Source organism: Zingiber officinale, chromosome 2B (genome assembly GCF_018446385.1).
Source record: "Zingiber officinale cultivar Zhangliang chromosome 2B, Zo_v1.1, whole genome shotgun sequence".
Classification (NCBI taxonomy): domain Eukaryota; kingdom Viridiplantae; phylum Streptophyta; class Magnoliopsida; order Zingiberales; family Zingiberaceae; genus Zingiber; species Zingiber officinale.
The window spans coordinates 131811266-131872213 of NC_055989.1; the positions used below are offsets into that span (position 1 = coordinate 131811266).

The 60948-nt window shown below is 38.4% G+C and overlaps 2 protein-coding genes and 1 long non-coding RNA gene across 7 annotated transcripts; 1 reads left to right on the forward strand and 2 right to left on the reverse strand.

The window, feature by feature from the left end:
• Nucleotides 1–33071: 33071 nt before the first annotated feature.
• LOC122049556 (H/ACA ribonucleoprotein complex subunit 3-like protein) lies at nt 33072–35275 on the reverse strand. 2 transcript variants are annotated; one of them, XM_042610923.1, is made up of 4 exons: nt 35148–35275; nt 34913–34995; nt 34298–34340; nt 33072–33431 (listed from the first exon to the last, which is right to left on the reverse strand). In XM_042610923.1, the coding sequence occupies exons 2-4, from the start codon at nt 34964–34966 to the stop codon at nt 33334–33336; spliced, it is 195 nt and encodes a 64-aa protein (XP_042466857.1). In that variant the 5' UTR covers nt 34967–34995; nt 35148–35275; the 3' UTR covers nt 33072–33333. The 2 variants fall into 2 exon arrangements, with proteins under 2 accessions (XP_042466857.1, XP_042466858.1); XM_042610924.1 differs by having other exon boundaries at nt 34913–35039; nt 35148–35230.
• Nucleotides 35276–35412: 137 nt separating this feature from the next.
• On the forward strand, nt 35413–58488 carry LOC122047267. 4 transcript variants are annotated; one of them, XR_006130509.1, is made up of 5 exons: nt 35413–35795; nt 53858–53999; nt 54147–54257; nt 55698–55812; nt 58041–58488. It is a non-coding gene; the product is annotated as an uncharacterized LOC122047267 (long non-coding RNA). The 4 variants fall into 4 exon arrangements; XR_006130510.1 differs by having other exon boundaries at nt 55698–55806; XR_006130511.1 differs by having other exon boundaries at nt 55698–55806; nt 58463–58488.
• Nucleotides 58323–60415, reverse strand: LOC122047266 (3-ketoacyl-CoA synthase 12-like). Its single transcript, XM_042608430.1, has 2 exons — nt 59431–60415; nt 58323–59189 (listed from the first exon to the last, which is right to left on the reverse strand). Exons 1-2 carry the CDS (start codon nt 60274–60276, stop codon nt 58662–58664), a joined length of 1374 nt encoding a protein of 457 aa, XP_042464364.1. The 5' UTR covers nt 60277–60415; the 3' UTR covers nt 58323–58661.
• Nucleotides 60416–60948: the final 533 nt, after the last annotated feature.

Consider the following 60948-nt stretch of genomic DNA (forward strand, 5'->3'; position numbering starts at 1 on the left):
CCTCCATTTGGGTATATCCTTTTGCAACTAATCAAGCTTTGTATCGATTAATCGATCCATCTGCTTTCCTCTTTACTTTGAGAATCCACTTATTCCCAATAGCCCTTCGGCCCGGAGGAAGATTGACTAAATCCCAAACTTGATTCTTTCTCATTGACTCCATTTCTTCGTCCATTGCAATTTTCCATTCTTTTCTAACTGAGCTTCTCAAAGCTTCCTCAACTGTTCGAGGTTCCTCATCGTCAACTGGGAGAACCATCAATGCCTCATTCTCAATATCAAACCTTCTCCGAGAAATAATCTGACGACTACTTCTTCAAAGGTTAGACTGTTGAGAAACTGACTCATTCAGTGGTAAATTACTCCTACTCGGTTGACTAGATTCAAGCATCTCCTGATCTGTTGATAAAGGAACATTATCCTCCTCCTCTATCTCATATAGAGGAATTATCTTATCAACTTTACCTCGTGTTGGGAACTCAGTTTCTAGAAAAGTAGCATCTTTTGACTCTATTTCAAAGATGGTTCCATCTTGTCGCTCACCAATAAAAATATAACCCTTAGAAGTCTCAGAGTACCTTATAAAGATACACTTCTTACCTCTGGGTCCTAATTTTTCATATTCGTGAGTCTTATCATGAACGTAGGCAGCTGACCTCCAAGGTCTCAGATTACTCAAATCCAGCTTTCTGCCTGTCCAACGTTCATGTAGGGTAGATGGAACTGACTTTGAAGGCACTTTGTTAAGTATATAGGTCGCAACTAATAATGCATCTCCCCAATAGGAGATTGGCAAATTAGCCTGCGTCATCATAAACCTAACCATTTCAAGAAGAGTCCTATTTCTTCTTTCAACAACCCCATTTTGCTGTGGAGTTCCAGGGATAGTTAGCTGTCTAATAATCCCTTTCTCATTACACATTGTCTTGAACTGATCAGACAAATATTCTCCTCCACGGTCAGTGCACAAGATTTTAACCTTACGTTCCAATTGATTCTCAATTTCGTTCAAGTAATGAATAAAGCAATCCAATGTTTCAGATTTGTGAGAAATCAAATACACATGACCAAAACGTGTGAAGTCATCGATAAATATAATGAAATAAGAACTCCCATTTCTAGCATTCACATTCATTGGACCACAAATATCCGAATGAATTAATTGCAATGGTGATTCAGCTCTAATAGCCTTACCAAATGGTTTTCTAGTCGTCTTTCCCGCAAGACAATGCTCACATATAGACAAGTTAATCTTAGCATGAGTGCCTAATAGACCCTCCTTAGCTAATCTATTCATTCGTTCTTGTCCTATATGTCCCAATCTAGCATGCCAAATTTCATCATTAACATCAGCATTACTAGTAAGAACAATGTTTGAAAAACAACTATTATTATTTGGTTCTATATCAAGAACCATAAAACTATTTGTTACATAACCATATTCAATTAACACAGAGTTAATTCTAAGTTCCACACAACGACTATAAAAATTTACATTGTAACCTAAATCAAGAAGACAAATAACGGAAACTAGATTCCGTCGAATCTCAAGAGCGTACAGGACATCATATAGAAACAAGGTGCCTCCACCACGTAGGTTGAGCTTGCAAGTACCAATTCCTTTTATTTCAATTCTTGCATTGTTTCCTACATATATCCATTTGTTGCTAGCTGGTACCCGACGATACTCCACATATGTAGCTCGATCACGAGTTACGTGGTTCGTTGCTCCTGAATCTACAATCCACAAAGGATATGAATCAGCTAACAACACTGTACTTGCAACATATTGCTCGTGGAAAGAAGACAAAAATGGATCTACCTTTTTAGGCTCAGTACAATCCTGAGCAAAATGACCCTTCTTGCCACAGTTGAAGCAAGTCAACATGCTCTTAGGTTTTTGTCCATATTTTTTTCCTTTCTTCTTGATTTGGTTTTTCACAGCAACAGCATTAGCCTCCTTTCCTTTTCCCTTTCCTTTCCTGAACCATTTGTTCTTATTCTTGGAACCAGAACCTTCAGCTACAAAAGCTTGACCAGAAATCCTTGCGGATTCAATCCTCTCCGTCTCAAGTTCAACATGGCGTGAGGCATCAGCGAAAGTCTTGATACTCTCACTATGGGTCAGATTCTGTTTCATCGTTTCCCAAGAATCAGGAAGGGAACGAATGACTGCCTGAACCTGTTGTTCATCGGTCAACGCATAACCAGCAGTCTTAAGCTCTCGAATCATGTTACCCATCTCCCTGAGATGTTGGGCCATGGCAACATTCAAGCATTTTTTTACAGCTATCAAACTTAATAGTTAGCTTACGGAGCTTACTCAGACTGACTCCACTGTACTTCTCTCTAAGGGCTACCCAGACAGCATGAGCCGATGGTAATGGCTCATATTCAAATACCAGGTCATCCACCATTGAACTAATCAATATACCCTTAGCAATGGAGTCATTCCTTTTCCATACCTTATAGGCATCAAGGTTACGTCTGTGCTGTGTTGTAGAACCATTAGCTGGTTCTTCCATTATTTGGTTTACAGCCTCTAGAACTTCTTGTTCCTCAAGAACATATTGTATCTTGAGGTGCCAGATTTTGTAGTTGCCCCCATATAATTTCTCACCCTTATTGAGTTCAGCTATGATGTTTTTAGTTGTCATGATCTACATAAATAAATAAATTATTTATTATTTCAGTGTAATTCATATATGTGCAATTATTTATTGACTCGGTGTAAATTAGAGTTAGTTTACAAAATCAAGTGATAACATTATTTCCATTCATCATTTGTATGTTCTAATCTAATCAACACTAATCAATCATATTACACATATCCCATCTAATGAACGAATCATTATTAAAATGAACTAATCATTTTTCATATGAACTAATCATATGGATATATGAACAAATCATATCATGAAATGAACTAATCATTTCCAAGTTTGTTAACATATAACATAACTTTTCATTATATAATTCTATTCGTACATAATGGCAGAAATTATTACATGACTCAAAAACTAGATGAACTTACACTGTTCGTACATAACGACAGTAAACAGAACACTAGTAAACTAGATAAGCCAGCACTGCTCCCACTAGGACAAACACTAGTATAGCAGCAACACTATCCCTATTAACCTGGACTCATTTGGGATAATCTCAGATGGGGCAGCTTCAGGATTCTCCATCAGATCCATTTCTGGATCTTCATCGAGCATCTCCTGGTCCTCTTCAGGCTCTTCTTCACCCATATGACGAAGTAGTTCCTTACATAGTATTGAATATGTGACTTGTCCTTCATTACGCCCCCATACATAGTATGCTATTATCCTAGGATACTCTGGCAATAAATGCATCAATGCCCAGATCCTATAACTGTCTAGGACTAGAAACTCTTCTTGCTCAAGTTTCCAAAATAGTCTATCTAGTCTCTAACATGTTCATCGATTCCATAAGCAGACTTATACTCTATCTCCTGAATCTCCTCTCAGAGATGGTTTCACCGCACTTCGCGACGAGTCAATGTGGTAATCGTCCGCGCCATCTGAAAAATTAAATTTAAATAAGTCAGTACAAAATCGACTAACCGGTACAAAACCAGTTTAATTCAATTTATACATGCATACCATCATTATAAATCAAGAAAAATAAATCTTCTCGATTTTCAGGAGCTTAAGTCGACTGACCCATTAGACCGGTCAATCAGGAGTCCGGATGTTAAACTTAGTCTATTGTCCTCATTATAACTAATCTAATTGGACTTATGTTCTGTTATTGTTTTAAGCCCATTTGAGTCAATCTCAGACTTATTGATCAAACTTAGGTCCGTTTGATTCATCCAATTGTCCAATGGATTAAGTCTGACTCATTAGAATAAATCTAATGTTTATGATCAAATCTAGCACAACATAACTAATCCGGTCATATCTTATCAAGCCAACTTATGTAATCAAACTCACCCCAATTGATTCAATAAAAAATCAAACTGGTTAAACCAACAAATAATTTGAACCAACTTTAGGTATTATTGAATCAAATTGGGATATGCTTAAATCAATCAATAATTTAAACCAGACCTGGGTTTGATCGGACAAGTTGGTCTGATTCCATTTTCAGTAAATTGAACCATAAATTAATTAAATATTTATTTATTAATTAATAATATATTTCTATGTGTATTTAATTAATTAATAAACATATTTAGTTAACCTCCACTTTTCATGTGAAGAAGGAAAATTTAAAAACAACATGCATGCATGCATTTTTTTTCTTATATGATTTTTTTTTTTCAATCAATTCAAACTTGACATGGAATCGATTCAAATAAAAAAAAATACTGTGCTTCGAAAAAAAATTATTGTGCATGCATTTAATTGATTCATGAGTCGATTCAGTGAGTTTTTCTCACTGTGCTTCGTCAAAAACTGTTCACGTTTTTTTTTATTTCCGATCGATCCGTGAATCGATCCAACAACTATGTGCGATTTTGAATCGATTGAAATGCAATTTCAATTGATTCAATTCAATTGAATCGATTGGTTAATCGATTCAATTGATGAACAGTATGTACTGTTCATCGTCTTCTTCGCGACAGAAGAGGAAAACCACGAGTTTTTTTCACGTCGATTTTCATGCTTTCAAAATCATGCTCTGATACCATTATTGGTAATTTTGAGAGCATGAAACAACAATTAAATAAAGTGAAATAATGCGGTAATTATAATCACTTACAGTGATCTCCCGAAGTCGCAACTGAAGACCCGCCGGAGACATCGCTGCTTCTGTCGCCGAGAAGATCACCACACGGAACCTTCTCGAACTCTTTCATGAACCAAATCCTAGCCTCTGGGTATTCCCTCTGCTCGCCGATCTCCTCGCAAAGCTCTCTGATCACTTCCACAGCGCTCGCTCCCTCTCCACCCCCGATCACGATTGCTCTTGGACGCCATCTTATATAGCTAGCAAAACATCGGTTACCAACTGATGCTTTGATGGATAACTTTCAATGGAGGAAGATGAAGGATCAGCACCCCTTCATCTTCCCGACGTTGCAACTGATGCAACGTCTAACAATATATGTATATGAATAAGGCTTGAATGTACAATAGGTTAGATAATAGATTTATCAATCAAGAATTTTTTACTTGGGTTGAAGAGTTTGTAAACTTTTTAAGTCTCATCCAGAATGTTTGAATGATGTCAAGTTAAAGTATCATGTAATCACCGTAGATGTAGAAATACAACTTTTCTTGATGAGGATACAGTGAATGTTAGATCGATACTCACATGAACCAGGGGGGGGGTGAATCACGTGGTTTTTGAAAACTCGTTTTCTCGTTTTAAAATCAAAGTATACGTAGCGGAAATAAAAAAAAACAACACAAGAAAATATAAGCGGTTTTACTTGGTTCGGAGCCTTCGGCGACTCCTACTCCAGGACCTAGGTCCCACGGACATACCGATGGGTAAAACTAGTCAAGGTCTTCCCCTTTTTGATGCAATGACAACCTGGGTTAAGTTAGTAAAACATATGCAAATTAAGCACAAAAATGATTTTAAGAGAAAACAGTTTGAGACAATCATTTTTAGGGTTAAGTTATTACCCCTTTAACATTCATAAAAAAAAAAGAGTAAATAAGTAAAACAATGCAAGGAGATTAAAGAAAACTTGTTCAATCTAATCGAAAAACAAAATTTACAAAACATTTGTAATTTTTTAACCAAAAAAAATAGCAAAATATTTTAAAGGAAAGCTTTTGAAAATTTATACTAAGTTTTGAAAGCTAACCTTTACACAGCTTACTTTAAAGTTTAAATAGCTATTAAGAAACTTTCAAAATAATTTTCAAGATCTATCAACTTTTCAAAATACTTTGGATAATAATTTTGAGCTTAGAAAATATTTGTAAGATGCTTTAAAATATGAATAAGTTTTAAGGAAATTTTAAAATAAGTTTTGCAAGAATGAAACTTTTCAAAAAATTTCAAGGATGAAATTTTTTCAAGAATGAAACTTTTAAAAGACTAGGTTTTGAAAGAATGAAACATTTTCAAAAACTATTCAAAAATATATTTAAAGTTGGTTTAAAAGTAGTTTATAAAAATTAAAACAGTTTTCAAAATAATTTTGCAAAACATATGATTTGATAAGTATCAGAATTTTTCAAAACATGTGATTTTTCAAAATGTGTTAAGAATGATTTTCAAAGTAAGCATTTTGAAAAAGGGTTTTTAAAAACGTATTTTCAAAGGATGTGTAAACACTAAAAAATATTTTGAAAGTCGTTTTTAAATATTCTCCCCCTGAACTTGATATTATTTAAAAATAATCTGATCAACTAAAAATTGTCCTGAAGTGTCTAACCGTTAGTTACTAACTAACTATCAGAGGATAACAGTGTTCACTTGGTTAGTCAGGTTAAGTGATTGTATCCAGTTAGTGTTTGACTAAAAGTGGATTACTTAACCCGATCACTATTCTGTTTGATATTTTGCACCCAAACTTTTATTGATGCACTGATATAAGTATCTTAAGTCTAGGCAAAGGACCTATACATCTCACGTTGTTCTAAGTTTGAAAATACACAATCAAGCTAGACCTATTATGTTTGTGAGATGCTCAAGTCCTAAATCTATAAGAACATGTTTTCTATGGATTTTAATCTAGACTAAGGCAAAAATATATTTTGAAAAACTAAGAAAATTGGGAATTTAAAAAAATAAGAGTAACGATTTTTCCTTAAAATTTTCAAAGAAAGTAAAAGAAAACATAGTAGTCCTATTCTACCAAACATATTCCTAGTTGATCAAACAACCGAGGTAAAAAATGACAAATAACATGTGTTTAAATATTTATAGAATCTAAAACATGCACTGTATAGCAAATAAAGTCAGAGTTGATCATCAGCTGGAGGTGGAGGCTGCTTAGGTGCTCGCACAGTCTGCAGGACCTGCTAAAAAGCAATGGTAATCTCCTCCCGAAGAGTAGAGAAGTCGGTAGTCATCTCTTCCCGAATAGTGCTAAATCCATCCGAGACTGACTGCCGTAGCTGTGCGGAGGACTCCTCGAGTCGAGCCAGTAGGTCCTCGACAGATAGCGAGGTCAAGGGCTGGGTCGAGGTCGAGGTCGAGGTCGAGGTCGGAGTTAGAGGATATCCGAAGAGCTCCTCGACTGTGAATGCTGGCATCTCCTCGCTAGGTAACTCGTCCTCGTCCGTGCATGGTATATCTGGTTGTGGTCCCACTCTCCAAGCTAGTCTCCCCCCTGAGCAGTGACATCTATATGTACTAATGCAAACCGACGCTGACCAATCTTGTCATATGCGCTAAGGGGAGTGGTCGTATCTTGAGCCATGTCTACCTCTTGGCTAAGAATATATATGTTAAAATGTGGCAATATGGCATGTGAACTTGCAACCAGTGACGAGACTGGATGCATGGCTAACATTGTGGAATATGTGTAACACAATGTCAATGTCCAGGCGCTGGCATAGTGCATACAAAAAAAATAAATGGGATGGCCGCATCATCGCAACATCGTGCGATGTGATCGGCAGAATACAAGTAATTAGGACTCAATATAGGATATAGTCCTGGATCCTAAGAAAGAGTGACCTGAAATCTGTCATTGTAGGTAGTCTCTCCTTCCAAAAAAATACATATAGATACTATCTAATGTTGGGGTTGCAAAGTTACAAACATACTCCCACATTGAAGACACATGGGAAAAATTATGAGTTTATAAGAGAAATATATCTCCATTGGCATGAGGCCTTTTGGGTAGAGTCCAAGAGCAAAACTGTGAGAGCTTAGACCCAAAGTGGACAATATCATGCAATTATGGAGATATCTAAATTTCTTACGATCCTACAATTGGTATCAGAGCCCGGACTACCAGAAGGTTTAACCGCCGACTGTGCACAAGTGCTATTGTTTGATTGAGTCATGTGGGTACAATATTGACCTTAAATAAATAAAGTAGGAGCTCCTATGTTCGGATCAAGAGAACCAGACATCAAGCAGGAAGTCCCAGTTGTGGCTAGGCAAGGAAGTCGTAGTAGGTCGGGTGGACCGAGGGGCAAGAAGACCTGGTGGGTCAAGGATCGGATGTGGAAGCCTGTGGTCCTTTGTTTGAGGGGAGATTGTTGGGGTTGCAAGGTTGCAAATATAGTCCCATATTGAAAATACATGGGAAAGATCATGTGTTTATAAGAGAAAGATATCTCTTGGCATGAGGCCTTTTGGGTAGAGCCCAAAAGCAAAACCATGAGAACTTAGGCCCAAAGTGGACAATATCATGTAATTATGGAAATATCTAAATTTCTTACGTAGTACAAAAATGGACATGCAGATCTCCTAAGTCCTAAGCTATTATATAATAAGGTGGGGGAAAAGTGAAAGTTCTTTCCACCAACTCTAAACAGTACTAGGTGAAGAAAGTCCTACTTAGATATTTAGATTTCAATGCAACATATGTGTGTTGCATCAGACTTGAACTGAGGAGATAGTTCATCATACATAAAGCATATGCAGCAACAACGTTCACTCTCGAGGAATAGATGTCACGCCCACATCGTTTGGAGTCCCAAAAGACTGAGGATCCCGACAATACCCCTACCGAGTAGATCATTTATCTTAGCTTTTAATTTTTCTTTGTATTTCAATAAAAAATATTACTATTATTTTTTAAAAAATTATATGTCTCTCTAATTCTATTATAATTTTTCATGATGATTTTCAGATGTTGCATATTTCTATTGTTGTATCCAAATATCCACTAACTTGAAAGGTATATATTTTTAAATAACATCTACTGCTTTTGTTTCAGTTTACGATATTATGTCTTTTATAGGTTAACATCTCATTTTCATTATTGTATTCACAACTTATCAAATGATATTTCATGTAGGTTTGAAGATGGCTTTGTTTCTTATTTGATTAGGATGTATTGTATTGGATGATATAAACTTTATCTTGTATTTGATGACATAAATTTTGTCTTGTATTGGATGATCTACTATGGATTTTTTGTATTAGATATAAACCTGTATTTGAATTTAATATTATGTATTTATTGTGTATTTTAGTTCATATAGATTGTTGTGTTGTAATATTGTTGTGATGTGTTGTGAGTTTATTGTGTTGTAATATTATTTTTGATGTGTTGTGAGTTTGTTGTGAGTTTTGTTATAATGTATTATGAGCTTATTATGAAAACTATAGTTTGTGATGATTGTAGTTGATTAGATTCGAATGTAAATAGGGGAAATGGGAAAAATAGAACGGTGAGGTTATTCTGCAAGGAACATTAGCGATAGAATATTGAATTATCCATCGCAATATTAATGATGGATAAATTAAGACCGATGATTCAATATGCCTTCGTAATTCTAATTGTTAAGCCAAAATACACTTCAGGTATTAGTGATTAACGATAAAAATTTATTTTCCGTCGCTATTATCTCAACAAAAATTCTATTCCGTTTGACTATCAACAACGAATATTTACGTCGTTAATTATAGCAACGGATAATAAATATCTGTCGCTAGAACATCAATGATGGACAACTAAGCGACAGTACGTATTCTATCGCTTATCCATCGCTACAGACAAATAGTAACGAATTGGCAACACTGAATGATTCTGTCGTTAAATGGTGCCTTTTTTGTAATGATAGCCTTAGCAATTGGTTTATTCCTCCTCCATATTGATATTGAGAACCATAATTGCCTATGATCATAGGGTTGTATCCTCTACCAGGAGCTTCCATTGTTGGTTGTGGAGGCAATCCTTGGTTCATTCCCATGTTTCATGGCCATCCCAGTCAATGGACCAGCTTTGCATTCGCATTCCCATTCCCATTCCCATTGCGAAACTCATGTGAGGGCCAACCATAGTGTTGGAAGGGGCTGTGAGAACACTTGCACCAATCGCCCAATACCAGAACCGGATCCCATAGCTTTGTTCATGGTGGTGATGGAAAGTGGAGCAGCAGAAGTCTTCTTCTCTTTTGTCCATTTATCTTTTCAGTTTATCGAATCAAAATCTACATCGATATCCGCATGAGGATTGATTTTAGCTGCAAAAGGGCGAGGGACAAAATGAGGCTCAACAAAGATTATCAATATTCAAGGAGTCTGGGTACTTCATCAAACTGTTGGAAAATCTCGAGATATGGAGAAATTTGTTCAATTGAAATTACTCGAATTCAATTTCAAACTTATCTATTGAGAATACTAGAGCTTATAATCTCAAGCAGTTAAACAAAGAAAGATGGGCTACTTGAAATGACTGAGCTATCTTATACGATTGAGTTGCAGAGTTAGCTGAGCTGCCAAGTTGGAGTTGAAAGTCAGTCGAGTTACCGAGTTGGAGTTGGAAGTCAATCGAGTTATCGAGTTGCAGAGTCGGTCAAGCTATCGAGCCACAGAGTTACAAAGTACTTGGGAAGTAATTTCGAGTCCGAATGAGTTTCCGAATGCTCGAAAATAGAGAAGTTGAGGTCTGCGTTCAACTCAGTTTCCTTAAAATAGATTCGTCCCTTCAGCTATGCTTTGAGATTATTAAGGGCGTTTGTTTCCCAGGAAACAATGACAAAACCACAATCACGACCAAGCACGGGTCAATTGTAGAAAACTAAGAAAGTACATGAATGCTATCATGGATAGAGCTGTAAAGTGGGTGTACGACAGAGAGAAAGAATGGGAAACGAAAGTGGAGGAGTTTCTTTACTTCTGTATTTTATTTTCATGTACAACTTGCCCAGGATCACATACTCCTTATACAGGAGCACCCACCCTTGGTACTGTTAAATGGCCGAGTAAAGGCCATTTATCACCCGGATCGAAACTTCAGCAGTCGACTTTCACTCGGCGATTATAGATTCTTACACTAATCACTCATTAAAACATTCGTTTATGCATCGGCAACAAGCAAAAGAATTATTCACATGGCAAAATATTGATTGTTCCACTTTAGCAAATTTTATCCCAAACTGTACAACATTCGATGCGTGTAGGTCGGGCACGCACACAAATTAATTAACAGACCAGTCCGGCATTCAACACGCGTAGGTCATGCTCACACATAAGTCAACTTAGTTCAATACAATTCGAGTCCTAGATTTGCAACCCTTACAGACTCAAGTGTGTGAGAGAGTTTTTCTTCATGTATTTGTTCACAATATCAATTCTTGTAAATCAATATAAATCAACTAAAATGCCTTAAACTTTTCAATACGAAACTGAAATCTCATTCAGAAATCTCCTTTCTTTCCACCTCTTTTCATTCACATTTCCAACACAAACATACAACACAGTTATTGCATTTAATTCGTAGAGTTTGCATGGACAAATTCAAAAAAAAAAAGACCAAGAGCTCAATCACTTATGTCCAGATATATTCAGATTGACTAGCCCCTTACTCAATGTCTACCCAAACTGTAGATCTAGTTTCGAACCTGTCCTTCGTGTTGGTGCAACCTTAGGTCAAGGTTGACCTGGTTGACCCGACTCGAGTTGACTTGACTCGAGTTGTATTTTGATGTTTGACTTGGGAAGATTGTTGATGTAACCTTAGGTCAAGATTGATCTAGTTGAGTTGTATATTGATGTTTGTCGAGAAGAGAGTTCTATTCTTGATGTTTGACAAGAATAGATGTTTGGGAAATTGTTGGTGCAACCATAGGTCAAGGTTGACCTGGTTGACCTGATTCGGGAAAAGTCCAAGCAGAGAGCTTGGCACGCGAAAAGTCCAAGTATGGAGACTTGGCACTGGAAAAGTCCAAGTACGGAGACTTGGCACGGGGAAAGTCCAAACAGAGAGTTTGGCGCAGGGGAAAGACCTAGTGAGTGAAGCTAGGCAGTTTGGAAATCCTGGTGAGTGAAGCCAGGTGAAAGTCCTGGTGAGTGAAGCCAGGCAAGGGAAAGACCTAGTGAGTGAGGCTAGGCAGTTTGGAAATCCTGGTGAGTGAAGCCAGGTGAAAGTCTTGGTGAGTGAAGCCAGGAGTGGGAAAGTCCTGGTGAGTGAAGCCGGGCAGTTGTGGAAATCCTGGTGAGTGAAGCCAGGTGAAAACCCTAGTGAGTGAAGCTAGGTGAAAGTCCTGGTGAGTGAAGCCGGGCAAGGGAAAATCCAGATGGATCAAGGGTGATCGGACATCTGGTGATGGGAAGTCCAAGTAGGTCATAGGAGTGATCGGATACTTGGTACGGAGAGAAAAGTCTAAGTGGGTAAAAGGGATTGACCGGACACTTAGCGGGGAGTCCTAGCAGGTCAAGGGAGTGACCGGATGCTAGGCGCAATGTACCAACAGGTCAAGATTGACCGGATGTTGGTTTGGACTTGGTTTGGGCAAAAACCGAGCTCTGGATCGATCAGTGGATCGATCCAGTGATACACTGGGTTATCTGATCGGTCTGGTGACCGATCAGTAACCAAACAGTATGCTACTGTATGTTATCTGATCGGTCTGCAGACCGATCAGAAAGCGAACAGAAGGCAAAGAGAAAAGGAGGGGATCGGTCTGTGGACCGATCCACATGCACCCTGATCGGTCCACAGACCGATCAGGAGACGATCAGAGAACTTGGGCGAGTTCTCTGTGAAGAGTGATGATTGGTCTGGGGACCGATCAGGACAGGTCCTGATCGGTCCCCAAGACCGATCAGAGAGGATCTGGACCGATCAGGCTGAAGCCTGATCGGTCCACGCACTAGCCGTTGCGACACAACGGCTAGATTCTGTGTCTTCTTCGCAGGTGCAGGTATAAGACCTCTAAAGTAGACGAAGGAAAAAAGAACTCTCTTCCTCACGAGACTGTGATTTGAGCTTTGCTGAGCTTTTTGTTTCTGAAGCTTCGTGTGAGCTTCCCCGGCTGGTCAGCTGCTGCTGTTCTTCCGTGAAGTTGCTGCTTCGTCAACGGAAACCAGTCGAAGGCAAGCAAGGTGTTTTACATTCATATTGTCTGTATTTCTTGCTGTATTTCTGTACTTCATTCTTGCTGTTGCAAGAGATATTGTGGTGAGGTTTCTCCACCCAGAAGGAGTTCTTATTAGCCGGTTTTCCGGGGACTCATCCACCGACGGATTGATAGGCTTCGTCCACCTTACGGACACGCCGAGGAGTAGGAGTTTATCTCCGAACCTCGTTACATCGACGAGTTTGAGGTTTGATCTTTCCGCTTTCGTTTCTATTCGTTTTATTTCCGCTGCGCTAACTCTAATTGTAGAAAGAAACGAGAATTTGGGGTCGGCTATTCACACCCCCCCTCTCTAGCCGCGTACAAAGGATCCCAACAAGTTGTATCAGAGCGAGGTCGCTCTTCGCCGGATTAACACCCGAGGGAGCACAAGCTAGAGATGGATCAACTCGGAGAGGACATCACGATTCCACCCTTCTACGATTGCGACGACTTCGCGTTTTGGAAGGTAAGAATGAAATATTTTCTTATGACTAATCTTGAGAATTGGAGGTGTGTGCAAGTAGGTTTCACTCCTCCGGAGGATGAAGAAGGAAAACCTCTCAAGAAGAAGAGGTGGACGAAGGAGCAAATCCACAAATCAACCATCAACGATGAGGTAACGAAAATCATTGAATTTTCTTTACCTAATGATGTTTTGTGTAGGATAGGTGGGTATAACGATGCCAATGAGTTGTGGAATAACTTGGCAAAGCTCCATGAGGAGAACTCCACTTCAAGTCATGAAGAGGAGTCAAGTGAGCCAAGGAGCTCATTTCATGAAGGAATGGATTTAGAAGTTGAGGGCCACTCAACATCTAAAGAAGAAGAGGAGGAGAGTTCTTCTTCAAGTTCGGAGCAAGAAGAAGAAGAAGCGTCTACCTCCGGAAGGGATGAAGAAGAGATCTTTCATTCACCCTCAAACCTAGGTAACTCAAGCATTTTAATTTCTAGCAAATTATACATAATGTGCTTTGAGTGTAGGGAGTATGGACATTACAAGAGTAAATGTCCAAAGAGAGTTAGAAAGACTCCACCGGCGCCAAAGGTCAAGGAAGCCGGAGTCCCAACACGCAAGGGCAAGGAGCACGTGGTGTGCTTCCAATGCAAGCGAAGGGGACATTATCGGAGCCAATGTCCGAGAGGGAGGCAATCTCACAAGGACAAGAGATCGAGCACATGTATAGGGGGAGCTAGGGCAAACCCTAAGGTAATCTCTAAGGCACATTCTTGCAATTCTAGTAGGATGCATGCTAGTAGCCTTATTGCTATTGTCAAGAATGATAAGCATGTTAATTATAGAAATCGATACACATGCTTAGGTGCCAAACATGTGAGCCTAGATAAGGATAACACTAGGAAAGCCAACCCTAGAATTAGCCCATCTAAGGCTAAGGAAAACCTAGGTAGGAATCCAAAATCATCTAGACATATGCCTAGGAATACCTCAAAGAAAAATGATAAATTAAAGCTTGAGGTATTAGAGAAAGAAAATCAAGTCTTGAGGTCAAGACTTGACTCTCTAGAAAAGGCTCTTGAGAATTTGACTCTAGGGCCTAGGAGTCAAAAACCCAAGTCCAAGGACAAGAAAGGTTTGGGTCACAAACCTAATTCCCAAATGGTCAAGCCCACTTACCACAATGTTCCATTCGATTATGGAACAAAACCTAGGGCTAGGAAGACCATTACCAAGGTTACAAGGGGAGTCACCCCTATAGTTGACCTTGACGAGACCCAAACGACCAAGGCTTCAAAGCCTAAGAGGGTCATTAGGAGGGTTGCTAGGGAAGTCATCCCTAGTGAATATTTAGTGAACCCAATGAGCTCAAATAGGTATTGGGTTCCTAGGAGCATCTTCTCTACCCCATAAATGGGTTAGAGAGTGTCAACTCCAATAAGAAGGGTAGTTAACCCAACTTTGAGGAAATTGACACTCAAGGAGCATTTTCAAGGTTTTGTGAACCTTTGAAAATGAAAAGGAATTATCGTTTACTCCTTGAAGAGTAAATTGTGCCATATTTGAAAAATATCGATTTTAATCTTATTTGGCACAATTTAAGAAAACCTAGAGAAATACCATAATTGGGATTTTGGTTTTCTCTTAGGGATATATGGGCAATCTAGGGTTAGATTTTAAGTTAGCAAAGGCTAAGGATACTTAGATAGGGAATTTAGGTATTTTATTTGTGCTAACTTGCCATGATTGGTTGCCATATGCCATGCCATGACATCATATTTATTCTATTATCATTTGAAATGTCATGATAATGCTTAGGTTATCTATATGTCATGTTTATTTAAGTTTTCAAACTTTATGCCATGACATCATGACATTGACACATGTTTTTACTTATGATATCATTTTATGCCATGTCATCATCTCTTGCATTAATAATCAATGAAATTGATTTAAGGATGAAAAACATATTTTGATATTGAGATCAAATTTGTGTTTAGAAAATGCATGAGACCTTAGTCTAAGATACCTAAACCCATATCTCACATCAAATTGACTTGAATGTGGTTTGATACACCTTAGATGTGTGTGAGATATTAGGATCATGAGTTAGGATCAAGGTGCATAGTCCTTGTACCTAGATGACCCTAATTCAAGAAATTAAGGATCATAGGGAAAGCTTGTGTACAAGTCATGTACATCTAGCCCTAAGATTATGGTCCTAAATTCAAATGGTTTTAAAAGCATTTTAAAATTGATTTGAAAAACCTTGATGAAGCTTTCCTAGTGATAGCATTCATCATTGAACATTGTGATACAAAATTGACTTAACTTTGAACTATTTCAAAGTTTTCGAATTTTGTATCAAGATTTGAAAATGGAAACTATTTTCATAGAAAATTATTTTTCCATGATAGTATATGTTATGAGGAATGTATCCTCAAAATTTCACAATTTTTGGAATTTTCTGGATTTTTCTAGGAGTTTCTGAATTTCGGGAAGAAAATTTGAAATCAGAATCGGTTGGGGACCGATCAGGAAGTTCCTGATCGGTCAGTGACCGATCCAGATTGTGGATCGGTCTGCGGACCGATCCAGGGGGTTTCTGATCGGTCTGGGGACCGATCAGGGCGTGCCGAATTTCTGATTTTTCAGCTGTTGTCTGAAATTTCAGTTATGGAAGTGGTGTTTTTGGATTTCTAAAGGTTTGGAACTCTCAAAGACATTGTTGGTGCAATGGTCAGAGGGGGAGTTGACCTTTAGGGGGAGTTTTACCTAATTGTCAAGGGGGAGTTGACTTTTAGGGGGAGTTTTTACTCAAAAAGACTTTTAAGGATTAGTGATATGGAATTATCACTAAGTTGATTGTTGAGTTTAGTATCAAGGGGGAAATTAAGAGTTTCAATGAAAGGTATGAGACTTTCATTAGGAAGAAACTCTTGACCTTGATACCCTCCTTTTTCTTTTTGATGTGTGTCAAAAAGGGGAGAGTGTTCATTGGAGAACCTAAGTTAGGTTATCGGGTTAACGTAAGCTAGGGGAAGAATGTCAAGGAATGTTCAAGGAAGAACATTGGAATTCTTTTTGATGTGTGTCAAAAAAGGGGAGAATTATTGGAGAACCCAAGTTAGGTTATCGGGTTAACCTAAGGGGAGAATATCCGGAGAATGTTCAAGGAAAGAACATTGGACATTGGAAAACCTAAGTTAGGTTATCGGGTTAACCTAACTTGATTATGGTTTTGTCAAACATCAAAAAGGGGGAGATTGTTGGTGCAACCTTAGGTCAAGGTTGACCTGGTTGACCCGACTCGAGTTGACTTGACTCGAGTTGTATTTTGATGTTTGACTTGGGAAGATTGTTGATGTAACCTTAGGTCAAGATTGATCTAGTTGAGTTGTATATTGATGTTTGTCAAGAAGAGAGTTCTATTCTTGATGTTTGACAAGAATAGATGTTTGGGAAATTGTTGGTGCAACCATAGGTCAAGGTTGACCTGGTTGACCTGATTCGGGAAAAGTCCAAGCAGGGAGCTTGGCACGCGAAAAGTCCAAGTATGGAGACTTGGCACTGGAAAAGTCCAAGTACGGAGACTTGGCACGGGGAAAGTCCAAACAGGGAGTTTGGCGCAGGGGAAAGACCTAGTGAGTGAAGCTAGGCAGTTTGGAAATCCTGGTGAGTGAAGCCAGGTGAAAGTCCTGGTGAGTGAAGCCAGGCAAGGGAAAGACCTAGTGAGTGAGGCTAGGCAGTTTGGAAATCCTGGTGAGTGAAGCCAGGTGAAAGTCTTGGTGAGTGAAGCCAGGAGTGGGAAAGTCCTGGTGAGTGAAGCCGGGCAGTTGTGGAAATCCTGGTGAGTGAAGCCAGGAGTGGGAAAGTCCTGGTGAGTGAAGCCGGGCAAGGGAAAATCCAGATGGATCAAGGGTGATCGGACATCTGGTGATGGGAAGTCCAAGTAGGTCATAGGAGTGATCGGATACTTGGTACGGAGAGAAAAGTCTAAGTGGGTAAAAGGGATTGACCGGACACTTAGCGGGGAGTCCTAGCAGGTCAAGGGAGTGACCGGATGCTAGGCGCAATGTACCAACAGGTCAAGATTGACCGGATGTTGGTTTGGACTTGGTTTGGGCAAAAACCGAGCTCTGGATCGATCAGTGGATCGATCCAGTGATACACTGGGTTATCTGATCGGTCTGGTGACCGATCAGTAACCAAACAGTATGCTACTGTATGTTATCTGATCGGTCTGCAGACTGAGTGTAATCTGATCGGTCTGCAGACCGATCAGGAAACAACGATCAGAAGGCAAGAAGTTCGGGAGAAGAGCATGCTGCTCGGTCCCTGGACCGATCATAGGAAGTGATTGGTCCCGGGACCGATCAGAGGAAGCTCTGATCGGTCCCCAAGACCGATCGAGGTCCTGGACCGATCAGGCGATGTTCTGATCTTGCGACACAACGGCTAGATTCTGTGTCTTCTTTGTCTTCTTCGCAGGTGCAGGTATAAGACCTATATAGTAGACGAAGGAGAAAATAACTCTTTTCTCACGAGACTGTGATTTGAGCTTTGCTGAGCTCTTTGTTTCTGAAGCTTCGTGTGAGCTTCCCTGGCTGGTCAGCTGCTGCTGTTCTTCCGTGAAGTTGCTGCTTCGTCAACGGAAACCAGTCGAAGGCAAGCAAGGTGTTTTACATTCATATTGTCTGTATTTCTTGCTGTATTTCTGTACTTCATTCTTGCTGTTGCAAGAGATATTGTGGTGAGGTTTCTCCACCCAGAAGGAGTTCTTATTAGCCGGTTTTCCGGGGACTCATCCACCGACGGATTGATAGGCTTCGTCCACCTTACGGACACGCCGAGGAGTAGGAGTTTATCTCCGAACCTCGTTACATCGACGAGTTTGAGGTTTGATCTTTCCGCTTTCGTTTCTATTCGTTTTATTTCCGCTGCGCTAACTCTAATTGTAGAAAGAAACGAGAATTTGGGGTCGGCTATTCACACCCCCCCTCTCTAGCCGCGTACAAAGGATCCCAACACTTCGGTGGAGCAGATTTCATAGATGATAATGTTGATGTAGGAGCAGAAACTTTTGTAGTAATGGGGGTATACAAACCAAGCAGCGAAAGAAGATTCGACTAGTTGGTAGCAGCAGGAGTTGCCCATGACTGAAAAGAAGCACCAGATTGTGGAAATTTGTTGCCTTGTATATAGACCTGACCACGGTTCGGAACCGACGGTTCGACGGTTCGGAACCGCCGGTTCGACGGTTCCAGGCAGGTCGACCCTTAACCTTAACCGCCCAAGACGGTTACGGTTCACGGTTCAGAACCGCCGGTTCACGGTTCAAGATTAATATGTTAATAAAAATTAAAAATTAAAAATTAAACATTAAACATTAAAAATTAGAAATTAAAATTTATTAAAAAAAGGGCTTGCACTTATTTAAGTTGCCTACGTATCCCTTTAGGGGAATCAAAGCCCACGTAGTTCTTTTACATTTTTATCCTTTTACATTTTCATTCACTTCCATTTCCTGTTCCTGTCGTATTTGTTCCTTCAGTATCAAAATCTTCAACTTCGTCAGCCGAAAGTTGCATTCCTTGGATTCTATTCTCCGCTCGGGTCCAATCGTCCAAGAATGCTTGGGCTTCCAATGAGTCGGAGACAAAGTTGATCGTCGCTCATCTAATATGTTGCCGCGACGTCTGCTCCACAGCAACAGTTGACACTGGACAAGCTAAAATTTCTTTTGCGATCACGGAGAGAACGGGAAAGCTTTGAGCCTTCTGTGACCACCACTTTAAGATATCGAAGTTTTCGCTATCTGCTTCATTAAAATCAAAAGAAGTCGTAAAATAATTCTCAAGTTCCTGTGTGGAACTTGAGGATCCCGTGGACATTTTGTCCGTTCTTTTAATAAGAGTTGTGCTTTTGTAAGTTTTAAATTACTACTAGTAGTTTGTTGAATTTCAGAAATATTAATTTGTGTTCCATATTTTGCATAATATTGATTATAAATATCATATAAATAAATTCTAACATTATCTATAATATTAGCTGGATCAGGGGAAGAAGAATCTTTAATTGGAATTAAAGCATCATAATATAAAGTTAACATTTCTTGTAAAACTTCTAATTTAAATCTAGGATCTAAAGCAAATGCAATTAAATAAATTTCAGGAATTAAATAAAAATATTTTTCCCATTTAATTTTCATAGCTAAGATGCAAGGAGATAAAGATTCATTATTAATATGTTCATTTAAAACTAATACTATATTAGAAAAATTTTCTAAAACTAATTGAGCAGTGGGATAATAAACACCGGAAAGTTGTTCGGTTGCATCATTAAATACTTTTAAAATTTCACAAATACTACTACAAATATTCCATTGTTGTGAAAATAAATATATATTAGCATTAGTATTTTGTGCAAAAAATGAACATAATAATTCTTTATATTGAAATGAATCTTGTAATAATTGGTATGTTGAATTCCAACGTGTTGGTACATCACGTGGAAATTTTTTAGGTCTCATTCCATTAATTTTACAAAACCTACCCCATTGTTTCATTATAGATGGATGAGACCATAAATAAGAAATTGCAATTCTAATTGGTTTAATATAACTTTCTAAAATTTTTAAACCATCTTGAACACATAAATTTAAAACATGGCATACACAACGAATATGAAAAAATAAACCTCCAATAATAGGTTGACAAACAAATTTTAGATCATCTATACAAGCGGTATTAGAACTAGCATTATCTAATGATATTGAAAATATTTTATGAGTTAAACCATATTCTTCTAAAATTAAACATAATAATTGTGCGATATTATGAGCATTATGTGATTCATCAAAAACTCTATAAGCTAATAATATTTTTTGGAGATTCCAAGAGTTATCGATCCAATGGCAAGTCACACCCATATACGAATGTGTTTGCCAATGATCACTCCAAATATCGAACATAAAGAAACTTTATTATCTAATTTACTAAATTCATCAATTAAATTCTTTTTCCTTGTTTTACTAATTTTTAATTGTACGAGTAAGTGTAGTCCTAGGAACACGTTTAGCACATGGATTAAGAGATTCTTTACAAAATCTTCAAATGTGCATTTAGATCCAAAACTAAAAGAAAGATGTTCTACGAAACAAATTTAGCTAATGATTCTCTTAATTTATTATCCGAATATAAAATAAACCGAATCGGTACTACCGCTAGTTGAAGAAAATCTTGATAATTGTGTTTGAGAACGGTCGAGTCCATATTCCGTCGGGTGCTTCGTTTCTACATGTCGCTTCAACGACCCATAGCCGGCTTGGAATTTGTAGGAAGCATTGCAGTGCTTACATTTTGCACGCATTTCTCCGACGGAAGAGTGACCTTCTCAAAATGTTTAGTAAAATAGAAGATTTTAGAGGAGGAAGTTCCCAACCTTAGAAGTAATTGCATCGGTACTTCCTTGTGTGTCGGGTGTCGGATTGGAAGATGCTCGATCTCATCATCGGTGGATTGAATGTTGGGGTCCTCCTCCATGGATTCATTATTTGCTTTCCTTCCGAGCTCGAGATGATGCACCTCATGCCTCCTTCCATTGTAATTGAAAACGAAAGCGTGTAGAGATTAGAGAATACGAAATGAGATTAAGAGTAGAGAAGATGTGTGTGAAAATGATGAAATAAGCTCTCTATTTATAGAGTTTTGATAGTAACGGACACTAAATCATAGCCATTGATCAAAAAACGGTCAAATGATCCTAACCGTTGAAAAAATACCTAAAAAACCCTCCCAACGGCTACGATTAACCGGCGGTTCAAGCCGTTTAAAAAAAAAATAATAATAATTTTTGCGGCTGGTTCCGGTTCGACCCGGCGAATCGGGTCAACGGGCAACCGGCCCGTTGACCCGGTTACGGGCCCGGGCCGGGTCCGGGCCAGACCCGGCCCGGGGTCGGGTCTACTTGTATATGACTCAGAGTGATAGGTTGAGCTTCCTGAATAGGAGCAATGGTTGCTGCTCATATTTAGCAAGTCATTTCTTGGCTAGGGCACAAGGGCTTCAGAAGGCAAAGTTGCTTCACTTGCATAATCACTATGATGGCTATTCCATATAGGATTGTAGACAATGCCACCAAATGAACCATCATAGCTGAAGCTTCTTGTCGTCTATAACATGCATGGAAGCCCTTGTGCAAATCGGTTAGGCTGTGCAAGAAGTAAAAATAGAAAGAATCCTGCTCGATCAGAATATATATTGATACGGGAGGTAATCAGAGGTGGCCATGTAGCACCAGAGCTCAATAGTTCTATTGAGGTGGTAGTCAAAGTTAATGGAGAGTCATTTGCCCTAACTTCAAGAAGAACCTAAGCTCCACGTAGCCCCGACTCTTATACGTTCCCCGATTATGAAGGGACCCATGGCTCCAAAGGGGCCCCTGACTCTAAAGAGACCCCCAACTGAGCTCCCAGACTTCTTGAAAGATTCCTCACTTCACTCCATGATGTCAAATAAGATAGTGATTATTTTACGAATAGACGAGAAGGGAAAATTGAGGAGAAAATAAGATAAGAACCCGAAGAAAATAAAGAGAAAAATCCCACTATTTGCAAAAAAAAAAAATATTAATAATTGAGGAATAAATCCTTATACAATGTACATGTGTTTATAGAGACTCTAGACTCAAAGACAAAGAAATAAAAGAAATCTCAATTCCGATCTTAAAAAATAAAATTTTCTAAAAAGGAAATTTCTTAATAGAAATCAAAATTAACAAAATATAACGCGGATAGAGACAAATTCTGACCTATAAATACTAGAAATATCAAAATTACTCTAAATAACATAAAAATAAAAATTACTAAAAATAGTAAAAAGATATCGGAGGCTCCGACGAGGACCTAAACATTGTTTTTTGAGCTTGAAACTTGGCGGTTACAAATTTCTCGATAATTAATTTAGATCTTCAAATTCTACATGTGTAACCGCTAATAAAACTGGATTCTAAGTTCCGAGTCAAAAATTATAACCCTTTGAAGTTCATGGGATTGTATTGGGTTGGTCCTGCTTCACGCTCTGACTCCAAGAAGGACTCCGGCTCCACACAGCCCGAACTCCGACAGGCTCCTGACTCCGAAGTACCCCTTGACTCTTAAAGGACCCCCGACTCCAAAGGGATCCCCGACTCCGAAGAGACCCCCGATTGGTCCCAAACTCCTTGAAAGAATCCCTACTTCCGAAGGGAACCCATTCGAAGGAGAACATTATCCATTGGTCACAGAAGATGCGGTAATGCAATCGTTTAGCTCGGAAGTCATGGGTAACACCTTCATGTATTTTAGGAAATATGGGTAACATGTGGAGAACATGGAAATACAATCGTCACTCTATTAAAGGTAGCTCACTCGTGTAAGTAAAGGTACACGCACACATGCATCCAAACCTTAACTACTGTTGTTTGTTATCCTCCCTCCACTATTGAAGACTGATTTGAACATCGGAGTGACTGCGCTGAAGAACTCCTCAATTGTCATTCTAACCTCCTCTCCCTAGTATTCTCTCTCCAAGCTCCGACGGATCTCTCCATAAGTCCCCATCGTTGTTTGTTGCAAGACGACTTAGTCAACATCGATGCCTACTCACTCGTTTGTTGGCGTTCTCATGCATAATCATATACGAGATAAGAAAATATAAACAAAATGGTAAGCCAGACCAGAAAAACTTGACGGAAAACTTTGCAATATTGAACGAGAGTTTTATGCTAACTTTCAACTGTAATTTGTACTAGTATCTAGAAGATGAGACAAACCTGATTAAATCCAGCAGGCACTGATGATGATTTGGCTGCAAAACCTGTTCCAGAACCTGAATTTTCCGACAGATCTGTTTTGAGTCCAGTGTCAGTTATCGTCAAGGGCACCAAAGCAAGCGAGTAAAATCGGATCTGATACTGATGTTGATCCAAATAAGTCCATCTCAGGGCTACCTGCAGCAGGTGGAGCAACTGATTAGAAGAAGAAACAAGACAAAGGTCATGCTTAAGTTCCACAAGGTCAAAAACAAATAATGCTTTGACCATTAATACAATAAGAAGAAAATCAGTTTGGTCTACACTCTTCAAAGAACTCACTATAACGAGATAGTAATGCACTTCCATGTAGTAGGAAATGTTGGATATTAGGGCCTTAAATGGACCAAAACGATTTTGAGGAAGGAAGTCATCGTTGAAAGTCGTAATTGACTTCAAAATTGAAATCTACGATTCGCGTAGATAGATTTAGACTATTAATTTGCTCAAAACCGATTAAGGGTGAATGAGAAATTAATGTTTAAAGTCGGCCCAAAATAACATTTATTATTCATTAATAAAGTGCATGGGAGAATAGTCCCACATCGGAAATTCTCGATGTGTATTCTCTACTTATTAATGAAGATGTGTTAATGGAGTTAACACAAAAATAAAAGGACAGGTGCTCCCTTAGCCCAGGGCGAGCAGGTGCTCGCACCTGTGAGCCCGCCACCCGCCACGTGCGCAATGGGCACTTTGTAGGCGCACTTTGCACTTGGAGCATTGAGGAGCTTAAATTTATGCTCCATGTGACATTGCAGTGCCTACATGGCACTCGGGTGACGTGTCAGGCTCGTACCTGACGTGTCAGCACCTATGCGGCATCCTCGTGGGTAAAGGGAGATGACTGGACAGTTGACTTAGGGAATGAATGGCTACCGTTGATCAACGTTGATCAAATAGGTATGATGGATCGCTTGTGATGCGATCTAGAGCGTTGGATCGCAAAGAGTAACGATCTGACGGCTTGGGATGAGACTTGATCTGAAGCATCGAATCAATGGATCCTGATCCGATGACCGATGACAATAGGCGGGATCTGAGGGTCACAACTCCTCAGATCTGATGGATGAGATTGAAGTGGGCTTGGAGAAGGGTTACAACCCTTCAGAATGGATGATCTAGATCGATCCAGCCCAAGGAACACATCCACTCACCCAAAGGATACTCAACCTCTTCTTTCAGTATAAATAGAACCCTCAAGCATTCATCTCATCTTGTGCATTCAAGAGTCCAAGAAGTCTACTAGAAGGTTCGCTGGTCTCGAAAGTCGGAGTACTACGATTCCGAGACGTTCGTCGTCGTTGTATCTTGGGAACGAATTGCAACAAACCGTTAAGCACCATAGCGGAGCAATATCGTTTATGGAGATAGTGTCGAACACTAGCCTCGACGATCAGTTTGCATACTCTAGAAGCTATCCGGGAAAAAATAGTCGTAAACGATATTTCGTGCAAACTGGTATGGCTACCAACGACATTCCGACGGTCGTTCCGACCGTCATTCCGACCGCCATTCCGACAACCATTCCACACGGAGAAAAGCCGGAGAAATTCACCGGAACCGACTTCAAAAGATGGCAGCAGAAGATGCTGTTTTATCTAACAACGCTAAACCTTGTACGGTTTTTGCATGAAGACACGCCAACCGCTACGGAAGGTAGTAAGACTGCTAGCGATGCGTGGTCTCACGGAGATTTTCTGTGCCGCAATTATATACTCAACGCCTTGGACAACACGTTATATAACGTATATTATTCTCTGGAGACGGCAAAATCTTTGTGGGAATCCCTTGAGAAGAAATACAAGACCGAAAATGCTGGATTGAAGAAATTCATCGTCGGTCGGTTTCTGGATTTCAAGATGGTGGACTCAAAAAGCGTCTCATCTCAAGTCCAAGATATGCAATTAATACTGCATGATCTGGACGCCGAAGGCATGAAGCTGAACGAGACATTCGCAGTTGCTGCGGTAATTGAGAAGCTCCCTCCGTCATAGAAGGATTTCAAGAATTACCTAAAGCACAAGCAAAAGGAGATAGGGCTGCAAGACCTGATCCTAAGGCTACGAATAGAGGAGGATAATCGAAAGTTATCCGACTCCAGAGGAACTAGGCGGACTATAGACGAAATGTCCAACCTGGTCGAGCCGAACGCTAAAAAGCCAAAGCAGTTCAAAAAGAAGGCTCAAGCAAAGAAGTTCAAAGGCTCCTGCTACAACTGTGGAAAGGCAGGACACCTGTCCAAGGACTGCAAATGCCCAAAGAAGCCAACCAAGGGACCAAAGGATTCTGCGAATCATGTCGCAACCTCTCTTGAGGACTTGGATCTCACTGCGGTTGTATTTGAAGCCAACTTGGTGGATACCAACCCGAAGCAGTGGTTCATTGATACTGGAGCAACTCATCATATCTGTTCCGATAAGGCGATGTTCTCCAAGTATACTCCGATAAATGGCAGGAAGCTCTATATGGGTAATTCCAGAATGTCGCCAATTGTTGGACTCGGAAAGGTTGTTCTGAAGATGACGTCCGGAAAGGAGCTAACACTCATTGATGTACTCCATGTTCCCGACATCAGTAAGAACCTAGTTTCTGGAGCGGCATTGGTCAAGGCTGGATTTAGGCTAGTGTTCCAGTCAGACAACTTTGTACTTACGAAGAATGGTGTCTTCGTAGTAAAGGGGTACCTAGAAAAGGGTCTATTCAAAATGGTTGTAATGCCTATACTCCGAAATTTTGATGGTAATAAAATAAATGCTTCCAGCTATGTTGTTGAGTGTTTTAATTTATGGCATGATCGACTCGGACATGTGCATAATAATACTCTCAAACGTCTCGTCAAATTAAATTTATTACCAAACGTCAATGTTGACGGAACACACAAATGTGAAGTGTGCGTGGAAGCAAAAATGACGAAACTACCTTTTCATTCGGTGGAAAAGACAACAACTCCTCTAGAGTTAATACATAGTGATCTATGTAACTTGAAATTTGTGCAAACTAGAGGAGGTAAAAAATATTTTATTACTTTTATCGATGACTGCACAAAGTTCTGTTATGTCTTTCTTTTAAGAAGTAAAGACGAAGCCCTAGAGGCGTTCAGAACCTATAAAACAGAAGTTGAAAACCAACTTGACAAACGAATTAAAATAATTCGAAGCGATAGAGGTGGAGAATATGGTGCACCGTTTGATGAATTTTGTACAGAATCTGGCATTATCCATCAAACAACGGCGCCTTACTCACCTCAATCAAACGGTGTTGCCGAACGTAAAAATCGGACACTAAAAGAAATGATGAATGCCTTGTTGATAAATTCAGGCTTACCTCAAAACTTGTGGAGGGAAGCAATATTATCGGCAAATCACATTCTCAACAGAATCTCTTATAAGAAAAATGATAAAACTCCATATGAACTATGGAAAGGCCGCGAGCCATCGTACAAATACCTGAAAGTGTGGGGGTGCTTGGCAAAGGTCGAAGTACCTAAACCAAAGCAAGTAAAGATCGGACCTAAAATGTTCGATGCGGTATTTGTCGGATATGCCCATAATAGTAGTGCATATCGTTTCCTAGTTCACAAATCAGACATTCCTGATATATATGTGGGAACAACCATAGAATCTCGGAATGCGATATTCTTTGAAAACGTATTCCCAAATAAAAAGGGAAACGTTGAAAGTGATAACAACGGAAGTTCAAACAAAAATGACGTTACCGAACTTAGCTGTTATAAAAGGACTATTGACGATCAAAGTGAAGAGTCACGTCGTAGCAAACGGGCTAGAGTTGAGAAATCGTTCAGGCCAGATTTCATGACTTTCATGTCAGAAATGAAACCAAGAACATTAAGTGAAGCTCTCTCTAGACCCGATGCTCCAATGTGGAAAGAAGCTGTCAATAGTGAAATTGAGTCTATCATGAATAATCATACTTGGAAATTAGTAGACCTTCCTTCTGGTAATAAACCATTAGGTTGTAAGTGGATACTAAAACATAAGTATAAAGCTGATGGATCAATTGACAAGTATAAGGCCAGACTTGTAGCCAAGGGGTACAAGCAAGAGGAAGACCTTAATTACTTCGATACATACTCACCGGTGACAAGGATTACGTCCATACGAGTGCTAATAGCCATTGCAGCACTGTATGACCTTGAAATACATCAAATGGATGTTAAGGCTGCATTCTTAAATGGTGAGTTGGAAGAAGAAATTTATATGGAGCAACCCGAAGGGTTCATGGCTCCTGGAAATGAGAAAAAGGTGTGTCGACTTGTTAAGTCGTTGTACGGACTTAAGCAAGCGCCTAAACAATGGCATGAAAAATTTGACAAAGTAATGTTGTCAAACGAATTCAGAATAAATGAATGTGACAAATGCATTTATGTCAAAAACACACCTGAAGGCTATGAAATTGTCTGTCTATATGTAGACAACATGCTAATAATGGGCAGTAATCATGATGTAATCATGACTACAAAGAAAATGTTGACCAGAAATTTTGATATGAAAGATATGGGTCAAGCAGATGTTATATTGGGAATTAAAATTTTCAGGACATCAGAAGGGATAGTTTTAACACAATCCCATTATGTATTGAAAAAATTCAATGCGTACGATCTCTCTACAGTGAAAACACCTATGGATCTAAGTCAACACTTAACGAAAAACCATGGTGAGACCATATCGCAGTTGGAATATTCTCGGATAATAGGCAGTTTGATGTATCTCACAAACTGCACACGTCCGGATATTGCCTGTACGGTCAACAAACTGAGTCGTTTTACGAGTAATCCAAACGACACCCATTGGAAAGCATTGATGCGAGTTCTTAGATATTTGAAATATACTATGAACTATGGATTACATTATGGAAAATATCCCGCTGTGTTGGAAGGATATTGTGATGCTAATTGAATATCAGATACAAAAGACTCCAAATCCACTAGTGGATATGTATTCACGGTCGGTGGGGGAGCAGTATCTTGGAAATCCACTAAGCAGACTTGCATTGCTCGGTCAACTATGGAATCCGAGTTTATAACACTAGACAAAGCAGCTGAGGAAGCTGAATGGCTGCGGAATTTCTTGGAAGATATTCCGAGCTGGATGAAACTTGTGCCTGCCGTACTAATCCACTGTGATAGTCAATCGGCGATTGGAAGGGCACAGAGTAATATGTATAATGGGAAGTCACGACATATACGTCGTAGACATAATACCATTAGGCAGTTGATCTCGAATGGAGTGATTGCAATCGACTATGTTAAGTCCAAAGATAATTTGGCAGATTCTTTAACGAAGGGTTGAGTCGAGATCAAGTATACTGCTCATCAAGAGGAATGAGATTAAAAATCTACAACTGAAAACGACTGTAGCGGTAACCCAACCTTGTTGACTGGAGATCCCAAGATCTTGGTTCAATGGGACAACGAAGTTACAGAAGTTGTGGTCCAGCACATTAGATAGTTTATCTCTATCCCAATCCTAGGATGAATTTGTGCTGTCCTACCTCATGTAGTGAGGTTAAGCTTATGCTTTTAGTGACTTCTATACCTGATAAGGTGGAGTATGGTAGGATACTCTTGATAGAAGTGTCACCTATGTGAGTGTGAAGACAGGCCGCTTCAATGAAACACTCATGAATCCAAGATGGTATCCATGGCCGAAACGGAACCAACCATGAGAACCTAAAGTAAGTGAGATAGATCTCTGTGTGGGTGTTATTGTCTAAGTATACACCAACAGCTGAGCAGTTCAAGACATCACGTTCACTGCGCAGCCTAGTATACTCGATAGCATTTCACTACGGAAGGTTCAAAGTCACAAGCTACCTCTCCCGATGCAGTGACTTATCGATTGGACTCTTGTAAAGTGTCAGCATGCATACACGCATTGCATTAATTTCCATTCATGTGGGGGATTGTTGGATATTGGGACCTTAAATGGACCAAAACGATTTTGAGGAAGGAAGCCATCAATTGTTGAAAGTCGTAATTGACTTCAAAATTGAAATCTACGATTCGCGTAGATAGATTTAGACTATTAATTTGCTCAAAACCGATTAAGGGTGAATGAGAAATTAATGTTTAAAGTCGGTCCAAAATAACATTTATTATTCATTAATAAAGTGTATGGGAGAATAGTCCCACATCGGAAATTCTCGATGTGTATTCTCTACTTATTAATGAAGATGTGTTAATGGAGTTAACACAAAAATAAAAGGACAGGTGCTCCCTTAGCCCAGGGCGAGCAGGTGCTCGCACCTGTGAGCCCGCCACCCGCCACCCGCCACGTGCGCAATGGGCGCTTTGTAGGCGCACTTTGCACTTGGAGCATTGAGGAGCTTAAATTTATGCTCCAGGTGACATTGCAGTGCCTACGTGGCACTCGGGTGATGTGTCAGGCTCGTACCTGACGTGGCAGCACCTATGCGGCATCCTCGTGGGCAAAGGGAGATGACTGGACAGTTGACTTAGGGAATGAATGGCTACCGTTGATCAACGTTGATCAAATAGGTATGATGGATCGCTTGTGATGCGATCTAGAACGTTGGATCGCAAAGAGTAACGATCTGACGGCTTGGGATGAGACTTGATCTGAAGCATCGAATCAATGGATCCATATCCGATGGCCGATGACAATAGGCAGGATCTGAGGGTCACAACTCCTCAGATCTGATGGATGAGATTGAAGTGGGCTTGGAGAAGGGTTACAATCCTTCAGAATGGATGATCTAGATCGATCCAGCCCAAGGAACACATCCACTCACCCAAAGGACACTCAACCTCTTCTTTCAGTATAAATAGAACCCTCTAGATGATGGAATACTCACTCAATCCTCTCTTCTCTTCCTCAAGCATTCATCTCATCTTGTGCATTCAAGAGTCCAAGAAGTCTACTAGAAGGTTCGCTGGTCTCGGAAGTCGGAGTGCTACGATTCCGAGACGTTCGTCGTCGTTGTATCTTGGGAACGAATTGCAACAATCCGTTAAGCACCGTAGCGGAGCAATATCGTTTACGGAGATAGTGTCAAACACTAGCCTCGACGATCAGTTTGCATACTCCAGAAGCTACCCGGGAAAAAACAGGAAATAGTAATGTACTTGTACAAAACAATGATATGTTGTTGTAAATTATGTGTATATGTATAAACATTGACTAAATAAGACTATACTCTCCTATAGCTTTGGAAATAATAATTTCCCTCAGGTTAAAACAGAAACAGACGGCCAGTTTAAACAAAGCTTAACTAGGTCATGTTCAGTTAATAGTACAAAATTCAAGTCAGTGCTTCAGTTAATAGTTTGTACATAATAGTATAACATCTCGGGTTAAAGGCTTAAAGGAGATCAAATGGAATGAGCTTAAGCATATAATTACACACCAAAGATTTGTATGAATACCAGTCAGTGCTCATATGTAGTTTGCAATATGCATCATGCACAAATTTCAACTACTTGCTCATAAATTTTTCACAAGTTTATATTTGAAAACTTGGGATGTTTATCAACATCATTATTGTCCAGCTTTTTTTTTTCCCTTCCCTTTCATTCTGTTTATTCATCATTTTGTTTTTGGACTGCAGAAGTAGAAAGGTGTAATTGAGCAGCAGATCACACACTTCAATTTATAAAGGAAAATAGTATTCCTAAACTCTGAGGATAGACACAATATGCAACTAAATGGAAGAGGAGGATACAATATTTGAACTAAGCAAACTAGCACCAATCAATTATCACATAACAAAGCAATCAAATCCAGATGATTTACAGCTTCATGAGAAACAATACTACAGAAGTTTCAATTTGATTTTGACAAATAAAATGATATATATATCAATGTAGTACGTGCTAAAACTTACCTAATTGAGTGGTTATCATCATCAAAGGAACGGTTTCTACCGAAGCTCATATTTCTTGAACCATAATCACCTCCTCTATGCTCATCATCCCTATCTAACCATCTCTATCATAATGCTTATGAGTACCTGCCATAACGGTCTTCCTCTCGACCATATGAATCGTTAAACTCCGCCACTTCTATCATCATCGTCTTTGTATCCCTAATCTCTATCCTTTCCATTACCATACTGCGAACCAGGCCTATTTGAATATGTACTTTGAAATCTTAGAATTAAGAAAGCTTACTTTTCACGGTTAGCAGCAGCTTTTTGCCTGATTTCCTGTAACCTTTCTTTATCATTAACTAGAGCTATTTCATTGTTACTAGTTCATCACAAGGGGCTTGCAATGGAAAAAAAAAAAAAAGTGTATCTGAAGAACTGCATCAGTATACGGGGGTAGATAAAGTATATGCTAGTTCATTGTTACTAGTTCAAAAGCTTCTTCATGATCCGAAGAGGACTAGTTCAATACTTCCTATACAAACTATATTCCAGAACAACAAAAATATTTTAGTACTTTATTAGAAGCTAAAAGAAAATTGACAGAATAAGGCACAACTTCCTAGATAAAACCAAAAAAGACATTGGCACACGGTGTATATTACGAGGACATCCGTAATATTATTTTATTATAATATTCACCATCTCGTAAAAAAATATAAGGTCCATTATCACATATTTATTATAACAATCTCTTTCTTTCACTCACATTCCTTTTAACATTAATATTCATTATTTATGAATCCCACAATCCACTTAATCATTTTAAAATTATATTATATTAAATAAATATATTTTAAATATGTTTTAAAAATGACCTATTATTTCATCTATTTCGAATAGAAAATAAGATGATAGAAATTTAAAAAAATAAATAGGAAGAATTAATCGTTAACTAATCGTTCAAAAATTAATCGTTTTATTTAATTTTTAATTTTTTATTTTAAAATTTAATTTTTTTAATAAATAAAATTTAAAAATATATACATATGGGGTGTGTGAGGCTGGCCCATTCCATACATGCTTGAACGCGTTTAGGCGATGAACACGGAGCCACACAACGGCAACACCATGTTAAATGCATAGTAATGTTATAACGAGATATTACCGTGACGTTGCGGTTCCTCTGAGAAATTAGTTTAGAACTTGGATGTATTTTAATTACAAGGAAATTGATATGCTCTCCGATTCACCATCCGCTACCGGAAATGATTTGGACATCCTGACCACTCCTGACAACTCAGTTGTGGACGGAGAGTCTCTATTAATTACAATGTCTAACCTGGATCCAATTTTACAAAAGAATGGTCAAGTATTAGCCCAGGAAAACTAAACTAAGATTAATGAGAAGATAAATTCTGCATCAATTATACTTAGATACGTGTCATATACTAAGATTAATCGGATCATTTTGTAGTTTTGTCTTTTCGGGGTGGTGCGATGATTAAAATATGAAGTGTTATCATATGAAGTTTTGGGTCGAAACTCAACGTGATCGAGCATCACCTCCCCCATGTCTTGGTCATTTGCACTAATGACCAGTAACCACCTGTGATTTATCTCTTCCGTGTTAGCCTAGAGACGAATTGATGAGGACGCTGAGGGCGAACGAATAATCTTTTTACCACATATACTAAGATTAATGAATTGGTTAATCTGGTCAAACTTAGACACGTGTCGTATACTTGACTGCAACTCGGCCACGCCGCACTCCTAGAAACCCGGTCCGATTGATTCGAGTCAATTTCTATGCTTCAAAATTAGGACGAACCGGACGGTTCATGAAAATTTCAAGTTGGGCCATTCGGTATCGGAATTAATTTCAATTTAAATACATCAAACCGAATTTAAATCCTCAAATCAAGATTCAAACTCGAGCTCAGATTCCATTTGTATTTTTAAGCTTTAAATCAAATTTATAATGGAATTTTTCCTCTAAATACTTCAGAACTAAAATTACATAACTGTTCCAACGATTAAATCAAACACAAGCAAATACAATCATAAATCATCGTTAGTTATTAAGGAACACTTCCAGTATATATAATCCAAGAGCCACTTAGATGAAGGCAGTGTAGATAAGCACTTTTACTGCACTTTATCCAGATCATTCAGATAGTACTGATATAACAAGCAAGGTGAGCTGATCGAAATGGTTTAATACTTTGGCGGCGCCATTTGGGTTGGAAGCAGACCGAAACGCTTCTTCAGAAGCACCCGTTGCCTTGAATACTTGTCGTCTGGAGAGAAACGAGCTGTATCACCACAAATAAAGGTAAGCAAAAGCATGCTTTGTGAAAGATAGAATTTCTATAGTTCTAAAATTTTAAGATTATACCACAGACCACAATACGTACTACAAGCACAAAACAATTCAATGTCCTAGGAATGGTATGGTAGTAGAGAAAAGTCAACTAGTTAGTCAATACAATACTATCGTACTACAATAATAACACCTTTAACACCTATCAGATTTAGATGACTCTTTCTATTTGAGGTGATGGGTCGTAGAATTTAAGCACAAAACTATTATAATTATGTATCCAGAATATATATTATTCAGTCAGTAGTGAATCAAATATGAGCATCTAGAAACAAATTGCTTCTCCAATTTTCTAATAGTAGTTTGGGTTTTAGATAATTAAGTTTGAAAATTTTCAGTGTTACACAAATAATACATAATCATAGATTAAAATTTAAGTCCATATCAGAATCAACCGAGGCAAAAAAATCTCAACAAGAAATTCAAAGTCATCTTTCACTTTTTATTATATGTAGCAGCAGCAGCATATTCCACCTCAATATAGCTATGTCAATGCTATCAAAGCTTGAAACTAACAACCAACGGAGTCAAGTGTTGTTGCTCCTTTGTCAAAAGAAATAGATATTCACATTTCTTGTTTCCTATTTCATTTTAATTCTAAATGACACAACATAGGCAATAATTTGAATTTTTATAGCAAGGGGGAAATATGAATCTATATCTTTTTATTATGAATCATGGTAGGGGTCAAATGAAATATGTATTTTTGTTAAATAGAATATTAACATACACGGATGATCAAGACACTAGAAATGAATGAAGAAACACAAATAAGAAGACATGCAGTGCAAAGCTTACCCGGATGTGCAGATTGGGTTGGCAATCCCACTGGCGTCTCTTTCTGCCCAAACAAGACAGAACACCATTAGTGAGTCGCAAAAAGCCAAATCAGAAAACAAATTTCCCAGCAGTAGTCAACATGAAGCTTATAAAGAATCCATGTAAAAGAACCAAAAGGCAAGCAATCAATGAATAATCCACATCCACTGAAAGAAGAACGACAAAATCATCTCTCATTTTTTCCGTTCCTCGTAAAACTATCAGGTATATATAAAATGAAGCGACAACAACAACTTTCTTGGCACTAATCAACATGATGTAAAATAATTCATGCTAACGAGCCAAATAGCAAGATATTAATGGATATTGCATTTTCACTTAAAGAATTCTGAAAGTAGAATAACAGCCATTTTTTCATTCGACATGAACCATCAGAGATTTGAAAAAGGAAAAGAAACAAACTTCCCAGCAGGAATTAACATGAAGTTGTTAAAGAATCCATGTTAGAAAGCCAAATACCAACTATTAAGACATTTCCAACTAAAGAGTTCCGATAGAAAACAAGCATAATCACCACCAATATCGTATCCACATAAAACCAACAGAGAAGTACAAAGGAAAAAAAAACGTAACCTTGGTGGTATAGACCTTGTCCCCATTCTCATTGATGTAGAACTGGAGGTACATCTTCGCTGATCCCTAATCCCTTCGAATTTCTACATATTACATCGTGAAAAAGAAGTTTCAAAAATTTGCCACCCTAATCGAACGGCGCAGGTAGGATTGGGCGACGAGAAAAGACATGAGAATAAAGAGAATCATCCAGTGAGTGAGGTAAACGAAAGAGTGAGAAAGGAGAAGAGCAAACCAGCGGATGTAGACGATTACTGGCGGAGGAATGAGTCGGCGGCGGCGATAAGTACGACGTGGGTTTAGGGTTTTAGGAGGTTCCGATATTTAATACGCGAATAACTGGTCTGTTTCCCTTTTACAACCGATGTAAAATCGAGATCAAGGTACTTTCTTATCGACACCCAAGTCATTACCTGCTACAAAATAGACATAAGGCCGAGCCCACGTCGGCTCCACCAGGCGAAGTCAATCTTTCCGCCAATTGTGAGGCTGGTAAATTTGGTTAACTAAGTTCTTTTCTTTCAGCCAGCATCGCGACGGAAGAGAAAATGATCATCGAACCATTGCCCATTCGCATCGATTTCCGATCGTTTCGAAATGTGGGGACTCGTTCTCTTCTTCTGTGGATTGGGAGGTAGGTTAATCTTGCATTCGTTACCAATAATTTTGTTGTTCGATTCATTCAGCGAAGTTTTTTTAAACAGTTTGTCATTCGAAAGAAGATTTTCTGAAAACTTTTCTTTTATTTTGTGCTGGAATTTGTGAGGAACCGCCATGGCGAGTAACACGTGGATTCTCTGATTGGTGAGGTGCTAGGCAAGGTTGGAGGAGAAGAAAAAAAAGGACTACTCCCATCAAAATACTGGTTTTTCTAGCGGTGGCGGTACCCCCTTTTCTTGTCATTAGTATATGTTCATAAGAACTTTCGTAATTTGCTCATATTTCTGAGCGACGATTCAAGTAGATGCAACCTTTGTATTATTTTGGTTGGCAGACTTGACCCGTGAATTTCTTTTCGCTTAGCTTTTGCTTGTTTGCTTTTGACTGCTTTGATATCAGTTCTCCGAGCAGTGTCCAGCCATAGATGTCATATTGAGAAGAGAAACTTAGCATCATTAGGAAAGGACTAAATAACTGACCTGTTTGAAGCAATCAGTCTTTATTTTTCAGCTAAAGTTTTGAAATATTAAGAAGTTTCCTGATACGAAACTTAGATTGTTTCTGGCTATTTCTCTTATATTTTACATATTTGATACTGGAAACTCTAAGGAATGAATCAGTTTACCCGTAGTTTTGAACTGAATATTTGCTTAGAGCTCATATCTTGATTGTTAATTTACATTTAATAAATATGACTCATTTCATACCTCTTTTCTGTTTGTCATTATATGTCCTAATACCTTGGTGATAATGGAAGCCATTGTTATGAATCAACAAGAATCATCTATCTACTGAGAATTATGGAGACTTTTTTTTTTCATCTCATTGATGGAAGTACTTTTCTTGCTTACTGTTCTAAATTCTCATACCTATGATACTACTGCATACATATCTATGTATGTGATAACTAAGGTTTTCTTTTCTTATTCACAGATGAGAATGGGTGATTGGTGAGTCAATCTGAAGCAATAAGCTTATTTTTCTTTTCTGTATATTGCACTAGCTTTAATTTAATTAAATGGCTGTTAATCAGAGGAGTGTTATGCTGTCCAGGTCCACCTGCAGCTTTATCTTTTCCCTCTGTGCTTTTGCAACAATTCAAAGGAGCTGACCAAATGATATGACATTCCTGTTAGTGTGAGATGATATATGGTTGGATCGCTAGAGGGGGAGGGGTGAATAGCGAACTTGCAATTGAAACCCGTCTATCTTTCTCTTGCTAATTTCTTAGTAAAGACACACACATTAGTAAAGAAAACAAATAAACAAATAAGTAAACAAACACAAGCATACCATGACGACACTGAGATTTAGTTGGTTCACAAGCCGCAGGTTGCTACATCCAAGGCCTATGCACAAAACATTATCTACTATTTTTCTCCTCCTCGGTAAAGGGTCAGAGGTAGAGAAATCTCTTATACAATAGAGAATCCTAGGAGATTAAGAGAGTAAAGTAAATGAAGAGGCAATGATTCGGAGCTTGTTTTTGTGTGTTATGTCTTAATCTCAATCCTATGATCCCTATTTTATAGCCTCCACCTCGAGTTTATCACTGTGTTGACATAGCACGTTCGGTCAACCGGTAAACCCTATCTAATCAATTGGAAACTCTTGACTCAGCTTCTTCGTCTCATCGACGAACAAGTCATTTTTACCACTTTTGTTGACGTGGTAACTTTCCGATTGACCGAATCACTCTCCAATCGCCGATTCTCAATCAAATTGGACCTTCAAGTTGGATCACAATCCACATGGATTTTCAGCCAATTGTACACCTTTTTTGATCGTCTAATCCCCATGAATAACCTGTTCAAATAGATAAGAGGAGGTTGCTGTGCATTGGTTGACTGGATGTATTTTTCAGTCAATCGAAATCATATTTCTCATCATTTGAAACTCCTGAATCAGGTTAACTACAACCGAGTTTGCCTTTAACTACAACTGAGTCCGCTTACATTGAGTCTATCCTTCGTCCTGATTACAATTTCACTTAGTTCGGCTCACCACAACATACACTTCTCCTCCCCCGATGCATGTGTCTTTCTCGCTCTACCAATATAATCTTCCTCCAAGCTTCTCGTGCCTCAATAGTACCGAGCTCGTCTACTCTCTTCTAATGTCATCCTTCTTTCTTAGTTATATCTTCTGCTTTAAGTTCGGCTATCTTCGATATTGCTAGTTCTTCCAGTCCCTCGAGTGCGTCATATCATCTGTCACTATATTCCATCGAACCCTGAATTATCGAGTAGTCATTTGTGTTCTCCTAAGTCTCTGCACACTTAGACACACATATTAAACACAATAGCAAGGCCTAACTTAAAGACATTTAACCAAACATCAAAATTGTAGTCCACGCCACTTGAGGTACCAATGATTTCCCCTTCAAAAGTTCGAGGTACTAACAATTCCTAGCCAATTCTTATTGTTTACATGAATACACATTCTATATTTTAGTTTGATACAATTTCAAGTTTTAGCCTTGAACTTTTGATACATTGCGGAGCACGTTTTCTCATACATTTTTGCAGTCATTTGATGTTTGTGTGAATAAAGACTTAAGTGCTGGTTGTCCCAGATATTGTCTCAATATTGACCCTCATTTTTTGTTGATGTGGTGTGCTTTTCTAAATTTATTCTTGGAAGCAAGTTCCGAGAACTGTTTGTAAATAATATAAAGTTACCAGAGCAATTCAATCCTGTGATGAGGAAAACAGAAGACGGTATCATAAACTTCAATCCTGAGACTCTATTATGCTGCAATTTGATCAGATATTTCTGACTTAACTCTTCCAACTCAAATGACTCACTTAATCCTACACAGTGCGTGCATGTTAATCTATAGGTACCCAGACACTATATACCGGTGCATGATATCTACACACATTAAATTTAATCTAGCTCAATTTGTTTATTGAATTTAGCCACTTAATCCATATTTATTGTAAAATTATGTCATTTCATTAGAATTTCTTATATTTCTTGTATGTTACTGTTGAACTCTTTTATTTTCGCCAATTTTCAATACCCCTATCCTGCTTTATCTTTGACCCTAGTTCTTTTGTAGTTGCACAATCATAGGCTAAATCTCGTTTCATCTTTGTTGGAATGGCCAAAATTTATAATTCTGCTCGTTGACCAAAACTTGAATTATGTTAACATAGAGAAACTATACACGTCTTGTCCATGTTACCTAAACTAGGATTGTAGAGCATGTCTAAGCTTGCACCATTTGGGATTGACAAGGTCTTCTTAATTTCCCATGGTCACACTATTGCATTTTATTTCTGCTTGCCACAAGTTTGTGCCAACGAGAACAAAAGGGTTGTTAAGAGATCTTATCTCGCTTTTGGACTTTAGTCCCTACTAATATTCCAAGTCCCTGCTCAGTTTAGACCTTTTTGTTTTACAGCTTCGTCAACAATTCAAGATTCAAATTTATTCTACTTGTGGACCAATAAATAGATTGGAATGACATAGAGAACTATATATTGGATTGTTATGCACGTGAGAGGGGGTGAATCATGTGGTTTTTAAAACACTTTATTTTTTTTTTCAGTTTTATGGAAACGAGTATGCAGCAGAGATAAGGTAAAATAGAAATCGAAAAAGCACAGTACACTAGGAGTTACTTGATTCAGAGTCTTCCACGACTCCTACTCCAAGACTCAAGTCCCGCAGACGGGTAATCCACTAATGACCTCTTCTGGAACCGCCGGAAGAGGGAATCAAGTAAAAAAAATGAGAATAAGTGTAACAAGCTACACTTTCCTTTAAACAATAGTTACGTACAAAATCAAACTTTCGTTACCCAACACTTTTAAAGATAGTTGGATCGAGCTTAGTGTTGGACGGCTCCTCAGCAGCAGTCGGGTGCAGTAGCGTTGTAGCATAGCAACAGCATGAAGTTGAAGCAATTGGAGCTTCAAACGAATGCACAAAAGCTTGTAGAAGAGTTGTATTAAATGTATTGGCCGAAGCTCCCTTTTATTGAGTATTGAAGGCGCCTTCCATGGCACTGGAGGCACCTTCAACCCTCTAACTTTTATCCCGAACAGTGCGTCTCTTATCGTCGACGAAGTCCTCAATGTTATCTGACCAAAGGCGTCATCAAGCCTCTCCAAGGCGCCTTCCATCGCCCAGCTCAAGGCGCCTTCAAATGCGTTGAAGGCACCTTGGGTACTATTCACCCGAGATTCAATTTGCCCCTTTCGCCCTGCAAAATGTGTTAATTCAACAGAAAAATATCTAATCTACAATACAAAGTTAGCACAATAATAAGGTAGCAGTAATAATTAGTTCCTGTTTTTTCAAAACCAAGAACTAGTCATGGTTTCAGTTTAGATTTACAAAATGGACCTAAATTGAACCTGCGCCTAAAGTCCCCAATTGGGACTCGTTCTTACTGGAACACTCTCCTCCAGTGACTTACCTTACTTACCATGCAGAATCGCTTGACTCTTCCTTGGTCCACCAGGTCTTCTCGCTAGTTGCCAGGTCCACAGATCCAATTGGACTTCAGCAGCTGTCAGGTCTCGCGGACCCCAGCCGAACTTCTCGGCAGACATCGGGTCACTCCTTGACCTATCTGGACTTCTATACCAGCTATCAGGTCCTCCAGACTAGTTAGATTTTAGCCTGATGTCAGACCAGTCAAGTCCTGCACTAAGTTAGATCAACAGCACATCTAACTTTAATTCACTTGTCATTCATCAAAACTTAGGTTTGACCATTGGTGTCAAATGCGCCAATAAGCTCTCCCTTTTAATGCAATGACAACCTGAGTTAAAGTTAGAAAAAAAAAAAATGCAAACAGAAATAGCAGAAAAAAATGAATTAAGAAAAATCAAAAATGATTTTGGTTGTGTTTATTCTCTTGATTATTTTTAAGGTTAAGTTGAAAAAAATTCTTAGTTTTCTTTTTCTTACTTAAACCCTTCTTTTCCTTACTTAAACCCTAACCCTCCCTCTTTGGTATTCATAAAAATTATGCACATAAGTAAATGTTAGCAAATAAAAGGGAGGATGTAGAAAAATTAAAACAATAGGCATATCAAACAACAAATTTTTCAAAGGTAAAGTTTTTCATAAAAACTTGCAAGTCTATTTTAGGGAAAAGTTAATGACAAGAAAAATTTTCAAAGCATTTAAGGAAATTTTGAAAGGAATTTTCAAAATTTGTAAAAGGTTTTCAAAATTTTGAAAATTAAATTTTTCAAAAACAAAACATTTTGCAAAGATAAACTTTGCAAGAATTTTGCAAACCATTTTTCAAGACAAATTTCAAAACACTTTTCAAAAGTAATTTTTTAAATTATTTTTAAGGTGGTGTTGCAAAGTAATTTTTAAAGTTTCATTTTTTAAAGCAACATTTGAAAAGAGTTTTTTAAATTATTTTTTAAAAATATTTTCAAAACAATTAGCTAAGAGAACATTGTGAAAATGCATTTTTTAAGGGTTTTTCAACGTAAATTTAAAGCAAGTTTTTGAAGAAACTCTATAATTACTTTTAAAGTATAAAGTAATTTTCAAAACATGTTTCAAAACATCTTCAAAGAAATTATAGAATAATTTTGGAAACATTTGCAAAATACGTTTCAATAAAGCTTCAAAAGAATTTGCAAATTAACAGTTTGAAACAACTTGCAAAAAAAAAAATTTTGAAAGCAATTTTCAAATATCCTCCCCTTTGAAATAATATTCATCTACAAAATTGTCCTTAAATGTCTAACTTGTAGTTACTAACTAACTATCAGAAGATAGCAGTGTTCACTTGGTTAGTCAAGTTAAGTACTGTTGTCCAATTATATTTTTACTGAAAAAGGACTACGTAACTTGATCAATGTACTTTTGTATTTTTTGCCCAGACTTATGTTGATGCACTGATATAAGCATCTGAAGTCCAAGCAAAGAGCCTACACATCTCACACCATTCTAAGTTTTTGAATACATAATCAAGGTAGACCTACTATGCTTGTGAGATGCTCGTTGCCTAGATCTATAGAATCATGCTTTCTAGGGATTCGTCTTAAACTAAAGCCAACACAAATTTTGAAATACTAGGGAAATGGGAATTTGAGAAAATATAAATAATGAATTTTCCTAGAATTTGAAAGTTGTTTAAGGAGAAACACAAGTGCACTGAACAAAATCATGTCTAGTTATAATCGCCAAGTGGGGTGGGGGTTGATCAGTCACTCGTAAAGCCTGAAGTATGGCCTGCTACTTAATCCCCCCCGGAGAGAGGTGAATCCCTCCGAGCCTGATTATTGGATCTGTGCAAAAGACTCCTCAAGTCTAGTAAGGTGATCCTCTACGAAAAGCGAGGTCTAGGGCTGGGTCGGGGTCGAAAGAGGTGCAAAGAGCTCGTTAATCGTAAATGTTGGCATCTCCTCCCCCATGGTTGCAGTTGCCTCGTCGACCTTGACCAGAATGACTGGTGGGATATCCCCATCAGCCTTGTCCGGAACGGTCGGCTGAGGAGCCACTCTCCAAGTCAGTCCTCCCTGAGCGGTAACTTTTATATGCACTAATTCAAGCTGGCGCGCGACCAATCTCATTATACGTGCTAAGGGAAGTAAGTGTACCTATGGTCGAAAATATGAAAGTCAAAATGTGATAGTAGGGCATATGAACATGTCTCCTAGTGATGAGACTGGATGCATGAATGATATTCTGAAACATATATAATGCAATGTCGATGTCTAGTCGCTGGCATAGTGTATAAAGGAGGAAAGAATGTGAGGGTCACATCATCGTGAGATGTGATCGACAAAACGTAGGTGGTAAGAACTCTATACAGGACATAGTCCTGAACCTTAAGAGAGAGACCTAAAGTGTCACAGTGGGTACCCTCTCCTCCCAAAAAAATATATATGGATAGTATCCAATGTAATATGGGAGTAGAGTTCGTCAAATGACAAATCCCTACTAGGATAATATAAAAACTGGCATGCAAACCGCCTAAATCTCAAATTATCGTATAGTAGAGTGAGTGAGAACTTAAAGTCCTTACCACATACTTTGGTGGGGTATGTTAAGTCATATATTTTAATTAAGTTGTTATAAAATTGGGCATATAAGTCTAAGTTTACTGAATGACTAAGTAAACTAGTCTATCTAACTTATTATAGTCTATAACTTCTATAATAGGGGTACAATAATGGGAAGAAAAAAATATCCTACTTAGGTATCTAGATTTTAATACAACATATGTATGATCTAGGAAATCTAGCCTAAGATGCCCAATAGGGAATCTGGCATCGGACACTACTGAAACTAGCCTGGGACAGAATAACATTCCGTCGCTTTCTAAAGTAATATATACATGCAAATATTCAAGAAAACACACACAAAATATAGAGAAATAATTAGATAAATCGAGTTAGAGGGTACCTAGGAGGCATAGTTGGAGTTTTGTAGATGAAAAGTGGAGAAAAGGGAAAGAGGGCGGCTGGAGGGCGTCGTCCGGAGTTTGATTTTTGTGAACAGAAAACGTTTCTGTTAGCTGTTAAGATTCGGGTTGGAGGTGCCTTCCATTCCCTGTAGAGGGCGCCTTCCAGGTTCATGAAGGCGCCTTCAATCGTCTCGGCAGGAGTTTTGCCGCCTCATCATAAGGCGCCTCCAACTCTATTGGAGGCGATATATATATATATATCGTTGAGTTTAGATACTTAAGTTAGTTTAATTAGGTTTAAATTTTAAATTTTAATTAATTTTGAATTAATTTTAATTTAAGGGGTTTTAGGTTAAATTTTAACTTTTAAGTTTAATTTTAAATTTTAAGTTTAAGTTTAATTTTAAATTTTAGTTTTAAGTTTAATTTTAAATTTTAAGTTTAATTTTAATTTAATCTAATTATCTCACCCAGTCTAAGTTTTCAGACAAAAGTATCTTATCGTTTTAGGAGATGAGTTAAGTTTGATTTTTAGGAGTTGGTTTAACTTGTGTTAGATTCAAGTTTAGTTTTAGGTTAATCAAGCAGACATTCTTTGAATAAATTTCTAGGTTGTGGTGAGTCACACGGACATCATTAGAATAACTATTGTTAGGGTCAATTTGTAACTAGGGGGGATGAATAGCTTGTCGCGCGCTCGTTGCTTGCTTCGTCAATGATGATGTATAGCTGAATACTCTCAAAGCAAGCTCCAATGCTAACAACGTAGATTTACTTGGTATCCACCTCAAGATGAGGTGACTAATCCAAGGATCCACACACGACGCACTTCTCCACTAAGAAAATAGCTCATTCTCGGTCGCAGCCGGAGGCGGAGATTTCCTCTCCTGCGCCCCCGATTCTTCTTCACCGAGCTTAGTGAAGAGCCACACCTAGGGTTAGGAAGGTAAATAGAAATTTAGGCAAGAATACTAAGGATAGTAGATACAAGCCCAAAAATAGAAATGCTCTAGGATTTAAAGAAAAATCCAAATTAAGGATTTAATGATGGAAAATCAAGTCTTGAGATCAAGACTTGATAACATGGAAAAGACCTTAAAGAGAATCGAAGATTTTCTTAAGGACCAAAATGGGCACCACCTAGGGCTAGGAACACAAAAGTCATCAAATGATCATAAAGGTTTGGGATACAAACCTAAGGCTAAGAAGGATGTAACTTCTTACCATAGGATTCCATATAGCTATGGAACCAATCTTAGGTCTAGGAGTCAAGTCAAGGATATAAGGGAAGTTATCCCTAGGAGTATCTTTACAACAACAAATGTGACTAAGACTTCTAAGAAGTCTAAGAAAGTCACCAAGAAGGTCACAAGGGAAGCTATCCCTAGAGTTAACCTAGAGAAAGTGATCAAGGCTTCTAAGAAGCCTAACAAGGTCACTAGGAAAGTATCTAGGGAAGTTATCCCTAGTGAGTACCTAGAGCATCCAAGGAGAACCAATAGGTTTTGGGTTCCTAGGAGTATTTTCTCTACCCCTAGATGAGTTAGAGAGTGTCAACTCTATTTGGAAGGGTGGTTAACCCAACTTTAATAAAGTTGACACTTGGAGACATTTTCAAGGTTTTTGTTAACTTTTGAAAATGTAAAGGATTAATTGTTTACTCTTTAGAATAGTAAAATGTGTCAAAATTTGAGGAATTGGACTTAATTTAAATTGGCACATTTGAAAAAATGATAAGAAATGTCAAGTTGGGGTTTTGGTATTTTCCTAGGAAGTTAAGGGCAAGTTAGGCCTTAATTTAAAATGATTACTCTTTGAAAAAGTAAAGTGTGTCAAACTTTAAGGAATTATGCTTAATTTAAATTGACACAAATTAAGAAAAGCAAAAGAAATGTCAAAATTGGGAATTTGACATTTGCTTGAGAAAAAGTGGACAATCTAGGATTTAAATGTAAGTCAGCTAAGGTTAAGGATACTTAGATAGGTAATCTAGGTATATTTTATTTATGTTAATTTGCCATGATTGTTTGCCCATCATATGCCATGACATCATATTTTGCATTCATGCTTATTATGAAAAACAAACAAAATACCACGCCATATCATTCATACATCATATAGTTATAGCGAATTTTCTTTTGAAAATTATTTATTTTGATGTATGCTATAACACCTCATGCTATTTTTAATTCCTTGCAATTAAGGATAATGACATTTACTATCAAGTAACATCCTAGGTGGATGTTCATAATCTCAAAATGCCTAGGTAGATATGCACGATCCCTAGTTTAGGGCAAAACTAAATTTTACGTCTCACAAAGACCTATAAGGTGACTTGTATGTGTTTTAGTGCACATTAGATACAAGTGAGATGTTAGGATGATGAACAAAACTCAAGATGTTGATTTAGTGCATTCTTTTGAGTTTTAGGTTCATCAAAACATATAACTATGTGTTTTCCAATCATTGGGAAAGCTAATGTACAAGTTATGTGCATTGAGCCCAAAGAACATGGTTGGATATTGGTTTTGAAAATAATTTTAAAATGCTTTTGGAAAACCTTGGTGAAGACTATTTTTTGATAGTAATCATTATTGAAAAGTTAGACACAAACTAGAAGAAAACACTAAAGTTTTTATAAGTTTTCAAATTTGTGTCAATATTTGAAAATAGGAAGTGTTTTCTTAGGAAACTATTTTTCCTTGATAGTATATACCCTAAGTAATGTCTACATGAATTTTCATGATTTTTAGAATTTTTAGGGAGTTTCTGAACTTCGCTGAAATTAAAATTTAGGAAATCAGGGCTTCAATCGATCACCCGATCGATTGGAGTGCCTCAATCGATCGAGTGATCGATTGAGAGGGCTGTTATCGCGAGCAGAAGCTCGCTGGATCGATTCTCCGATCGATTCACAGTGCCTAAATCGATCCATGGATCGATTGAACCTGTTTCAATCGATTGAGACCCAACTTCAATCGATTGAAGCGCTGATTTTGGCTGGGAAAGGTTGCTTTCAGCGATTTAAACCATTTTCCGTCCATGTAATCATTCCTAGCCCCTCAACACACATTTGTATACATTTAGGGGGAGTTTTCATGATGAAAATAAGGATAGATTGGTTAAGGAAGACTAAGTAGAAGTTTAGATTGAGGTTTAGTTTCACTATTGGATTTTTGAACCTCAAAACTTCTAAATTTGAGTTTCCTAAAGATTTGGGGATTCCAAGTCATTGTTGGTGCAATAACAGAAGTTTGAAGCATGTCTTTAGGAGAAGTTACTTTTTAAGGACATGAAACTTATTTTCCGAAACCTTTGAAGGTGGTTAAACCTTCGTTTAGAAAAACAATGCTCAAGGTTGAGCGCTGAAAAACAATGGAGAGTGGATATCTTCATTGTGGGGTTATGGATGCTCTAGGATGAGCATCATAATGTGGAGTAATGCTCCAGGGTGAGCATTTAATACAGTGAAGGGTATGAGCCCTTCATTGTAGTATTGTGACCAACGAGTGAAGTTGTGACCAACTCTTCAGGAGGAGAGTTCTTTTTGATGTGTGCCAATAGGGGGTGAATGTAGGGTTTAAGTTAGGCCTTCGTTACCTAACAACTATGTGCTTTGAGATTTTTCAAATAGTCCTACCCAAAAAATTTAATATAAAACATTAGTCTAACCAGTTTAGATTGGTAAAGGGTAGCTTCAATTAGTTCTACTAAGCCAAATGCACCAGGTCGATCACATATGATTCTTCCTAGACATGCATAGATAAAACTTCCCTAACCTACTATCATCCCAAATTTCTCTAGTACTATTTGTCAGGTTAAATTAGTCCCTAATTTATCTAGTCCTAATTACCCAGCTGGGTAGATTATTGTTTTCGAGGTGCCAACTAGCTTGGTGCCTCCCCTGAATTATTAATCTTGGGTTTTATTTTAAGTTTTAGGTTTATGTCGATTTGTTTTATAGTTATAATAAACTTGATTATAGTTTAGTTGAATTTGTAGTTTTTTAATTTAAATTTAGTTTTTTATTTTATTTTAGATTTTAGATTTGAATTTGAACTAGTAGGTTTAAGTTTTGTTTTTGGGTTTGAGTTTGAATTATTGGGTTTATTTTGATTTGGTTTTAGGTAGTGATTTCATTTTTGGGTACATAGTATTGATTGAGTTCTACTTGTTTGGTTAGACAAGCTTTTGGAACCCAAGCTTTCGTTTATTTGTTGTTTTGACAAATGTTGTTTTGACAAAAAAATGATGTAAATGTTTTATTTGTAGAGCTAGACTTTTATCCTAGTATGGGTTTGTTGTATACAGCTCGTTATGATCCAAGTATAAGGTCTAGGTTGTTGGATCTTGTTGTAAATTTTTCAAGTAAGTTTTTAAGGTTTAATATTTCAAATTTTAGTGTGAAATTTTCTTTTTCAAGTTTAGCGACTTGAGTTGAATTTTCAGATTGATTTGGTTTATTTGTTGGGTTTGATTTAAGTTGTTCTTTTAGCTCCTTATTTTCTTTACTAAGTGTATCTATTTGACTTTCAGCAGCAGATAACTTATGTAGATATGAAATAATTTTAAAAAATCTAGAGCTTAGAACAGAGTTTACCTGGTGGAACCTTCGGAAATGAGTACGGACTCGTGGCTCGACTCATATTCCAACTCTTTGTCTTGTTCTAATTCGCTTTCCAATTATGGTCCGATTGCCATCAGTGTCAGATAGTTATTGTGCTTCGGTTTGTCATTATCTGATTCCTCCAAAGATGGCTAGTCCTAAGTCGCCTTGAGTGCCTTCTTTTTCTTGAGATTCTTGGATTTATCTTCCTTGATGTTCGGACACTCGTGCTTGAAGTGACCCTTTTTGTTGCATCTGAAGCAAGTGATGCTTAACTTGCTGATGTTGGGCTTGATCGTCTTTTGAAGGCCCTTTGTGCTGATGAACATTCTCCTTACCATGTTCACCAATTGCTCTTTTAGATCTGAGTCAGAGTCAGACTCAGATTTCGCCTTTTGCTTGGTCTTGTTCTTTGTCTGATTGGTAAAACCTGCAAGAAACGTTATACCTTTCTCGGCCTTTTGGGAGTTATTCTATTCGTGTAGTTCTAGTTCACAGAATAGTTCATCTAATTTAAGATTATTTAAGTTTTTCGAAATTTTATAGGCATCTACTATGAATGTCCACAGTGCATTTTGAGAAAATAAATTTAAAGCATACTTTATAACGTCTCGATTTTGAAGTTCGTAGTCGATAAGGTGAAAACCATTGAGGATGTCTTTGATCCTCGCATGAAGTTGCGTTTCCGTTTCTCCATCCTACATTTTAATATTGAATAATGAATTTAATAAGAGGTCTCTTTTTGTTATCTTCGTGTCGCCGGTGCCCTCTTGTAATTCGATTAGCTTGTCTCAGAACTCCTTTGCATTTTTAAATGGACCGACCCGTTGAGTTCCGAGGATATTTAGTGCTTTGGAGTCGATCTAGGCTTTCTTCCTCATCTCCGGGTTCCAATTTTCCTGATCCAAAGGTACTTTGGTTGCTTTATCAACCGGTGCCTGGTACCCGCGTCGGATCGAGAACCACTGGTCGATGTCCGTCTTGAGGTACACTTCCATTCTCCTCTTCTAATACGGGAAGTCATCTCCGGTGAAGAGTGGCGGGCACACGATGCTGAAGCCCTCGTTTTAGGCCATATGATTATTGAAATGGAAAAACTAAAAAGAAGTATCAAGACTTGGTCTTGGATTAGTAGTGCGGGAGAAGAATACCGAAAAAAATATTGAGCTCGAGTAGTGTTGCACCAACTTCGAGCAAAAACTGGAGTGAAGGAAAATTTATCTGAAAGGGTAATCGTACCGTTTCAGATATATTCGAAAATCTCAAAACCGAAAATGAATAAGAGGAAAAACCCTGGCTTGATTGGTGGTTGCACCAATTCAAAGCAAACCTTGCTCTGCTACCACTTGTTGGATCGTTACGCACGTAAGGGGGTGGGTGAATCACATGATTTTTAAAACACTTTATTTTTTTCGATTTTATGAAAACAAGTATGCAATGAAGATATAGTAAAACAGAAACCGAAAAAACACAGTACGCGAGGAGTTACTTGATTCAGATCCTTCCACGACTCCTACTCCAAGACCCAGGTCCCGCAAACCTATCGACGGGTAATCCACTAATGACCTCTTCTAAAACCGTCGGAAGAGGGAATCACTTTCCTTTAAACAGTAGTTAAGTATAAAATCAAACTTTCGTTACCTAACACTTTTGAAGATAGTTAGATCGAGCTTGGTGTTGAACAACTCCTCAGCAGTCGGGTGCAGCAATGTCGTAGCAAGCAGCAGCATAAAATTGGAGCGTCGAACGAATGCATAAAAGCTTGTAGAAGAGTTGTGTTGAATGCATTGGTCGAAGCTCTCTTTTATTGAGCATTGATAGTGCCTTCCATGGCACTGGAGGCGCCTTCAACCCTCCAACTTTTATCCCGAACAGCGCGCCTGTTATCGTCGATGAAGTCCTCAATGTTATCCGACCGAAGGCGCCTTCAAGTTTCTCTAATGTGCCTTCCATCGCCCAGATCAAGGCGCTTTCAAATGTATTGAAGGCGCTTCGGGTACTGTTCACCCGTAGGGGTGTAAATGAACCAAGCCGCTCATGAGCTATTCGAATCTCGATTCGATAAAAGTCGTTTGAGCTCGTTTAATGAGGCTCGTTAAGATAAACAAACCAAGCTCAAGCTTCACAATATTCGGCTCATTAGGTTGTGAACTTGTTCGTTAAGCTCATGAATAAACTTTTAAATAAAAAAATAATAGTTTTGATATTGAATTTATATATTTTACACTCTAGTTATGAAACATATAGATAAGTATATTAAATTTATTTATTAGAATAAAATTATAAATTTTAATAAGAATATTATAATTTTCTTTAAATATATAATTTTATTTTTAATGAATATTTAAATTATAATTCAATGAATGAATCCATTAAACTATTGTGTTAATGTTAGGTTGTTCCCCGAAAGGAACGCGTTGCAGGGTCCGACTGTAACGTCTCGGCAAGGACCGCTACATCTCCAGAACTCGGGTGTAGTGATAAATATGCAAGAGTTCGCGTTACAGGGTCCGAGTGTAACGTCTCAGCAAGAACCACTACATCTCCATGAGAACTTGGGTGTAGTGTTAAATAGACAAAAGTTTTCACACCATAGGTTAGATAAGAATAAATATGATAGGAAAACTAATAATCTAAGATTTGAAACATGGAATATAGGAACTCTCACTGGTAAATCAATGGAGGTAGTAGATATGATGATTAGGAGAAAAATTAGTATTTTGTGTGTACAAGAGATAAAATGGATAGGCGAGAAGGCAAAGATGATACAGAACTCGTGTTTTAAGTTATGGTACACTGGAAAGAGTAAAGCAAGAAATGAAGTGAGTATCATTGTAGATAATTTGTTAAAGGTGAAGTTGTAGGAGTAGTTAGAAAAAGAGATAGAATTATAGCCTTTAAGATAATAGTGGCGAAAGAAACTATGAACATAATTAGCGTATATGCACCACAAGTAGGATTAGATGAAGCTACCAAATCAAGGTTTTGGGAGGACTTAGATGAAATATTACAAAATATTCCACCAAATGAAATGATTTTAATAGGAGGTGATCTAAATGGACATATCGGAGTGAAAAATGAGGAATATGAGAGAGTACATAGGAGTTATGGATTTGGAACGAGGAATGAGGAAAGGAAAACTATATTAGATTTTGAGATAGCATATGACCTTATATTAGCTAATACGTTTTTTAAGAAAAGAGAAGAACACTTAGTCACATTCAAAAGTGGGAATAATAAATCGCAAATTGACTTTCTTATGATTAGGAAGAAGGATAGAAAGATTTGTAAAGATTGCAAAGTCATCCCTGGAGAAAGCTTAACTACCCAACATAGGATAGTAGTGTTAGATATACGCCTCAAACATAGTATCAATAGAAAGAAAATATATAAATTCCTAGAATTAAGTGGTGGAAGTTAAAGGATGGAAAACAAAATATATTTAAGGAGAAGGTAGAAGTACAAGCATTAGGTGAAATATATGATGACTCTAATACAACATGGGATAAAATGGTATCAAAGTTGAAAATAGTAGCTAAGAGTGTACTCGGTAAATCAAAGGGACATGCACCACTAAGTAAAGAATCTTGGTGGTGGAATGAGAAAGTACAAGAGAAAGTGAAGGAAAAACGAAGAACTTATAAGGAATTATATATTTGTAAGAACAAGGAAAACTTAAAAAAATATACAATAGCCAAGAAAGAAGCTAAAAAAGTAGTGAGTGAAGCAAAAAATGAAACTTTTGAACGGTTATATCGAAAATTAGATACAAAAGAAGGGGAAAGAGATATTTATAGAATAGCTAAAGTGAGAGAAAGGAAAACAAGAGATCTTAGCCAAATAAAATGTATTAAAGATTAATGTAATAGGGTATTAGTAAATGATGGAGAAATAAAAGAGCGATGGAAGAGGTATTTTCATCAACTTTTTAATGAAGGTTTAGTTGACCAACTTAACTTAGGTAATTTAATTAGGTCAAATGAGCATAGAAATTTTAATTTTAATTTTAACTTCGTCATGAAGAACTTTAATGGACGTAATGGAAAAGCCGTTAGACCAGATGATATTCCGATAGAGGTATGGAAGTGCTTAGGGAAACAAGATATTGAATGACTTACAAAATTATTTAACATGATATTGAAAACGAAAAAATGTCTGATCAATAGAGGATAAGTACTCTAATTCCCTTATATAAGAACAAGGGAGACATACAAAATTGTGCAAACTATAAGGGTATTAAACTAATGAGTCATACTATGAAATTTTGGGAAAAAGTAATAAAAATAGATTAAGGAAGGAGACCACAGTGACAGAAAATCAATTTGGGTTCATGCTTGGAAGGTCGACAATAGAAGCTATACATCTCCTTAGACAATTAATTGAAAAATATCGGGAGCAAAAACAAGATCTACACATGGTATTAACTTAGAAAAAGCTTATGATAGAGTCGCAAAAGAAATTATATGGAGAATTTTAGAAAGGAGAAGTGTTAGCGTAACATATATTGAACTAATTAAGGATATGTATGAGGATGTAACGACCAGAGTAAAGACTTCAAGCGGAGTAACTGAAGCATTTCCAATAAAGATAGGGTTCCATCAAGGATTAGCCCTAAGTCCCTATATTTTTACACTAATTATGGATTAACTCACTGCGCACATTCAAGACACAGTACCGTGGTGCATGTTGTTTGTAGATAATATTATTTTGGTAGATGAGACACGTGAAGGAGTAAATGCTAAGCTAGAATCTTGGAGGGAAACATTAGAAGGGAAAGATTTTAAGCTTAGTAGATTAAAGACAGAATATATGGAATTTAAGTGTAGCAATATTAGAAGTAATGAAACAATTGTTAAGATAGGAGAGGACGAGTTGTCCGGAACCGAGAGATTTAAATATTTAGGATCATTTTTACAAAATGATGGAGGGATTGAGAGAGACGTCTTACATAGAATACAAGCAGGATGGGTGAAATGGAGGGGAACGTCAGGTGTTTTATGTGACCGTAAAGTACCTCTTAAACTTAAAGGTAAGTTCTATAAAACCGCTGTTAGACTTGCTATGTTATATGGAGCTGAATGTTGGGCTATGACTCGAGCACATAAGCATAAGATGAGAGTTGCAGAGATGAGGATGTTAAGGTGGATGTGTGGACATACGAAGATGGACAAAATAAGGAATGAGAGCATTAGAGAGAAAGTCGGAGTTGCATCTATTGAGGACAAACTCCGAGAGACACGTTTAAGATGGTATGGACATGTATTTAGACGACCAATAAATGCTCCAGTTAGGCGATGTGAAACTATGATAAACATGCATATCAAACGAGGAAGAGGAAGACCAAAAAAGACTTGGTTTGCAACAATAAAACAAGATAAAATTTATTTAAATATAGATGATGATATAATAGGAGATAGAGTTCAATGGCGTAAAAGGATTCATACAGCCGACCCCACCTAGTGGGAAAAGGCTTGGTTGTTGTTGTTGTTGTATTTAAATTTATAATTTATAATTTATTAAGCTCATTTAAGCTCGATAAAAGCTTGAATAAGCTCGTGAGCCATGAATATATTCATTAAATAAAGCTCGAGTTCGGCTCGATTATAAACGAGTCAAACTCAAACATTCAAGAGTTCGGCTCGACTCAGCTTGATTACACTCTTATTCACTCGAGACTGAATTTGCCCCTTTCGCAATACAAAATGTGTTAGTCCAATAGAAAAATATCTAACCTGCAAAACAAAGTTAGTACAATAATAAGGTAACAGTAATAATTAGTTCCTGTCTTTCCAAGACTAGGAACTAGTCATGGTCTCAACTTAGGTTTCCAAAATGGACCTAAACTGGACCTTCGCCTAAAGTCCCCAATTGGGACTTGTCCTCACTAGAACACTCTCCTCGAGTGACTTACCTTACTTACCATGTAGAATCGCTTGACTCTTCCTTGGTCCACCAGGTCTTCCCGCCAGTTGTCAGGTCCGTAGACCTAACTAGATTTCGGCTAGCTGTCAGGTCCCGCAGATCCAGCCAAACTTTCCGTCAGATATCGGATCACTTCTTGATCTATCTGGACTTCTACACCAGCAATCAGGACCTCCAGAGCTAGCTGGATTTCAGTTTTGAGTCAAACCAGTCAAAGTCCTGCACACTTGGTAGTAAAAATTAGGTCAACAACATATCTAACTTTAATCCACTTATCATTCATCAAAATTTTGGTCTGAAAATTGGTGTCAAATACAGCAAGACTATACATGTTTCTTCTATCTCACCCAAACTAGTATTGCAGAGAGCAACTAAGCATGCAGCACAGATTGACATGATCCTAGAGGAAGGTGAGTGATTGGGGGATCTTTCTGAGATCAATATGTACCAGATGCATCAACGTCGTAGCTGGATGCACCAGAAGTCATGAAGCCTGAAAATAACAAGTACTTGTCTATTCATTATATGGCACTTCTAATGAATTTGTATCTTTGTCTCAATCTTGCATAGACATATGCATGTTCAAGCCTCACCGCATTAAATTTCTCATTTTTTTCCCCTTACAAACCAACTCTTTTGATTGTTATGTACAGGTTATATTGCTTGCGCACTTAAACGCAGAGCTACTAAAGCAAAACTTCACAGCGCAGTAAGGCATTTTTCGGACAATTTTTAAACTGCATCGCATCTCGGACCAATATAACGTATGCTTTATCATGAAAAAAAGACTTCCTTTTCCTTCAATTTCAGTTGTTATACTTTCTAGAACTGATTTATATTCATCTGATACTAAAATAACTGTCGTAGTTTATTTCTGTCAAGATCCTGCTTAGTATGTTGGTTACCAACATTACCACATGATCAGATGCTCTAGTCAATTCTGTTGCCACTCCTTTATTAAAGTTGGTGTAACCCGTGTAGAATTTAAGTGTGTTTGGAAATATAGGGCAACTTCTTGAGCTGTAACTTGGTGTAGGATTTCTGTGTTCCTCAATATATAAACCAACCATGTGAGCAAAGGACAACTTTTCTTAATTATTTGGACGTGATTGAAATGATTATTTACCATTATTGATGAAACAGTGAATGGTATTTTTCAAATCATTGATTTTCTTTAGGTTGTTGCTTGTACCTTCCGGCATTAATGCATCCACCTTGAAAGATGCTTTAGAACCAAAGAATAAGATTGTAGAGTGTCCTTTTTTCACTTATTTTGCCTGGACCATACACATAAAAGATGAAAAGAGATGTAATAAAAAGTGATGAGATGGAAGATAACGATGTGATGCAAAATGTCAAAGGCGAAGCACGTGAGGTTTAATTACCTCAATAATTGATAGTTAGCTTTGATTTTGGCTTTCATTTGAGTGATCAAGATCCCAGCGTCGAGTCAACAGAGTCCTAAGTCATCGATTTTGTGAGTTGGACTTTTAAAGAACTCTTAGTGCGAAGCATCTTGCGCAATTTCTTATGAAGATGTTTTGAGAACTTGAGTCTCACAACTCAACAACCGTAAGTGTGTAATGAAAGAGTTCCAGCATGTTGATTGATTCTCTGTACTGTGGGTTTAAAACCCACAAGGCTTTGAATTCAATGAAAGACGAACACATCATCTCACACCGACTCATCACTTGCCTAAGCCCTCCATCTAGAATTCCTTCCCAACTCACAGGCCTTCTCTCTGACTCATCCACTATAATCATAAAACTAAACTAAAACCAGCTCGACTGAACCCGCAAAACTTGGGTGCATTGAACTCCATCTCATCACATCCCAACTACTTTAGCCTAACAATTAATTCACAACTAGACCGAGTTCCTTCTAACTTGATTCCTCTCGCTCTGTTGCTAACTTACGTCCGAACCAGACTGTCCTAGTTGGCAAACTTATGTAAGTTATCAATGTACCATGTCACACATTTTGCATAAGTGGATGTTTAAATTACAGAGAAGTGAGTGTGTATAATCCCAGTACCCAACGATGTAACTTTCTTTTATATTGTCACAATAAACTACATTAAAAAGCAACTAAGGTATCTTACCAGTTATCTTTTTGTGTGTTTATTTTATTATTATTATTATTATTGTTATTATTTTTGAATGGTGATATCATGCCAGTTGATCAATGAATCTTTTCTGCTGTAGGAATTCAATTCATGTTTATCTCATGACGAACTTCACAGCTGGAAGAAGTAGCTTTATCTATCATAACTAATGGCCTCTTTGATCAAGATACAAGGAATGTATCGACAAGGTGGAGGTTCGTCCACTTATGTTCTCTTAATAAATTCCTTTATTGTTTTGGGGGGCATTTTCAACTGTTGCGTGTGCTTTAGTTCTTATTCTGTCCTTCAAAGCACAAGGTTAAACCACACCCTGCAGGAATGATGTGCATCCGGTTTGATGTGTTCTATCTCGTTATTGTGAGAGATCAGTTTCCTCACCAATGGCTTGATCATTAACCGAGTCATATGGTACCGGTTTTATCATGTTAATGGCGCTCCTCTAAATAGTTAGTGGTTAAGATTTGAGAATCATTCCAATTCATTGCTTAACTATTAGATAGCCATTTGGTGGTCCACGTAAATAATTGATGAAATAACCTCTAATTTGGTAAGGTTGTCTTTCCTAGGACTCCGTATTGACGGAAACTCCGTGCACCAGACTACTCTTTTATAGTCTCAAGTTTCATAATCTTAGATCCCATTTTTATAAAGTTCTCGAGTAGTTGGTTGATCATAGATTATAATAATCAACATCAGTGACTTATTTGGTTTAATAAAAGAAAGCATCCAAATTTGTCGACTTAAGTTGACTTATTGTTTACTTATTTCTTGTATTGGTAGACAAATGCAATCTATTTTTCATCGTATTAGTGATATATTGCATAAAGTGTCTTTGAAATTTGTCACATCGTACTAGGTCAATTGTGTGAATATTCTTGCAAGTTAATCATAGGTTATGCTTTGGTTTAATTAAACCAACACATTGAAGTTTGTCAACCTAAGTCGACTTACTTTTTACCTAACATTTTCCCCAATATTAGTAGGCAACCACACCGGATTAGTGATGTACCGTATGCAATGCGTTCTATTGTACTAGTTCGATTGTGTTATTAAGCAGATCGAAAGATGAACATCTGCGATCACTTGACCATTTTAGATGGAGACTTTGTCCATTAACTATTTGGTGGTCCATCCAAATTCACATTGATGAGCAAGCTCATGGTTCCTGAGGTTAACTCATGCCACACAATTTGGATCAAGTTGGACTCATTATTTTTATAGTTTCCAAATCAGTTGGTTAAACATGGACCATTTCAATCTACATCATTGACTTAATCCAATTAAGAGGTTAAAATCATGGTTTGAAAAATCGTGATCCGTATCATAAGATCGAACGATCCTATGATCCAAAAGCACCAAATCAGGGTTGTTTTTTGGGACGGAATCATAGCAAGATCGTTGGGATCATGTAGAAACGATGGAATCGGTACAATTATATGTTACAAACGATTTTACATACAGTTTAAAATTTTGACATCGAAAGCATGGAAACCATTGACGGGCTGCCAACGACAAAGGAGGGGATGCACAAGAGTGCGCGAGGAGGTCGTGCCCACAGCTTGTGGAAGGCTTGCGTTGGTGGGTGGCTGGCAACGGCATCGACAACATGAACGCATAGGTGAGGGGAGTAACAACATCCTCGTTGGAGGCAGCGGGCAGGTTTTTAATAACCTTAGTTAATTGATTTCAACTCATAACTTAAATGAGATAGTTTAAATAAGTTTCCTTGAACCCTAATTAAATTATCCCGTTAAAATGTATATAAATTTATTTTAAATTTTAAAAATTATAAATAAGTTTTATTTAATTATTATTATTATTATTAATTTAATTTATTTTAAAGATAATTTTAGTCCAATATAAAATTAAATTTGATCATCTTATCAAATACTATGGTCAAAATATTATTTAATTATACAATTAAGATCATTATAAAAGGATGAATGGTCAAATTAACAAGATGAGGTTTTTTAAGTTATTGAATTGATGTCCTGGACACTAGACTCCACCATCTCTTCCTTTGCCCCCTTGCACATGCAAAGAATAAATACCAACCAATTCTTTGTTTGTCGATCATTTGTTTTCGGTCTCTTTCATAAGTGTAACTATATCGTATACCATAGGGTGAACGACAAAGGATGATAAAAGATAGGATAATATCGAAGTATATTTGGTCCACATCCTTCCTTATATCTAGTAAAAAAAAAAATCTTGTATATCTTGTTGTCTTTTGTCACCCTTTAGTTTCTATAAATGCCATCAGCAAATCCACACCAACCCAAATGGAAATAATGTGACTTATTTAACTCAAAAGGTCTCATGCTCCTTCTCCAATGCCTTTCATTCAACTGGAAGACTACTCATGCAGCTGTTCTTAGCTTTATAAATGAACAATGCTGATGAGCTATACCATTTAATGCAGGGCTGGCTAGCTAGTGAAGCAGCTGTAGTGAGGGAGGACAAGCCAGCCACATGCAACTGAATTGAACAAGTAGACCACTTATAGACATTGATTGTTAGATAAAAAAGTGTTAAAAAGTTTCTTGATTTAAAAGAAAATTGAGATGTGTCAGAGTAGAAAATGTGTGTTAATTAAGGCAGTTGTTCACTAGGACAGGGGGTAGTTCCACCCCTTAATTGCCCCTCATAATGAAGCTACAAGAAAAGCTCACAATGCATCCATGAACTTGTGCTTCCATGGCTCTATACTCGTATCCCCTCTTTCTTTGGTTTATTTACTTCATTAATACAACAATGAGTCCAGTAATTAACAGGTATTTAACAGGACAGTGCATGCGGATACAAATAATTAATTAATCAATTAAGCTTTTGTTGATTAATTAGGGGCGACCAAGAATTAATCATCATAATCAAAGCTTAATTGGAAAAGCAGCAGCAGGAGCAGCAACAGGAGGAAGAAGATGGATAAAACTACCGGGAATGGAAATTCTGTTCTGATCAAATGAGCTGTGGAAGGTCCTTTCATGGTAGTTCTGCTGGAAGGAGGAGGAGGAGGAGGAGAGGAGGATAATGGCGGACGAGACTACTGCTCATTGTTGATCCAGCCGTACTTTTCGAAGTAGGGGTTGGCCAGGGTCTTGGGAGGGTAGCTGTGGATGCAGTCCTCCCAAGCTCCTTCGTCGTCGAGGTCGCGCTCCACCTCCCACACGCAGCTGTTGCACTTGAAGCCGGCGCCGAAGGTGACCATGAGCACGCGGTGGCGCTTCCGCAGGCGGCGCTTCGCCTCCATGTAGGCGAGGACGTACCAGAGGCTGCTGGCGGAGGTGTTGCCCCAGCGGTGGAGGGTCATGCGCGACGGCTCCAGTTCGTAGGCGGAGAGCCCCATGTTGCGGCCGACGCCCTCGATGACGGCGGCGCCGCCGGGGTGGAGGCAGAAGTGGTCGATGCCGGACTTGAAGTTGATGCGCGTCGCCGCCGGCGCCGCCCCGGCCTTGTTCAGCCACTTCAGCCGCTGCTTCGCCGTCCGGGCGGCGAAGAGGATGAGCTCCCGGGTGGGGAGGACTTTGGGGAGGAGACGCTGGAGGTTGTCGGTGAAGGATCGAACGGCTGCCTGTCGATGTGAGAGCATATTTTCATTTTACTCCCTAATTCTTATATAACTATCCTGTGGTCCATGTATTGCTTCATTTTAAATTCAGTTGGGGTTGATGGGGAAGGTCAAGTCAAGGGTGTGATGAGAAGCCTTTTGAAATTATGGAAGTTAAAATATAATTTACTAAATTGGGAGAAATAGAGAGAATTAATTTGAAAAACTAAAGGGAGTAAATTGATAAAAACAGAGTAGCGACTACCTTGGGGAGATCTTTGCCGAGGAAGAAGCCGACGAGGCCTTCGTCGTCCTCCAGCTGAGCGGCACAGTTGTGCGCGTCGTCGTTGGCTCCGATGTGGGTGCGCACGAGGCTCCGCAGGCTCATCTTGGACCGCCGCCGCATCGCCGGATCATTGGAGAGCAGCATCGCGCACCCGCCGGAGCGGAACAGGCAGTTCCCCAGCATCATCGACTTGTCTCTGCCGCAGTACCAGTTGGGCCCGATCGACTCCGACGTCAGCACCACCGCCGTAGTCTTCCCCCTCACCTGGAACACGTTCCAGACGAGGTCCAGCGAGATGAGGCTGCCGCTGCACCCCATCCCGGCGAGGTTGAACGCCTTCACGTCCTCCCGCATGCCGTACCGCCGCACGATCCTCGACGCCAGCGACGGCGCCGGCGCGAACATCGACACGTTCACCACCAACACGTCCACGTCCCGCGGCGTCACCCCCGACGCCGCCGCCCGCTTGAACAGCTCGTCCAGGGTGCTGTCCAGGCAGGAGTCCATTTCCGCCAGGCCGTCGCTGAAGGTGCAGCTCTCCTCCCGCCCCTCCACGATGTTCATCGGGCCGTACGTCTCCTCCCCGATGCCGGAGTTGACGATCACCTTGAGCAGGAACTTGTACTCCGGGAACCCCAGCCGCCGGTTCCTCTCCACGATCTTACCGCTGAACTCCGTCGAGATTTTCCGGTCGTCGGAGGGCTTGAAACACACATAATCCACCAGGTAGCACCGTCGGTCGCGCCACCGCCGGAAAACAACCCATGCAATGTTTAAGAAGCAGTAAAAGAGCATGAAGGCGGACGCCATCGACAACAACTCCATGAGAAGAAAGAAAGAAAGAAAGATCGATCGATCTTTTGCTCTTTTCCTCCTTCCTTCCTCCTCCTCCTCCTCCTCCTCCTCCTCTCTCTTCTTTCTCCGCGATCGGTGGCAGAGTTCGCTGTGTGCCTGCGTCTATAAATTACGGCATAAAAAGAAGAGAAATGTGCAGAAAATTTAGTTCCTCGCATTCAATGCATTCACTTACAACTCCCGCAGAGACTTCGCCGTGGGGACCCGGTTCGAGCTGGCATGAACCCGGGCAGTCAAGTGGACCCAAAAAACCGCTTGAAGTTGGCAAACATAAACTCGACCCAATAATACGAAACCAGCAAATTCAACATGAAAATTTATAAGGTTTATGCCGAGATATAAGATAAAATATAATTTGCATAGATATTTAATTAATAAAGTTTATACCAGCTTTACTTTGCTGGAGGAGTCTGAATGTGAGTGTCATTTAGGGTTCTAGTCCATCTCTAATATACATTTTTTATTTAACCCGACTTTTAATTCATGTATTCGTCCAATATGATCCAATCCAAAACCTGCATTAGCAGGATCGAACTACCCTTATATGATCAAATATCAACTGTGTCAATCCGTGGATAAGTAAGATCCTTTCACGCCAGCTTTACTTTGATGACGGAGGAGTTGAGTGTGAGGTATGTGCCA

Excerpts from the sequence above, each read along its gene's own strand:
- LOC122047266 (XM_042608430.1), bottom strand. The coding sequence starts at position 60,276 with ATGGAGTTGTTGTCGATGGCGTCCGCCTTCATGCTCTTTTACTGCTTC. Across the intron at positions 59,190-59,430 it reads TCGGCAAAGATCTCCCCAAG|GCAGCCGTTCGATCCTTCAC; the intron begins GTAGTCGCTACT and ends TCACATCGACAG.
- LOC122049556 (XM_042610923.1), bottom strand. The coding sequence starts at position 34,966 with ATGTACCTCCAGTTCTACATCAATGAGAATGGGGACAAGGTCTATACC. Across the intron at positions 34,341-34,912 it reads ACAAGGTCTATACCACCAAG|AAAGAGACGCCAGTGGGATT; the intron begins GTTACGTTTTTT and ends TTGTTTGGGCAG. Across the intron at positions 33,432-34,297 it reads AACCCAATCTGCACATCCGG|CTCGTTTCTCTCCAGACGAC; the intron begins GTAAGCTTTGCA and ends GTGGTGATACAG.